At 45.4% G+C, this 72,089-nt stretch overlaps 2 protein-coding genes and 2 long non-coding RNA genes across 10 annotated transcripts; 1 reads left to right on the top strand and 3 right to left on the bottom strand.

Annotated features, from left to right (window-relative positions):
• Nucleotides 1–42,525: 42,525 nt before the first annotated feature.
• On the bottom strand, nucleotides 42,526–46,168 carry LOC127320933 (uncharacterized). Of its 5 annotated transcripts, none has more exons than XR_007863684.1 (3): nucleotides 44,285–46,168; nucleotides 43,510–43,630; nucleotides 42,526–42,846 (listed from the first exon to the last, which is right to left on the bottom strand). It is a non-coding gene; the product is annotated as an uncharacterized lncRNA (long non-coding RNA). The 5 variants fall into 5 exon arrangements; XR_007863682.1 differs by having other exon boundaries at nucleotides 43,510–45,290; nucleotides 45,563–46,168; XR_007863686.1 differs by having other exon boundaries at nucleotides 43,510–45,285; nucleotides 45,563–46,168.
• Nucleotides 46,169–48,030: 1,862 nt separating this feature from the next.
• On the bottom strand, nucleotides 48,031–50,949 carry LOC127320942 (uncharacterized). The gene is made up of 2 exons (XM_051350000.1): nucleotides 50,551–50,949; nucleotides 48,031–48,099 (listed from the first exon to the last, which is right to left on the bottom strand). The coding sequence occupies exons 1-2, from the start codon at nucleotides 50,947–50,949 to the stop codon at nucleotides 48,031–48,033; spliced, it is 468 nt and encodes a 155-aa protein (XP_051205960.1).
• A 9,406-nt stretch (nucleotides 50,950–60,355) lies between these two features.
• On the top strand, nucleotides 60,356–63,199 carry LOC127320936 (uncharacterized). 3 transcript variants are annotated; one of them, XR_007863690.2, is made up of 5 exons: nucleotides 60,356–61,141; nucleotides 61,228–61,828; nucleotides 61,971–62,047; nucleotides 62,138–62,548; nucleotides 62,732–63,199. XR_007863690.2 is itself a non-coding variant. In XM_071821903.1 (5 exons), exons 1-2 carry the CDS (start codon nucleotides 60,457–60,459, stop codon nucleotides 61,532–61,534), a joined length of 510 nt encoding a protein of 169 aa, XP_071678004.1. In that variant the 5' UTR covers nucleotides 60,356–60,456; the 3' UTR covers nucleotides 61,535–61,828; nucleotides 61,971–62,047; nucleotides 62,141–62,548; nucleotides 62,732–63,199. The 3 variants fall into 3 exon arrangements, 2 of the variants coding, with proteins under 2 accessions (XP_071678004.1, XP_071678003.1); XM_071821903.1 differs by having other exon boundaries at nucleotides 60,356–60,659; nucleotides 62,141–62,548; XM_071821902.1 differs by having other exon boundaries at nucleotides 60,356–60,659.
• A 1,160-nt stretch (nucleotides 63,200–64,359) lies between these two features.
• On the bottom strand, nucleotides 64,360–66,624 carry LOC127320934 (uncharacterized). Its single transcript, XR_007863688.2, has 3 exons — nucleotides 66,317–66,624; nucleotides 65,369–65,596; nucleotides 64,360–64,598 (listed from the first exon to the last, which is right to left on the bottom strand). It is a non-coding gene; the product is annotated as an uncharacterized lncRNA (long non-coding RNA).
• Nucleotides 66,625–72,089: the final 5,465 nt, after the last annotated feature.

Genomic DNA, 72,089 nt, shown 5'->3' with positions numbered 1-72,089 from the left:
TACACGAACCCTCAATGCCGGAGTTAACAAGCTCCACAATATTCAATGTTCATATTTAAATAACCTTAGAGTGTAAGATAGATCAACACGACTAAACCAAGTACTAACATAGCATGCACACTGTCACCTTCACACTATGTAGGAGGAATAGATCACATCAATACCATCATAGCAATAGTTAACTTCATAATCTACAAGAGATCATAATCATAGCCTACGCCAAGTACTAACACGGATGCACACACTGTCACCATTACACCGTGCAGGAGGAATAAAACTACTTTAATAACATCACTAGAGTAGCACATAGATAAATTGTGATACAAAACACATTGCAATCATAAAGAGATATAAATAAGCACTTCACTATGCCATTCATAACAGTGAATAAGTATTCTGTGAAATATAGCCTAAGAGACCCACACGGTGCACACACTGTCACCTTTACACACGTGGGACAAGGAGTCTCCGGAGATCACATAAGTAAAATTCACTTGACTAGCATAACGACATCTAGATTACAAGCATCATCATATGAATCTCAATCATGTAAGGCATCTCATGAGATTATTATATTGAAGTACATAGGAGAGAGATGAACCACATAGCTACCGGTACAGCCTCGAGCCTCGATGGAGAACTACTCCCTCCTCATGGGAGACAGCAGCGGTGATGGAGATGGCAGTGGTGTCGATGGAGGAGCCTTCCGGGGGCACTTCCCCATCCCGGCGGCGTGCCGGAACAGAGACTCCTGTCCCCCAGATCTTGGCTTCGCGATGGCGGCGGCTCTGGAAGGTTTCTCGTACCGTGGCTTTTCCCTCTCGAGGTTTTAGGTCCAGGGGCTTTATATAGGCGAAGAGGCAGCGTCAGAAGGTCGAAGGGGCGCCGACACTGTAGGGGGGCGCGGGCCCCCCCTGGCCGCGCCGGCCTAGGGTTTGGTGGGCCTGTGCCCCCTCTCTGGCGGTTCTCGTGTGTTCTGGATGCTTCCGGGCAAAATAGGAACCTGGGCGTTGATTTCGTCCAATTCCGAGAATATTTCGTTACTAGGATTTCTGAAACCAAAAACAGCAGAAAACAGCAACTGGCACTTCGGCATCTTGTTAATAGGTTAGTTCCAGAAAATGCACGAATATGACATAAAATGTGCATATAACATGTAGATAACATCAATAATGTGGCATGGAACATAAGAAATTATCGATACGTCGGAGACGTATCACCGCCCTATCGTGTCACCGCCTCTTCGACCCTCTGACGCCGCCTCTTCGCCTATAAGAAGCCCCTCAACCTAAAACCTCGATACGGAAAAGCCACAGTACGAGAAACCATCCAGAGCCGCCGCCATCTCGAAGCCAAGATCTGGGGGACAGGAGTCTCTGTTCCGGCACGCCGCCGAGACGGGGAAGTGCCCCCGGAAGGCTCCTCCATCGACACCTCCGCCATCTTCATCACCGCTGCTGTCTCCCATGAGGAGGGAGTAGTTCTCCATCGAGGCTCGGGGCTGTACCGGTAGCTATGTGGTTCATCTCTCTCCTATGTACTTCAATACAATAATCTCATGAGCTGCCTTACATGATTGAGATTCATATGATGATGCTTGTAATCTAGATGTCATTATGCTAGTCAAGTGGATTTTACTTATGTGATCTCCGGAGACTCCTTGTCCCACGTGTGTAAAGGTGACAGTGTGTGCACCGTGTGGGTCTCTTAGGCTATATTTCACATAATACTTATTCACTGTTATGAATGGCATAGTGAAGTGCTTATTTATATCTCTTTATGATTGCAATGTGTTTTGTATCACAATTTATCTGTGTGCTACTCTAGTGATGTTATTAAAGTAGTTTATTCCTCCTGCACGGTGTAATGGTGACAGTGTGTGCATCGTGTTAGTACTTGGCGTAGGCTATGATTGTGATCTCTTGTAGATTATGAAATTAACTATTACTATGATGGTATTGATGTGATCTATGCCTCCTTTCGTAGCGTGAAGGTGACAGTGTGCATGCTATGTTAGTACTCGGTTTGGTTATGTTGATCTGTCATGCACTCTAAGGTTATTTAAATATGAACATCGAATATTGTGGAGCTTGTTAACTCTGGCATTGAGGGTTCGTGTAATCCTACACAGTTAGTGGTGTTCATCATCCAACAAGAGGGTGTAGAGTCTAGCATCTATTTATTTATTCTGTTATGTGATCAATGTTGAGAGTGTCCACTAGTGAAAGTATAATCCCTAGGCCTTGTTCCTAAATACTGCTATCGCTGTTTGTTTACTGTTCTACTGCATCTGTACTGTCCGCAATATTACCACCATCAACCACACGCCAGCAAGCACTTTTCTGGCACTGTTACTACTGCTCATACTTATTCATACCACCTGTATTTCACTATCTCTTCGCCGAACTAGTGCACCTATTAGGTGTGTTGGGGACACAAGAGACTTCTTGCTTTGTGGTTGCAGGGTTGCATGAGAGGGATATCTTTGACCTCTTCCTCCCTGAGTTCGATAGACCTTGGGTGATCCACTTAAGGGAAACTTGCTGCTGTTCTACAAACCTCTGCTCTTGGAGGCCCAACACTGTCTACAAGAATAGAAGCTCCCGTAGACATCAAGCAAATTTCTGGCGCCGTTGCCGGGGAGGAAAGGTAAAAGGCACTCATACTCCGGTTCCAGGTAACAGTACTTTTCTGGCGCCATTGTGTTTGTGCTCGAAGCTATTTTCTTTAGATCCTGCAATTGCATCTTTTTGTTTCTTGTTTACACTAGTTAGGCATAATGGAAAACAACAAAAATATGAGAGATCTTTATGAACTTTATCTTGAATTAGGACATGATGTGTTTGAAGAGAGAATTAAAAAACCCATGGAACTTTATATGCATGCTAATGGGAATGTTATTAATATGAATGCTTTGAACACTATTGTTGCTAATGCTATGGAAAATTCTAAGCTTGGGGAAGCTGGTTTTGATGAGCATGATCTTTTTAGTCCCCCAAGCATTTAGGAGGAAATTTACTTTGATGATACTTTGCCTCCTATTTATGATGATTATAATGATAGTAGCCTTTTGGTGCCACCTGTTATGGAGGATAAATTTGATTATGAATACAATATGCCTCCTATATTTGATGATGAGAATAATAATGATAGCTACTTTGTTGAATTTGCTCCCACTACAACTACTAAAATTGATTATGCTTATGTGGAGAGTAATAATTTTATGCATGAGACTCATGATAAGAATGCTTTGTGTGATAGTTATATTGTTGAGTTTGCTCATGATGCTACTGGACATTATTATGATAGAGGAAAATATGGTTGTAGAAATTTTCATGTTACTAAAATACCTCTCTATATGCTTAAAATCTTGAAGCTGCACTTGTTTTATCTTTCTATGCTTGTTGCATTATGCTTCTTGAATTTATTTATTTACAAGATTCCTTTACATAGGAAGTGGGTTAGACTTAAATGTGTTTTGAATTTGCCTCTTGATGCTCTCTTTTTGCTTCAAATACTATTTCTTGCGAGTGCATCATTAAAACTGCTAAGCCCATCTTAATGGCTATAAAGAAAGAACTTCTTGGGAGATAACCCATGTGTTTATTTTGCTACAGTAATTTTGTTTTATATTTGTGTCTTGGAAGGTGTTACTACTGTAGCAACCTCTCCTTATCTTATTTTATTGCATTGTTGTGCCAAGTAAAGTCGTTGATAGTAAGGTTCATACTAGATTTGGATTACTGCGCAGAAACAGATTTCTTTACTGTCACGAATCTGGGCAAAATTCTCTGTAGGTAACTCAGAAAATTATGCCAATTTACGTGAGTGATCCTCAGATATGTACGCAACTTTCATTCAATTTGAGCATTTTCATTTGAGCAAGTCTGGTGCCTCAATAAAATTCGTCTTTACGGACTGTTCTGTTTTGACAGATTCTGCCTTTTATTTCGCATTGCCTCTTTTGCTGTGTTGGATGGATTTCTTTGTTCCATTGACTTCCAGTAGCTTTGGTCAATGTCCAGAAGTATTAAGAATGAATGTGTCACCTCTGAACATGTGAATTTTGATTAAGCACTAACCCTCTAATGAGTTTGTTTCGAGTTTGGTGTGAAGGAAGTTTTCAAGGGTCAAGAGAGGAGGATGATATACTACGATCAAGAAGAGTGAAAAGTCTAAGCTTGGGGATGCCCCGGTGGTTCATCCCTGCATATTTCAAGAAGACTCAAGCATCTAAGCTTGGGGATGCCCAAGGCATCCCCTTCTTCATCGACAAATTATCAGGTTTCTTCTCTTGAAACTACATTTTTATTCGGTCACATCTTATGTACTTTACTTGTAGCGTCTATATGTTTTTGTTTTTATTTTTGTTTGAATAAATGATTGTGTGGGAGAGATACACGCTCCGCTGGTTCATATGAACACATGTGTTCTTAGCTTTTAATGTTCATGGCGAAGGTTGAAACTGCTTCGTTAATTGTCATATGGTTGGAAACGGGAAATGCTACATGTAAGTAATTGGTATGATGTCTTGAATAATTTGATACTTGGCAATTGTTGTGCTCATGTTTAAGCTCTTGCATCATATACTTTGCACCTATTAATGAAGAAATACATAGAGCTTGCTAAAATTTGGTTTGCATAATTGGTCTCTCTAAGGTCTAGATAATTTCTAGTAAAGTATTTGAACAACAAGGAAGACGGTGTAGAGTCTTATAATGTTTACAATATGTCTTTTATGTGAGTTTTGCTGCACCGGTTCATCCTTGTGTTTGTTTCAAATAAACCTTGCTAGCCTAAGCCTTGTATTGAGAGGGAATACTTCTCATGCATCCAAAATCCTTGAGCCAAACACTATGCCATTTGTGTCCACCATACCTACCTACTACATGGTATTTCTCCGCCATTCCAAAGTAAATTGCTTGAGTGCTACCTTTAAACAATTCAAAATTTATCACCTCTGATTTGTGTCAATGTTTTATAGCTCATGAGGAAGTATGTGGTGTTTATCTTTCAATCTTGTTGGGCAACTTTCACCAATGGACTAGTGGCTTCATCCGCTTATCCAATAATTTTGCAAAAAGAGCTGGCAATGGGATTCCCAGTCCCAAATTAATCAAACTAAATAGACACTCCTCCATGGTATGTGATTGTTGGACGGCACCCGAAGGATTCGGTTAGCCATGGCTTGAGAAAGCAAAGGTGGGGAGGAGTGTCATCAAAATAAAACTAAAATAAAAAGGCACTCCTTCATGGTATGAGATTGTTGGCAGGCACCCGAGGATTCGGTTAGCCATGGTTTGTGAAAGAAAGGTTGGAAGGAGTGCCACACAAAAATAAAATAAAATGGGAGCCGCTCTTTGAAGGTTTGTCTGGCAAGGGGGTTAGAGTGCCCACTACCATTCGTTGACAACAACAAACACCTCTCAAAACTTTACTTTTATGCTCTCTTTATGTTTTCAAAATAAAAGCTCTAGCATAAATATAGCAATCGATGCTTCCCTATGCGAAGGGCCATTCTTTTACTTTTATGTTGAGTCAGTTCACCTATTTCTCTCCATCTCAAGAAGCAAACACTTGTGTGAACTGTGCATTGATTCCTACATACTTGCATATTGCACTTGTTATATTACTCTATGTTGACAATTATCCATGAGATATACATGTTACAAGTTGAAAGCAACCGCTGAAACTTAATCTTCCTTTGTGTTGCTTCGATACCTTTACTATGAATTATTGCTTTATGAGTTAACTCTTATGCAAGACTTACTGATGCTTGTCTTCAAGTACTATTCATGAAAAGTCTTTGCTATGTGATTCATTGGTTTACTCATGTCATTTACCATTGTTTTGATCGCTGCATTCATTACATATGCTTACAATAGTATGATCAAGGTTATGATGGCATGTCACTCCAGAAATTATCTTTGTTATCGTTTACCTGCTCGGGACGAGCAGAAACTAAGCTTGGGGATGCTGATACGTCTCCGACGTATCGATAATTTCTTATGTTCCATGCCACATTATTGATGATATCTACATGTTTTATGCATACTTTATGTCATATTTATGCGTTTTCCGGAACTAACCTATTGACGAGATGCCGAAGGGCCGATTCTTTGTTTTCTGCTGTTTTTGGTTTCAGAAATCCTAGTAAGAAAATATTCTCGGAATCGGACGAAATCAACGCCCAGCATCTTAGAATCCCCGGAAGCATCCAGAACACCCGAGAGCCGCCAGAGAGGGGACACAGGCCCCCCAGGAGGTAGGCCGGCGCGGCCCAGGCCCTGGCCGCGCCGCCCTATCGTGTCACCGCCTCTTCGACCCTCTGACGCCGCCTCTTCGCCTATAAGAAGCCCCTCGACCTAAAACCTCGATACGGAAAAGCCACGGTACGAGAAACCATCCAGAGCCGCCGCCATCGCGAAGCCAAGATCTGGGGGATAGGAGTCTCTGTTCCGGCACGCCGCCGGGACGGGGAAGTGCCCCCGGAAGGCTCCTCCATCGACACCTCCGCCATCTTCATCACCGCTGCTGTCTCCCATGAGGAGGGAGTAGTTCTCCATCGAGGCTCGGGGCTGTACCGGTAGCTATGTGGTTCATCTCTCTCCTATGTACTTCAATACAATAATCTCATGAGCTGCCTTACATGATTGAGATTCATATGATGATGCTTGTAATCTAGATGTCATTATGCTAGTCAAGTGGATTTTCCTTATGTGATCTCCGGAGACTCCTTGTCCCACGTGTGTAAAGGTGACAGTGTGTGCACTGTGTGGGTCTCTTAGGCTATATTTCACAGAATACTTATTCACTGTTATGAATGGCATAGTGAAGTGCTTATTTATATCTCTTTATGATTGCAATGTGTTTTGTATCACAATTTATCTGTGTGCTACTCTAGTGATGTTATTAAAGTAGTTTATTCCTCCTGCACGGTGTAATGGTGACAGTGTGTGCATCGTGTTAGTACTTGGCGTAGGCTATGATTGTGATCTCTTGTAGATTATGAAATTAACTATTAATATGATATTATTGATGTGATCTATGCCTCCTTTCGTAGCGTGAAGGTGACAGTGTGCATGCTATGTTAGTACTTGGTTTGGTTATGTTGATCTGTCATGCACTCTAATGTTATTTAAATATGAACATCGAATATTGTGGAGCTTGTTAACTCCGGAATTGAGGGTTCGTGTAATCCTACAGAGTTAGTGGTGTTCATTATCCAACAAGAGGGTGTAGAGTCTAGCATCTATTTATTTATTCTGTTATGTGATCAATGTTGAGAGTGTCCACTAGTGAAAGTATAATCCCTAGGCCTTGTTCCTAAATACTGCTATCGCTGTTTGTTTACTGTTCTACTGCATCTGTACTGTCCGCAATATTACCACCATCAACCACACGCCAGCAAGCACTTTTCTGGCACTGTTACTACTGCTCATACTTATTCATACCACCTGTATTTCACTATCTCTTCGCCGAACTAGTGCACCTATTAGGTGTGTTGGGGACACAAGAGACTTCTTGCTTTGTGGTTACAGGGTTGCATGAGAGGGATATCTTTGACCTCTTCCTCCCTGAGTTCGATAAACCTTGGGTGATCCACTTAAGGGAAACTTGCTGCTGTTCTACAAACCTCTGCTCTTGGAGGCCCAACACTGTCTACAAGAATAGAAGCTCCCGTAGACATCAGTGCGACGCGTCCGCCGCCGCAGCTCGGGAAGTGCCAAGGTGGCGCTAAGGGAGGCCACAGGTAGGGAGGTCGCGCTCCAGGCCTCCGTCCAAGGGCCCTAAGGGCGGCGCAGCTAGGTCACCGTAGCAGGACATCGGTGACGGCCTGCCTTGCCGGAGTTCGTCGTGGGCAGGGTGCCCGCCAGCAGGATCAGATTTCTTTTTATTTCATATTTGGATTTTTTATGTAGCCTGACAGGTGGGACCTAGGTCCACGTCAGCAAGTTCGCTAACTACGACGCCACCTCAGCCCTGACTAGTGGCTCTACGTGTCAGATTTCCTATCAATTCGCGTTCAATTCGTGTTTAGTGTTTTTTGCTAAAAGCTGAGCAAAATGTGGTGGTTTTTTGTTCCGTGGACATAAAGTGGTAGTATACGGTAAATTTCACCATCAAACTGGTGGTTTTATGCTATTCACTCGTGGAATCCGCAAGGTTTGTTCTTGATATGGTTTCCTTCTTACCGGTCTCTTGGTTCTAGTTGGGAGACCAATTTCTAGGATAGATAGTTGTACTATCAAGAGGGGCTCTCGAGTGAGTAACGTAATCGTACGTTCGGAAAGAGCTCAAACCTTTGCATCCTTGGTATCATATTTCATGATTCATATCAATGTGAGAATTTATATCTTGTGTTAATCTCCATGACAAGCTTTATTTCTTCGAAAACGGAGTTCGCATGAAAAATTTGTTGCGATATTGGAGGTTTTACCGGGTTGTCTTTTGTAGATAGTAAAAACATTCATCAATTGTTTATATCCTACATTATTGGACTATGATGGGTCTCTGCACGATCTTGTAGAGATCGTTACTATCTTAGAAATGAACCCAAGATCATTAAAATCGAAGTCTGAATGCTCTAGTTTTGGTCATTTCGGATTCAACTAATTCTAGCTTTTCCAGGGCCGGAGACTCCAGTCCCGGGAGGGCCATAGACTAGTCTGAATCATGTTTTCCCTCCAGGCCGGAGACTCCAGTGCTACTTGTAACAATCATATTTCACGCGGGTGGGGGGGGGGGCTATAAAAAGGCCCATTCTTCCCCAAGGGCTGGTAGGTTCTCATATTTCATGTCTCCTCCATTTTTGACATTGAAGAGCTTCACCTCTGTTCCTCCTACAATTCTTGAATCTTCTTGAGGGAAAAGCGAGAGGAGATCTAGTTCTATATTTCCACTAATAAATTTCCTCTCTAAGTGAGGGGAACATTGTAGATCTCGATCTTGGACTTCTTCATGTATTTCCTTTGTTCTTACACTCTTATTCCCTCAATAGCTTTTTGTCGGGGGGAAGACCCCGGGTGTGGCAAAGGACTGGGAACAGTTGGCTCAGGGCCAGCTGGCCCGTAGCCAAAGCCGGTTGAGGAGCAGCCGGCTGGAGGTGTGGTCGGCCGCCTTGGGGCCGACTGGAACCAAGTCTGTGCCGGCTTGGCCATGGCCGGCTGCGCCATGGTCTGGGCCGGCTTCGACATGCCATATCCGGCTTAAAGTAGGGTCGGCTGGCTTCGGCATAGCCAGTCCGGCTGCCCCTTCATCGGTCGGGTTCGTCTTTCCCCTGGCAGGCTCCAGAAGTTGGCGATCCTTGCAGGAGAAGACTCCTGGAAGGTCGTCCGAGTGCCAAAGTCCATGAGGACGTCCCATCCCGCCGACCACGCAATACTACAGAGAAACAGGGATCAACGTGAGAACATGCCATCATGGCCCAGCTCTCCGTGGCGGCGTAGGCTACGGGCGGCGCTACCTAGGGGCCGCAGATTACGCCAAGAGCTAGATGCTACCTAGAGGTTGTCCGTCGGCCTATCCTGTCCCTGTCGGTAGGGACATAACGACGTGAAGGAGACAGCGGCCGGGGCCCCCAGCGCCTTGGGACTGCACGGAGAAGCCGGAGCCGGCGGGAGCGGCACCGTAGCTTGTAGGGTTCTCCATGTAATTATAGCGGGCACTATATAAGCACCAATAGTACCCCCGTTGGGGGGATCGATCCATTCTCTACTTACACACTTAGCAGAACCGCTTGGGAGGAGAGGTCTTCGTCTACCTCGAGCCCTCTCTCAAGCCAGCCACAGCTCAAGGAGCACCATTTTACTGTCTCCACATCATATTCATCATCAGGCAGGAGTAGGGGTGTTACCTCCATACGAGGGCCCCGAACCTGGGTACATCGTTGTGTCGCTTGTGCTCATACCCTCCTCCGGAGTCCACGTAGCCCATAAGGCCTCAACCATCTGACTTAAGTCACCCCATGGCATATGCCGTGATAGATTCACGACACTTTTGTAGCTTGGTGCAATTTGAGATAGAGTATTTGAGAACCTTGTGTGTTCTTACCAATGCATTTGGTGCATCGATTTGATTTCTCCACGGTGATTTGTGGAAGTGAAATGTGAGAAACTCTTCGGTTGGAACCGTAGATGGATTTGTGGCTTAGTTCTATTCTTGGGGCCTCCAATTGAGTTGTGTAGATTCGTCAAGCGTGAGGCCTTTGTGACAATTTCTAGAGAGCCTCCAATTAAGTTGTGGAGATTACCCCCAAGATTGTACATGTTTGTGATCGCCTTCAAGGGTCCCTTGGTGGGTCAAGGAATTCCCTTTCAGTGGGAAGGCTCGAGGAGAATATGGTGTGAGGTTTTCGTGGCGTTTGGAGTGCTTTGGCCTCCACACCGCTCCAACGGAGAGTAGCACTCGCAAGAGTGTGAACTTCAGGATACATCATCGTCTCTGCATGCCTTGGATATCTCTATACCCAAGTTCTTTACTTATGCACTTTACTTTGTATAGCCTTCGTGTTTGAAGTTATGTATCTTCCTATCACATAGTTGATCGTCTTGCTTAGCATACGTTGTTGTTGCAAACTAAACGCTAGTTTTATCCCGCATGTATTCACGCCATTATCGTAAAAGTTTTAAAACGCATACTCACAAAGCCCCCGCCCCCTCTCTAGGCAGCATCCGCGTCCTTTTAGCACGCACCTCCAACACTTGCAGCAGCTCCCACAAGCCTTAATCCTCATGAACTTCTCCTTGTTACCGTCACTCACTTTCAGCAGATCAAGGATCATATACTCCAGCCTTTTCATGTCTTCCTTCAGAGCCTCTCATTCCATCTTATTAGCCTTCAGTATGCATGCCTTGGTTCTTTGCACAAATCTTCGAGTTCATCATCAAGATCTAGACATGATCCTCTCGTAGATCTACTGCCTCACACTTTTCTCTGTTTCATCTTCAAATGTCTTGACATCAATTAATAGGCTCCCATATTTCTTCTCTATCTTCGTCTTCTCTACAAAAAAAACCTCAATAAACTTGGCATGCTCTATTTTGTTTTCAATCCTAGCTAAGCTGCTAGAATAATACATTTCACGTAATTTTTTCAAACCATTTTGTAGCTTCTCCGGCCACACTCCCATCTACCCATGAATGATACCCACGGTTGTTTACATGTTGCAGTAAAATCAAAACATTAGTCATCTAATTGATAACACAATTTAACAACTGCAAATAGAACATGATGGAGCTAAAATAGAAGTAACATTTTTAGTCCATCTATATTACTAGGAAAAATAGAAAAGCATTTGTAGTGGAGCAAATTACTTGGATTATGACTAAACACTGCAAATATAAATTGATATAAAAGAACTTGATGTGCAACACAAAACACTCCTACTGCAACAAATCCAAACTAAGATCTGCCAAACTCCATCTTATCACTCTATCATATCAAACTATAAGCCTTTAAAACTATAAGATCTAAATTTAACCGTGCTTCATTCCTATATAAAGAAATGATTGCTCAAATGCAAATAACAAACATTCACATTCTCCACATAGCAAAGGTAGAATCGGCGCCCCATATTCGGTTAACCATAAAATTAATTGATGATTTTGCCTACAATTAGTAATTATTATGATGATAAACTGGTAATAAGATCTTGCATGTTCCAACAGCAAGCTCAAAATACAGGGTCCTAATAAATATTCATTGGGGGCAAAATATATTCACTCTGAGTGCAAAACAACCTCAGACCACAAGCCTATTCTCTTGGATAACGCGCTGTGCAGGGCCAAATGTCAAATCTTTCGCTAAGAAGACTACTGGTTTCAATGCGGTGATCTGATCCAGTTAACAAAAGGAGTGGTAGCGAAGGGAACCAGAATAATGACTGCAGTATGAAGAGTAAATCACAGGCTTCGATCAGTTAGGGCAGCTACAAGGGAAGGGCATTTCGTGCACACGAGCTTCAATGAACCCGCCAGCTGGAGCTATGTGATTGACTGGTTTTGGCGTTGGGTGCTGTGCCGGAAGGATTGTAGAGCAATTACAAACCGCTGGAAACACCAAATACGAGCTACACGTATCGCAGTACAGTACTAGTACATGTGCACGGGTCCCCTTAAAAATCAGCTATGTGTCAGGGGAAACGGTGTGTGTCAGGGAACGGACACAGTTCTTGTTTCACATACATTAATATGTTAGCTGGGTGGACAATGCTTCTTGCAGAGCATGTGTGCACCATTAAATTTAAACGAAAAAAAAATGTTGGTTAAATAATAATCAGGGATAAAAACTGACTGTATGTACAGTATATGTTTGTGGATTTAAAAACTAGCTATAAACTGCAACTCTAAAAGAGCTCATAAATATTTCCAGAATTGAAATTTTTCGACGGATTTATGGGTTCGGGTCGAAAACCGCGTAGATCAAAGCCTGAACTCGCGGCCCGACCGATAAAATTTCTCAGGGCCCGAGAAATTTGACGCTCGCCCCCTATATATACAGGCCGTGGAGGGGAGTTCGGTTCCAAAACCCTACACCCCTCCGCCGCTTTTGCTGCTCCGTCGTCTTCCGCTGCTCAACTCCGACAACGAATTAGTTCACAATCGCCGTCGATTTCGCGCATCCACGATCTCCACCTCCACCGCATGGCTTGCTGCGGCAGCTCCGGGAGGGGAGGCGGTCGGATTGGCGGCGGAAACTCGCCGCCGTACCCCTCGGTCTTCCGCTTGAAGGCAGAGCGGAAGCAGTGGATCCGCTCCGAGGGCGCGTGGAAGCACAGCGCCTGGCGGTGGACCAACTGGGGGCTCCTCCGGGGGAGCTCGCCCGCTACGCCGGTGAAGGAGATATGCCCTAGAGGCAATAATAAAGTTGTTATTATTTATATCTTTATGTTTATGATAAATGTTTATATATCATGCTATAATTGTATTAACCGAAACATTAGTACATGTGTGATATGTAGACAACAAGAAGTCCCTAGTATGCCTCTTAAACTAGCTTGTTGATTAATGGATGATTAGTTTCATAATCATGAACATTGGATGTTATTAATAACAAGGTTATATCATTATATGAATGATGTAATGGACACACCCAATTAAGCGTAGCATAAGATCTCGTCATTAAGTTATTTGCTATAAGCTTTCGATACATAGTTACCTAGTCCTTATGACCATGAGATCATGTAAATCACTTATACCGGAAAGGTACTTTGATTACACCAAACACCACTGCGTAAATGGGTGGTTATAAAGGTGGGATTAAGTATCCGGAAAGTATGAGTTGAGGCATATGGATCAACAGTGGGATTTGTCCATCCCGATGACGGATAGATATACTCTGGGCCCTCTCGGTGGAATGTCGTCTAATGTCTTGCAAGCATATGAATGAGTTCATAAGAGACCACATACCACGGTACGAGTAAAGAGTACTTGTCAGGAGACGAGGTTGAACAAGGTATAGAGTGATACCGAAGATCAAACCTCGGACAAGTAAAATATCGCGTGACAAAGGGAATTGATATCGTATGTGAATGGTTCATTCGATCACTAAAGTCATCGTTGAATATGTGGGAGCCATTATGGATCTCCAGATCCCGCTATTGGTTATTGGTCGGAGTGAGTACTCAACCATGTCCGCATAGTTCACGAACCGTAGGGTGACACACTTAAAGTTGGATGTTGAAATGGTAGTACTTGAATATGGAATGGAGTTCGAATATTTGTTCGGAGTCCCGGATGAGATCCCGGACATCACGAGGAGTTCCGGAATGGTCCGGAGAATAAGATTCATATATAGGATGTCATTTTATGTGAATTAAAATGTCGCGGAAGGTTCTATGGAAGGTTCTAGAAGGTTCTAGAAAAGTCCGGAAGAAACCACCAAGGAAGGTGGAGTCCTCACATGGGACTCCACCTCCATGGCCGGCCAACCCTAGTGGGGGTGGAGTCCCAAGTGGACTCCCCCTTAGGGGGCCGGCCACCCCCCCATATGGGAGGTGGAACTCCCACCTCTAGTGGGAGTCCTAGCTTGGCTAGGTTTCCCCTCCATATGGAAGGTTTTTGGTTCGGGTCTTATTCGAAGACTTGGACACCAACACTTGGGGTTCCACCTATATAATGAGGGGCATAGGGGAGGGGGCCGGCCACCACAAAGCCACAAGTTGGCCGCACCCCCTTGAGGCCGGCCACCCCCTCCCAAACCCTAGCCGCCCCCCTCTCCTCCATATCTCCCGCATAGCTTTAGCGAAGCTCCGCCGGAGTTCTCCACCGCCACCGACACCACGCCGTCGTGCTGTCGGATTCAAGAGGAGCTACTACTTCCGCTGCCCGCTGGAACGGGAGGTGGACGTTGTCTTCATCAACAACCGAACGTGTGACCGAGTACGGAGGTGCTGCCCGTTCGTGGCGCCGGAACCGATCGTGATCAAGATCTTCTACGCGCTTTTGCAAGCGGCAAGTGAACGTCTACCGCAGCAACAAGAGCCTCCTCTTGTAGGCTTTGGAATCTCTTCAAGGGTGAGACTCGATAAACCCCTCGTTGCTACCGTCTTCTAGATTGCATCTTGGCTTGGATTGCGTGTTCGCGGTAGGAAATTTTTTGTTTTCTATGCAACGTTATCCTACAGTGGTATCAGAGCCGTGTCTATGCATAGATGGTTACACGAGTAGAACACAATGGTTTTGTGGGCGTTGATGCTCTTGTTATCTTTAGTTTGAGTACTTTGCATCTTTGTGGCATAGTGGGATGAAGCGGCTCGGACTAACTTTACATTACCGCGTTCATGAGACTTGTTCCTCGTTCGACATGCAACTTGTATTGCATAAGAGGCTTTGCGGGTGTCTGTCTCTCCTACTATAGTGAAGATTCAACTTACTCTTCTATTGACAACACTAGTATCACCGTTGTGGTTCATGTTCGTAGGTAGATTAGATCTTACTCGAAAACCCTAAACCACGTAAAATATGCAAACCAAATTAGAGACGTCTAACTTGTTTTTGCAGGGTTTGGTGATGTGATATGGTCATAATGTGATGATGAATATGTATGAGATGATCATTATTGTATTGTGGCAACCGGCAGGAGCCTTATGGTTGTCTTTAAATTTCATGTTGAGTAGTATTTCAAAGTAGTTGTAATAGTTGCTACATGAGGTGAACAACCATGAAGCCGGCGCCATGAACCTTGACGCTACGCCGACGATGATGGAGATCATGCCCGTTGATGAAGGAGATCATGTCCGTGCTTTGGAGATGAAGATCGAAGGCGCAAAGACAAAAGGGCCATATCATATCACATATGAATTGCATGTGATGTTAATCCTTTATGCATCTTATTTTGCTTAGATTGCGACGGTAGCATTATAAGATGATCCCTCACATTAATATCAAGATAATAAAGTGTTCTCCCCTCGTATGCACCGTTGTAACAGTTCGTCGTTTCAAAGCATCTCGTGATGATCGGATGTGATAGATTCAACGATTCACATACAACGGGTGTAAGCCATGTTGCACACGCGGAATACTTGGGTTTGCTTGACGAGCCTAGCATGTCTGAGACATGGCCTCGGGACAACGGAAACCGAAAGGTTGAAGACGAGTCATATGGATGATATGATCAACATGTTGATGTTCACCATTGAAGCTACATCATCTCACGTGATGATCGGTTTTTGGTGTAGTGAATTTGGATCGTGTACTACTTAACAACTATGAGGGATGTTGTATTAAGTGGGAGTTCATTAGTAATTAGATTAAAACATGAACTAATTATCATAAACATAGTCTGAGTAGTATTTTGAATTAATTTTGTAGTATTGGCATCCGTTTACTACTATGCGCTAGTCTTATAATTGAGATAGAAATACTGTTAAAATCTGACAAGAAACTTTACGGATTGGTACCGTATTGTTAAAGAATCAAGAATTGATTAAGTCCTATTGCAAACTTTTAGTAAACCTCACATTGTTGATTCAAAGAGCTATGGTTTCAATTAGTACCTAAAGTTATCTTGTCTCCGTGAAACTTGAAGTTCAAATCTGTTTGAAAAGTAAGGAGCTGAAAATTTAGTTTTCAGAAATAATCAAGGTATGAGATATATGTGATATCTAAGACCTTATTGCAAGATGATAGAATATAATTTGGTGAGACTACATGAACTCATAAGTTTTATGGGAATGTACGAAGGTTGAAGACGCAAGGCGTCACAATCCTCCAACTATTGGGGCACTAACGATATTCGCATATCCATGAAGTGACCATCCTTAATATGCACTGTTACTAAAACTCGTCGTTTCGAAGCATCACGTGATGATCGGGTGTGATAGATTCTACGTGTGCATACAACGGGTGCAAGCTAGATTTGCACATGCAAATACCAAGGTTAAAACTTTACGAGCCTAGCATGTACAGACATGGTCTCGGAAAGTCGTCATGATATGATGGATAAAATTATGAGTGAAATTGTTCATCATATTACAAAATTACTAATAGTGAAATCTGGAACACTTGTCATATGATGATCAACTTCAAAGTAAGAACCTCAAGGTTATTGGTATTTGACCAACAAACCTAGAAGTTATTAATGTTGAAGTGTTTTTCTGAATAATGAGGAAAGCTAAAAGAGAAACTGCAAAAGATATTTTGGCAAAAAGAAAAGAAAAGACTAGAAAGTCTAGCTCAGGTGTATATAAATGATATACATGTTATGGTTGTATTCCTAGTTAAGTCACACAATGAAATTCTTGGGTATTAGTACCATATTGGTTGGTATGAAGTGTCATACAAAACAACGCAATACAAGAATACAATGGCCTAAGTGACTGACAAGGAATATGATAGGAATGCACGTCTGGAACAAAATAAAGTGTTAGTATGTTCGTCGTTGGCATTCTATCTAGCCCTTAGAATTTATAATAAAGAACTTAATAATTGTTATTTTGCTCTGGTCAAATGAAAACAATGAGTTGTTCAAATTATGACATTACTCCATGTACGATGGATAAGTTATTATAAATCTTAATGGTGAAACACACATACATAAAACTGACGCTAAAATGCCATAAGGCAAATGATTTGAATTCCACTTATTTATGGAACCGCCATTTAGGTCATGTTAGAAAGGAACGCATGAAGGAACTCCATGCAAATGGATTTTTGGAGTCATTTGATTTTTGAATCATTTGGCGCTTGCAAATCTTTTCTAAAGAGAATGATTAAAATACCGTTCATAGGCCAAGAGTTGAACGGGCAACAAACTTTGTGAAAAATACATAATGATGTATGTGGTTCACTGAGCATAGTTGTGTGCGGGAGATTCTTCTACTTCATGAAAACTTTCAACAATGAATTGAGTATATATGTGGATATATTCAATAAGGAAGAAGTTTGAAACATTTGAATGGATTCAAATAAATTTCAGCATGAAGTGGAAATCATCGTAATAGAAAAGTCAAATATCTATGATTGGATCATGATGAAAATATTTGAATTACGATTTTTAGCGAACATCTAAAAGAGTCATGAAATTGTTCTACAAACTCACATTTCTTGGAGTATCATAATGAAGATATAGTATCCGAGAGATGTATCCAAACCTTGTTGGATTAATGATGAGATAAAATATTGATGCCATTATATTTTTGTGGATTATGCTTTAGTGACTACCGCTTTTACACTGAATAGAGCATCATCATGATCCGTTGAAATGACACCATACGAGTTATGGCATGGGTATGAAACCTGATAGTCTTTTCTTAAATTTTGGTATGCATAGCATAAGTAAATAAGTTTACAACCAAAATCGGATGAATGTCTTTGTTGGTTATCCCAGAGATTTGATTGGGAATTCTTCCCACGAGACAAAGACAAAAGTGTTTGTCAATGTTTCTTATTTCCAAGAAATTGTTTCTAGCGAAGTATTTGAGTGGGAGGACAATAGAACTTGATAAGGTTTATGAACCTGAGCATAATGATCAGAGTAGCGCAGCATCGGAAATTGGTTCCGGAAGTGACCGCGACGATCATGGCTCTCATGACTACAAAGTGTTTTTAGCCATGAAGATCGAAGTACATATTGAACCTTGTAGGTATGGTTTACTTTGTGGTCAAATAAATGATTTGTGGACAAAGGATTGATTTTGAACAATGATAAACCAACTACAAACAAAGAAGTTATGATGGGCCCTGACTCCGTTAAAATGGCTATACGCCATGAAATCCAAGATAGATGAATACTTTTTGAAAGTAAATGGATCTATGATATTGATGAACTTGGATGAAATATCCTTGAAGAAGCTCGACTTGTCGAAAAAAAATTGTTTACGACAAAGTTCAAAGAGTTGACTACGATAAGATTAGATCTTCCGTAACAATGCTTATAGTCTATGTGGATTATTCTAGTAATCACTACATATTTCTTTTATGAGATATGCTAGTAGGATGGCAAAATACATTACTTATCAGAAGTATGTATTAAAGGTGTATACTAGATACAACCAAGAGTTTTGCTGATCCATGGAATACTAGATAGGTATACAAACTTCAATTGGATAAAGTGAGTATCGCGGAGTTGGAATCTTCACCAGATGAAATAGTCAAAGAGTTTTTGATTTCATCAGAGACGATGAAGAGGCTTGCGTTTGCAAGAAATTAAGTGGGAGCGCTAAGACATATTTATAATACTTATGTAGATGACATATAGTTGGTTATAAATGATGTAATTATATACTTGATTAAAAGGTTTCATTGAGAAATTAACTTCAATGAAAAGATAATGACTGAAACAAATTTAGTGTCAAGATCTATGAAGATAGATTGAAACACAAAATAAGTTTAAGTCAAAGTACATAGAATGGATATTGAAATAGTTCAATATAGAAATATTAAGAAGATGTTCTTGTCATGTAAAGTTTTAACAAGACTTGAGTGTATCTGACACTCAAAGAGTAAAAACACATGAGTGATTATAGATCACGAATAATATGTACACAATCAGATATCATGTGCTATAAAGTGTTATGAGCATTTACCAGAATGATTCATATGATGATCATTGGACGACAGTAAGAATATCCTTGAGTACTTTAGAAGAACTAAGGATATATATATATATTTTTGTATGAAGAAATGACAAACAAATCGCTGTAAGGTGTTACACCAATATTGTTTTTGTCACATATAAAATATAATTTCAATCTCAAATTAGACTAAGTGTTGTTTAAAAGGTAGCACAATGAGCTAGAAGTTGTCTATGCTAGATTTAGAAGAGTTCTAAATATTGTGATGGATTCTACAAAAGAAGGCAGAGTATGTCATTGTTTTGACAATGACAAAGGATGTTAAGTCAAGAGGTTCTTTGAGAACTTGGTGTAGTTCCGACAGAGTCAGAACTTTGTGAAAGGATCGTATGCCGCACCTAGAGGGGGGGGGGGTGAATAGGTGCTAACCAATTTTTAGTTCTTTTTCAATTTAGGCTTGACACAAAAGGTAAATTCTCTAGATATGCAACTAAGTGAATTTACCTATATGACAAGGCTAACAACTAAGCAAGATATATCTAAGCAATATAGAGATAGAGTGGGATAGAGGTAACCGAGAGTGGAGCACGCGATGACACGGAGATGATTCCCGTAGTTCCCTTCCTTTGCAAGAAGGTACGTCTACGTTTGGAGGAGTGTGGTTGCTACGAAAGCCAAACCAACAGCCACGAAGGCTTCACTCAGATCTCCGGTGAGCAACACCACGAAGGCCTAGCCCACTTCCACTAAGGGATTTCCTCGAGGCGGAAACCGGGCCTTTACAAGGTTCTTGGGGCACACATCCACAACCAAATTGGAGGCTCCCAAATCTGTTACAACACAACAAATCAACAAGCATACATCAAACAACAACCACTAGGGATCCAAAGAGGAACACTAGCAAGGGGGCCCTCAAGCATAAGAGGGGGAAATGAAAAACGCTTCGGTGAGGATGTAGATCGGGGTCTTCTCCGTCGATTCTCCAAAGCACAAGGGATTTGGGTGGTTGAGGAAGGAGATCCGATGGATTTGATGTTCTTGGTGGCTCAACAATGGTGTATGTCTTTTTAGGAGGGGGAATGAGCAACCCTAGCTCAATGGAGAAGAAGCCCTTAAAAGGGACAGCCGATTCGGCCGTTGGAGACGTTGGAGCGGGGTGGCCGGTAGTACCGGCCAGTTTGGGCCGGTACTACCGCTCCTGGCGACGCGCGCCCGCCCAGCAGGAGGAGGCCACGTGGCCAATGTGCTCGGTCCGGGAGGGGGGGGGCCGGAGCCTCCGGCCCGGGGTACCGGCCGAGGTACCGCCGGGTGCTCCAACCCCCCCGGATGATTACTGAGCCGCTCGCCGCGCCCCCGGTACCATGGGCGGTACCATGGCCGGAGCCTCCGGCCGTGGCCAGGCCGGCGGTACCGCCCAGGGCCCCCGCTCCTTCTTCTCTTCCTTTGCTTTTCTCTTTTTCTTCATATTTCTTTCTTTCTTCTTTTCTTTCTTTTCTCTTCTGATATCTTGTATACTCTTCACTCTTTAAGCATCTAGAGAATGTAATAACCTACAAATCTTATAAACCGAAATGTTCATATATTATCATTGTCATCAACACCAAAACACATATAAAATGAGATATGATCTTTCAATCTCCCCCTTTTTGGTTTCTTGATGACAATATAAGATTTGCAAAAGATGAGAGTATTTGAGCAGAGAAAATATAAGATATGCATAAAAGGCTCCCCCTAGACATGTGCATCTAATAGAATTGATCATTTGAATGAGAGGCACATAATCTAGGATCAAACTACTCAAGTAAATACGAATCACCAACAAGTGCAAAGATGCTTAGTAAGCAAATAAATTCATCACTTGTATAGAGAAGAGACAACCATATGTGAGTAAAGACAAGTGTTGAGTTTAGAGATCATACCACATGAAGTTCACTTAGTCTTTACCATAGATAGATAGATAGATAATGTCTCATACATAAATAGATAGCCCCTATGTCTCACACACATAGATAAGGTGCATAAAACATGATAAGTAGTTCTCAACAATAGATAACCATAAGTCACAAGCATAAAGAGTCAAAGAAAACGCAAGCTTGTGACTTCCCATGCAAATCCCGAACCTAGTAGAACTCTTCTCCCCCTTTGACATCAAGATGCCAAAAAGGTTGAAGAGCGATGCTACCGTCCCTAGCCATCAAGGAAGTCCTCGGCAACATCGGAGTCGACATCATAGGAGGGACCATCCTCGCCATCAGACCACTGGCTATGAGCAGAAATCCACTGAGGCTTCGGAAGGATATTCTCTTCAGATCCTGGAGGAGACACTTCCACACCAAGCTTTGCCATGATGCTCTTCTGACGGCGTCGAGCTTTCTTCTCTGCCACATAGGCGTCATACATGCGCTCCTGAATATCCACCGGAGGCGAAGGTCTTCTTTACCTTGATCTTGAGTTTGGTGTACCAAGAGGGCTCGAGCATGGGATCATATGCGGAGTGAGCCGGAGGCCCCCCAAGGGCCATATGAGGAGTAAAACCATCAAGGAGTCTAATGCCAGCAAACCGGCGATCAGTGGGAGGATCTGCAGGACCTGCTGAAGGAGGTGCTGAGGCAGAAGGTGCTGCTGAGGCAGAAGGAGCTGCTGGGGCTGAGGTAGAAGCGAGGAGCTCATGATCTTTGATAAGAAGGTTCTTGCGTTTATGAACAGTGAGTGTAGAAAATGGTTCCAGAATGGCACCCTCAAACTTCTGACGCCACACCTCAGAAATAAGCTTCATGATGAAGGGACCAAAGGCAGGAGACCTCTTCTCAACCATACGCAGGAAAATCTGATTCCACAGGCAATCCATGACATCCATCTTCACACCCTTGCCCTTTCGGAGATGAGTTTGAAGCATCAAGTCAATGACAAAAGAATGGATCTCATCAACATTACCCACTTTGACTACAACGATCTCACGGTAGATGCGAAGCATAATATCATAGACGGGTTGGAGACCGGAAGTGAATCCAAGCTTGCATCGACCGGGCATATAGAGCGGCTCAAGAACATCTTTGGTGCTTGCATTAGTCTGCCCATGAAACCTCCAACCACTATCAGTGTCATGTTCACAATCTTCCGGAAGAGGATAGCCAAGAATCTGTCCAAAGGTGCTCCAAGTGGTAGTGAGTACCTCATCACGAGTCATCCAAGTGATGGAGCGAGCGTCATCCTCATGAAAATAGACTGTGGCAAAGAACTGAGTCACAAGGTAAGGATCATAGTTGCATTGGAAAGTCATAATGGGAAGCAAACCAAACTCCTCGCAAATACCAAGGGCTTCATGAAAGTAGGCATCCTTCTTCAAATGGTCAATGTTGATATACCGTTGATCAACGACCTTCACCTTGTTGGGAGGATAGACTTCATTGAATATGCGTTCTTGAACCTCGGTGTAGAAGTGGCGGTTGTGGGTGCGAGAAGACCGAGGCCCCAAATAGGGGTTAGCGGTGCGAATAGCCATGTATGCATGAAGGCGGACGCTGCCATAGGACTCAATAGCCTTTTTCCCTTTCTTTTTATTTGCCAAAGAAGCACCACGCGCAGTAGTGGCACGGGGTAACACTTCATCTTGTTCAACAAAATCATCCTCAAGGGGCGGATCCCCTCTCCTCTTCCGACTAGCACCTGTGAAGTAGACGAAAAGAGCCGAGGGAAATATGGGATAAGGGCACAAGCTCATCTCAACTTAACAAAATTTTGACCCAAAATACACATGCATGATGAGAGAAAAAAAATAAGGCCACACATAATGGGTAGAAAAAAAATGCTACATAGTAGAGGTTAACGGTGCTACATACTAGAGGACATAGATCAGCAATAGATACAACCTCTAAGAGTAAGATCTAGCCAAAAATCTAAGCATGTAGAACCAATAACCAACACACATGTGAGCCAAAAATACGAGCAAAATACACGGGGGGAGAGGCTAATACCGGGAGCCATGGAGGAGGAGGGGTGGGGGAAGGCTCCCACGGAGCAGATCCGGCCGGAGATGGCCGGAGAGTGGCCGGGGGAGCACGGGGGGGCCGGCAGGGGCGGCCGGGCGGCAGGGAGTTTGGAGCCTGGGGAAGGAAGGGCGAGTGGGGAGGGATTGGGGAGCAGAGCTCGACCCGCCCGCACTTGGGAGCACCGGCCCGAGGCCGGCGGTAGTACCGGCCAGGCCCCAGGCGGTACTACCGGCCTGGTCAGGCCCGGGTCGGCCAGCCCCCCGCCCCTTGGTTTTTTTTTTTTTTTGTAGGCTGTTTTAAACAAAATCCTCCCCTTTTTTTTTGGCTGTTTTAAACAAAATCCTCCCCCTTTTTTTTTGTAGGCTGTTTTAAACAAAATCCTCCCTTTTTTTGTAGGCTGTTTTAAACAAAATCCCCCTTTTTTTATATAAAGACACCCTCTTTAAGACAAACAATTTTGATATGCATTTTTTGAGACGAGCTTGTGCAAGATATAGAATCTTTTAGAGGTGAGAGAATGGCTTAGGATGGACACAAAGAGAGGTATGGTAATATGAACTCAAGTTTGCAAGGAGCAAATCAATAGAAGCCAAACATTGAGCCAATTCCCATAAAAACAAAAAAACAAAAAGGCAAATGAAGTCCAATAAAGATCCAAATTATTCCAACTCTTCATAAAGAAGAGTGTGGTGGCCTAGGCCACCATATATGAGTGTTATGGCATGGCACCGCGAAGATATATCTTGGGCCCAAAAACCACTACTCATCATTGAAGCTCACATATCATCATATGATATAAAGAGAATGATTTCTTAATGTTGGCATTATGGGGGAGGGATAGCTCAATAGTTTAAACCGCACTCCCCCTATTTCCATGCCCACATCTAAACCAAATAAAGTTTTGAGACGAAGGTGTGTTTGCAAGATGGTCAAGCTATACTCCTTGAATCGATGATATTTAGCTCATTCCTCAAATAAGTGAACCTTGCTTCATCAAGAGGCTTCGTGAATATATCGGCAAGTTGATCCTTGGTAGGAACATAGATAAGCTCAATATCACCCCGGGCAACATGATCCCTAATGAAATGATTCCGGATCTCAATATGCTTCGTTCTTGAATGTTGCACCGGATTATAGGCAATCTTGATGGCACTTTCATTGTCACATAATAGAGGCACTTTGTCACAAATGACACCGTATTCCTTTAAAGTTTGCCTCATCCATAACAATTGAGTGCATCCACTTGCGGCGGCAACATATTCGGCTTCGGCGGTGGAGAGAGATATGCAATTTTGCTTCTTAGAAGACCAACACACCAAGGACCTACCAAGGAATTGGCAAGCCCCGGAAGTTGATTTCCTATCATCCTTGTCACCCGCCCAATCCGCATCGGTGTACCCATTGAGAATAAAACTTGAGCCTTTGGGGTACCAAATACCATATCTTGGGGTATCAACCAAATATCGAAAGATTCTCTTGAGAGCAATCATGTGGCTCTCCTTAGGAGAAGCTTGATACCTTGCACACACACCAACACTCAACACTATGTCCGGTCTAGATGCACAAAGGTAAAGCAAGGATCCAATCATGGAGCGATATACCTTTTGATCCACCTCTTTACCATTGGGATCAAGTGCAAGATGACATTTGGTAACCATAGGAGTGGCAACACCTTTCATCTCGGTCATCTTGAACCTCTTGAGCATGTCTTGGAGATATTTTGCTTGATTGATGAAGGTTCCTTCTCTCAATTGCTTGATCTCAAAACCAAGGAAAAACTTCATCTCTCCCATCATAGACATCTCAAACCTATCGGTCATAAGCTTTGAGAATTCATCATTGAAAGCTATGTTAGTAGAGCCAAATATAATATCATCAACATATAATTGGCAAACGAAAAGCTCCCCATTGACCCTCTTAGTAAAAAGAGTGGGGTCGATTAGCCCAACATCAAACCCACGGTCTACCAACAATTCCTTAAGGTGCTCGTACCAAGCTCTAGGAGCTTGTTTGAGACCATAAAGTGCTTTATCAAGCTTGTAGACATGGTTAGGAAAGTTGAGATCCTCGAACCCCGGGGGTTGCTTAACATAAACCTCTTCATGTAAAGGACCATTAAGAAATGCACTTTTCACATCCATTTGTTGTAACTTAAAGTTATGATGCGATGCATAAGCAAGAAGGATACGGATGGACTCAAGACGAGCCACGGGAGCATAGGTCTCTCCAAAGTCAATCCCTTCAACTTGAGAGAAACCTTGAGCCACCAATCTTGCCTTGTTCCTCACAATATTTCCAAACTCATCTTGCTTGTTCTTGAATATCCATTTAGTGCCTATAACATTGCGGCACTCCTTTGGCTTCTCTACTAAGGTCCACACTTTGTTGCGCTTGAAGTTGTTGAGTTCCTCATGCATAGCTTCCACCCAATCCGAATCTTCAAGGGCTTCAAACACTTTCTTGGGTTCCACTACGGAGATATAAGCATGATGATTGCTAAAGTTAGCCAATTGCCTTCTTGTGGAGACTTTTGCTCGAACATCACCAAGGACCTTGTCATGAGTGTGTCCACGAATTTCAAGGGTCCTTTCTCTTCTTGCTAAACGACGGGCCTCGATCTCCTCCTTGGTTCTTCTTGGCCTTGGAGGTGTCACTTGATCAACTTGATCATTTGGGTCCCCGTCTTGACCTTCAACTTGAGCAACTACAATCTCTTGTGGGTGCTCAACATCATGTGCTTGATCTTGGACATCATTTGGTGCGGAGCAAATATCAAATGGATACTCGTCGGAACCATCATGAATTCTTGGTTGATCATGACCTTGATCTTGTCCTTGATCTTGTCCTTGATCTTGTCCTTGATCTTGCACACTAGAGGAAGGGTTTTGTTCTTGTTCTTGGGTTGGTGCATCATTTGCTTCACTTGATGGGGTTTGTTGATGTTGAGAAGATGAGGGCTCCACCGTGGTAGAGCATAGTCCTTCCCGAGACGCCACACCGTGTCCCTCAATGGGGCGGAAAAATCCCACACCCATTCTTACTATGGCATCTTGAGGTATTTCATCACCTGCACAAACATCAACTTGCCCCACTTGGGAGCCATCATTTTCTTCGAACTTCACACTACAAGATTCAATGATAATCCCGGAGGATACATCAAAGATTCTATAAGTGTGAGATTCGGCACCGTAACCAACAAATATACCCTCCAAAGCTTTAGGAGCAAATTTAGACAAACGAACCCCTTTGATTTTGTAGAAACACTTACACCCGAACACCTTGAAGTATGAGATATTAGGCTTGTTCCCGGTGAGTATTTCATATGGAGTCTTGTTCAAGCCCTTGCGGAGATAGAGCCGGTTGGAGGAGTGACAAGCGGTGGAGATGGCTTCGGCCCAAAAGTTATAGCGGGATTTATACTCCGCCATCATAGACCTTGCCATATCCATAAGAGTCCGGTTCTTCCTCTCCGCAACACCATTTTGTTGAGGGGTGTAAGCAGCGGAATATTGATGACGAATCCCCTCATCACTAAGAAAATCATTGAGTGTGTAGTTCTTGAATTCGGAGCCGTTGTCACTTCTTATTGCCATAATGAGGAGGTTGTGTTGGCGTTGCACCTCGGTAGCAAAGTCAATGAATATTTGTTGAGTCTCATCTTTCGTCTTGAGAAAGTAGACCCAAGTGTATCTTGAGTAGTCATCGACAATCACCAAGCAATGTTTCTTCGCACCAAGACTTGCATGAGTAACGGGGCCAAAGAGATCCACATGAAGGAGCTCCAAGATCCTCCTGGAAGAGATGATGGTCTTGCTTGGATGCGGAGAGTCATGCATTTTGCCTTCAACACAAGCCCTACAAACACGATCTTTGGCAAAAGACACATTTTCCATTAGTCCCACAATATGGTTCCCCTTGTGAAGACTTTGCAAAGTTCTCATGTTGACATGGGCTAGGCGGCGATGCCACAACCAACCCACGTCCGCCTTTCCGAATAGGCACATCGCACTTGACGTGGTGGTCCCCGAAAAGTCCACCACATACAAGTTGTGTTCGCGATACCCAACGAATGCGACTTTTAGAGTCTTGCTCCACAAGAGGACCACAATATCATTATCAATAAAGACGGCGAAACCCATCTTGCCAAGGGCGGAAACGGAAAGCAAATTGTAACCAAGGGTTTTGACAAGCATGACATCCACAAGATTAATGTTGTGTGCAACCACAACCTTGCCAAAACCCAATACCTCGGATGTAGAATTATCGCCAAAGGAGACGGTGATATCATTTATATTAGGCCTCAACTCCTTGACGAGGTTCTTGCCGCCGGTCATATGACTTGTACATCCACTATCAAGTACCCATTTTGAACCTCCGGCGGCATAGTCCTACATGAGATCAATTCTTGGATTTAGGTACCCATTTTTCAATGGGTCCTCTTTTGTTAGCAACAAGGGTCTTTGGAACCCAAATAGACCAAGCAACATAACCATCATATGGACCAACATACTTAGCATAAACATCACCATAATAATCTTTAAAGAGAACATAGTGAGGATTATCTATTCCCGCACCATCATCATTAATGGTGTTGCCCTTTCGGGGTTCACCATTAGCTTTCTCATGTGCGGGCTTGGTCTTTTTCTTGTTTGCCTTTTTAGCCTTGGAATTAAAATCAAGTCCCTCCTTCCCATTGTTTGACCTTTGCTTACTCAAAAGATCATCCAAGGAAAGTTTACTTTGGGGAGAGGAGGTCCTAGCAAGTTCATCTTTCAACCTAGCATTTTCCTCAATAACATTTGCATGATCACATGAAGGAGTAGAGGAACTAGGCACATCATATGAGGCAAGCCTAATTTGAAGTTGCTCATAAGACTTGGATAAGAGAGTGTATTCACTCTTCAAAGCTTTGTGAGCTTTGTCTAGTTCATCTAGATCTTTCACAAGTTTCTCATGATCAACCTCAAATTGGGCCTTTTCCTTTTTAAGCACTTTAGACTTAGCCCTAGCAAGATCTCTAGCTTTTGTGAGCTTGTTAATTGTATCTTGAGGCTCTTCAAGAGTTTCTAGCCTCTCCTCAAGAGAAGCTATAGTTTCTTGACTTTCCTCAAGAGCATTTTTAAGAGCATGGATTTCAAGAGAGTCTTCTCTCTCTATTTGACCCTTTTTTCTCAAGCATATCACTTTGTTGAGCTATACGAACCATGAGGCTAGAGACATGCTTCTTAGTGTTACCTTGTAGGTTAAGAATGAAATCATCAAACTCTAGCATTTCTTGTTTCACTTTTAGACTAGCATCATCAACCCCTAGATCACTAGATAAGTTAGGCATAGAGGGGTTAGGGGATGATACCTCGGAGGATTTAGCCATAAGGCAACTTTCTTCCTCCACATGAATGACCTCATTGGGGGATTCACTTGGTGATGAAGAGTTAGTGGAGAGGGAGGCAAGAGCGACCAATCCATTAGAGGTTGCATCTTCTTCATCATCAATATCATCATCTCCGGAGGTATACTCTTCTTGAGTTGATAGCACAATAGGTGTGTCCAAGGAGGACCTTGCCATGAAGCAATGTGCATTCTTGATATGAGGGTTCTCATTGGGAGATTCAAAGAGAGATGAAGAGGGTGTGTTGGTGGTGACGATGGCGGCCAATTCCTTTGAGCTTTCTTCATCTTCATCACCACTAGAACTTTCAACTTCATCGGTAGAATATTCTTCCCTTGTTACTAGCACAACTCTTGAGGGCCTCTTGCCCTTCTTGGTCTTGTTGTTGTAGAACTTCTTGTTGAGGGGCTTTGAATATTTGCCCTTTGAGTCTTTGCTCTTGTCCTTGGGAATGAGCCTTCCATTATGAAGCTCTCTATTCTCATAGGGGCATTCGGCAATGAAGTGGCGCTTGTCATCACAATTGTAGCATGATCTTGTCTTTGGACCAAAGCTAGTGAACCCACTTTTGTTGTTCCTCTTGATGTTGTCTTCCTTGGCCTTGGAGGGATCAATCCAAAAGACTTTGCATGGAAGGCCACGTGGTCATGGTAGTGGCATTGCAAATCTTCCGGATAGGTCATGCTCCAAGATGCCCTATAAGATTCTTGAGGAATCACTTCATCGACGGAGTTGACCACCAAGGCAAGGTTGGAACCTTTTGCCATCCCAAGAGCACGATTGCGAGAATCATGAGAGGCTTCCTCAAGCACCTTGAGAGCTTGCATCTCGTGCACGACTTGTTGAGAGGTGAGAGAGGAATAGCATTCCCTCCCCACAAGAGTCTTGACATCAATGGGTACAAATGGCATCATGCATTCAATGTACTTCTCCTTGATCCAAGTGTCATTTATGTGGGTGGCACCAATAAGCCGGAAGGCATCGGCAACGGTGAGAAGTCTTCCATACATATCTTCATGATCTTCATCCGGTAGCCTCAAGAACCCTTCGGCTTTATTCTTGAGAGCATTATACTTGTTCCTCCTTGTGCTCTCACTTTCAATGCAACTAGCGGTCAAACCATCCCAAGCTTCCTTGGCGGTGGTGTAGTTCCGGACACGATGCAATTCCTTTGTCCCCACACTTGATTGAATCATGTGCAAGGCGGTGTTGTTGAGTTGACTATCAACGGCTTCTCTTCTAGTCAAATTGTCGGGGTTGTATGGCTTGAAGCCCACCATGATGATTCTCCATAATTCATTTGAGGCACTACAAACATGAGAGCGGAACTCAAATTGCCAAGTATCGAAATTTTCAATAGAGAACTTAGGTGGGTCGCCCCGAATGTTCAAATGTGGATGGGGAACCGGTATATCGGGTGATTGGAAAGGTGGAGGTACTCGATTGTAGATCTCACTCCCATCGGTTCCCCTAGGAGATGCAATGGGAGATTTGATAGTGTTTAAGTTATCACCTTCCACGGGTTTGGTAGATGAGGGTAGGTCCGAAGCCTCTCCCTTCTCTAATGCACCCGTGTCTTTTACCTCTACACTAGGAGCCTTGGGAAGGGCCGGAGCCAAAAGCTCGGCAATCATCTTTTTCATGCTTTCCATTTGGGCTTCCACGGAGGACTTCAATGAATTGAAGTCTTCCACGGAGACCATCTTGGCGGCCCCTTCCGAGGACTCCTCGTCCGGCATACTCTTAGGCGGTTAAGCCCGAAATAAGAGCCGAGGCTCTGATACCAATTGAAAGGATCGTATGCCGCACCTAGAGGGGGGGGGGGTGAATAGGTGCTAACCAATTTTTAGTTCTTTTTCAATTTAGGCTTGACACAAAAGGTAAATTCTCTAGATATGCAACTAAGTGAATTTACCTATATGACAAGGCTAACAACTAAGCAAGATATATCTAAGCAATATAGAGATAGAGTGGGATAGAGGTAACCGAGAGTGGAGCACGCGATGACACGGAGATGATTCCCGTAGTTCCCTTCCTTTGCAAGAAGGTACGTCTACGTTTGGAGGAGTGTGGTTGCTACGAAAGCCAAACCAACAGCCACGAAGGCTTCACTCAGATCTCCGGTGAGCAACGCCACGAAGGCCTAGCCCACTTCCACTAAGGGATTTCCTCGAGGCGGAAACCGGGCCTTTACAAGGTTCTTGGGGCACACATCCACAACCAAATTGGAGGCTCCCAAATCTGTTACAACACAACAAATCAACAAGCATACATCAAACAACAACCACTAGGGATCCAAAGAGGAACACTAGCAAGGGGGCCCTCAAGCATAAGAGGGGGAAATGAAAAACGCTTCGGTGAGGATGTAGATCGGGGTCTTCTCTGTCGATTCTCCAAAGCACAAGGGATTTGGGTGGTTGAGGAAGGAGATCCGATGGATTTGATGTTCTTGGTGGCTCAACAATGGTGTATGTCTTTTTAGGAGGGGGAATGAGCAACCCTAGCTCAATGGAGAAGAAGCCCTTAAAAGGGACAGCCGATTCGGCCGTTGGAGACGTTGGAGCGGGGTGGCCGGTAGTACCGGCCAGTTTGGGCCGGTACTACCGCTCCTGGCGACGCGCGCCCGCCCAGCAGGAGGAGGCCACGTGGCCAATGTGCTCGGTCCGGGAGGGGGGGGGCCGGAGCCTCCGGCCCGGGGTACCGGCCGAGGTACCGCCGGGTGCTCCAACCCCCCCCGGATGATTACTGAGCCGCTCGCCGCGCCCCCGGTACCATGGGCAGTACCATGGCCGGAGCCTCCGGCCGTGGCCAGGCCGGCGGTACCGCCCAGGGCCCCCGCTCCTTCTTCTCTTCCTTTGCTTTTCTCTTTTTCTTCATATTTCTTTCTTTCTTCTTTTCTTTCTTTTCTCTTCTGATATCTTGTATACTCTTCACTCTTTAAGCATCTAGAGAATGTAATAACCTACAAATCTTATAAACCGAAATGTTCATATATTATCATTGTCATCAACACCAAAACACATATAAAATGAGATATGATCTTTCACTTTGAAGCTATATTGTGTGTGACAATATTAGTGACATATTTCAGACCGCGGAATTAAGGTTCCACCAGAAGACCAAACATATTTAAATGCCGACTCATTTGGAAATGAATGATGCGTTGAGACGCAAATGAATTACAAAATACATACGTTTCTGAGCGTGTCAGATCCGTTGACTAAAAACCTCTCCTGTGAGCAATACATGATAAAGCACCATAAGGCCAAGGTGTTATATCTTTACAAATGTAAACTAGATTATTGACTCTATTGCAAGTGGGAGACTGAAGGAGATATGCCCTAGAGGCAATAATAAAGTTGTTATTATTTATATCTTTATGTTTATGATAAATGTTTATATATCATGCTATAATTGTATTAACCGAAACATTAGTACATGTGTGATATGTAGACAACAAGAAGTCCCTAGTATGCCTCTTAAACTAGCTTGTTGATTAGTGGATGATTAGTTTCATAATCATGAACATTGGATGTTATTAATAACAAGGTTATATCATTATATGAATGATGTAATGGACACACCCAATTAAGCGTAGCATAAGATCTCGTCATTAAGTTATTTGCTATAAGCTTTCGATACATAGTTACCTAGTCCTTATGACCATGAGATCATGTAAATCACTTATACCGGAAAGGTACTTTGATTACACCAAACACCACTGCGTAAATGGGTGGTTATAAAGGTGGGATTAAGTATCCGGAAAGTATGAGTTGAGGCATATGGATCAACAGTGGGATTTGTCCATCCCGATGACGGATAGATATACTCTGGGCCCTCTCGGTGGAATGTCGTCTAATGTCTTGCAAGCATATGAATGAGTTCATAAGAGACCACATACCACGGTACGAGTAAAGAGTACTTGTCAGGAGACGAGGTTGAACAAGGTATAGAGTGATACCGAAGATCAAACCTCGGACAAGTAAAATATCGCGTGACAAAGGGAATTGATATCGTATGTGAATGGTTCATTCGATCACTAAAGTCATCGTTGAATATGTGGGAGCCATTATGGATCTCCAGATCCCGCTATTGGTTATTGGTCGGAGTGAGTACTCAACCATGTCCGCATAGTTCACGAACCGTAGGGTGACACACTTAAAGTTGGATGTTGAAATGGTAGTACTTGAATATGGAATGGAGTTCGAATATTTGTTCGGAGTCCCGGATGAGATCCCGGACATCACGAGGAGTTCCGGAATGGTCCGGAGAATAAGATTCATATATAGGATGTCATTTTATGTGAATTAAAATGTCGCGGAAGGTTCTATGGAAGGTTCTAGAAGGTTCTAGAAAAGTCCGGAAGAAACCACCAAGGAAGGTGGAGTCCTCACATGGGACTCCACCTCCATGGCCGGCCAACCCTAGTGGGGGTGGAGTCCCAAGTGGACTCCCCCTTAGGGGGCCGGCCACCCCCCCATATGGTAGGTGGAACTCCCACCTCTAGTGGGAGTCCTAGCTTGGCTAGGTTTCCCCTCCATATGGAAGGTTTTTGGTTCGGGTCTTATTCGAAGACTTGGACACCAACACTTGGGGTTCCACCTATATAATGAGGGGCATAGGGGAGGGGGCCGGCCACCACAAAGCCACAAGTTGGCCGCACCCCCTTGAGGCCGGCCACCCCCTCCCAAACCCTAGCCGCCCCCCTCTCCTCCATATCTCCCGCGTAGCTTTAGCGAAGCTCCGCCGGAGTTCTCCACCGCCACCGACACCACGCCGTCGTGCTGTCGGATTCAAGAGGAGCTACTACTTCCGCTGCCCGCTGGAACGGGAGGTAGACGTCGTCTTCATCAACAACCGAACGTGTGACCGAGTACGGAGGTGCTGCCCGTTCGTGGCGCCGGAACCGATCGTGATCAAGATCTTCTACGCGCTTTTGCAAGCGGCAAGTGAACGTCTACCGCAGCAACAAGAGCCTCCTCTTGTAGGCTTTGGAATCTCTTCAAGGGTGAGACTCGATAAACCCCTCGTTGCTACCGTCTTCTAGATTGCATCTTGGCTTGGATTGCGTGTTCGCGGTAGGAAAATTTTTGTTTTCTATGCAACGTTATCCTACAGCCGGCTCTTCCTCCGGAGGTTCGTGTCGTCCCCCGTTGCCGCCCGTCGACGAGAGCAGCGATGGCGACAAGGAGGACGTGGCGCCGCTCGGATTATCCAACGGCGACTACGTCCTCAACGACGAGGAGGAGGTGACGGTGATCCAGCAGGTCACCGTCAAATCTGAGGCGGAGGCGCGTGCGGTTCCGCCGCGAGCAGGAGGAGGCCGGTGCGCCTGTATGAGGCCCCGTAGTGGGAGGCCCGCGTCCGCCGCGTGAAGAAGGAGATCGTCTAGCTCGACGCCTAGTAGGCCACTTCCTCCTCCACCGTCTTCCTCCTCGCCATCGTCCGCTGCCCCGTTCTCGGCCGCGCCGGATTTTGTTTATCTTTAGGTCGCGCGGCGGAGGACTAGTAGATTAAGATCTTTATTTTTCCGTTCGTATGTACATTATTTATGTATGACTATAAATTTCATTGCCGAATTTGTATTGTGATGAAAAAATCTTCCGCGAAATTTCAATTTCAAGTTTTTGGTTCCGATTTGCTTGAAACTAGTTTTTTGGGAGACAGAACTACAGTTTTTCAGTTCACGTTTTTTCGGGCTCTGTTAGTGAGGCTCTTAAATGTTTGTAGTGGATGTTTACCTTTAAAAACAATGGCATTGAATTACTTCATATATTTGAAAATTAATAAACCCAAACTGTCTTGTGCTGTTCACCAATTATTTTCATGAATTATCTAAATGCTGTCATCTGCTGCATTCGCATTTGACAAACATGTGTGCGCGTAATTGTAGGAGAACAGTAATTACAAATTTGTAAATTTTGGATTGGTTGGCAAACATTCACTATTTAAGCATATTGAGTACATCTGTTGGACATGCTACACAACAAGTGGGAAGGGACTGGAGCGAGCAAGTCGCGTGTTGGAATGAAATATCATCGCTCGCTCCGTTCACTGTGCAACGGCACACCTTGTCTAGCAGAGCTAAAGGATACACGGACACGCTTCACGTTGAAAATTGGAGACACAATACCACTGTGCTGTCAGCGCAGTTGCAGGCCAGGTGCTACCTCATTAAATGCAGAGAGCAGGGAATACATCACCGTTGCCTCTATATACGTGCTTGTATACACTAGTGAAGCTGTATCCGTATTGGAAGGATATGAACAAATGAATGGTGAGATTGACTCATCGAACGGCTGATAGTAGCACAGCTGGCAGGTTCACTGAAGCTCATGTGCCATTAGCACTTTTCGAGCTACAAGGGCTTGGCTGAAGGAACGGAATTCACTGAAGAAAGTCAGCACAAATGTTAGCCACACAATTCAGTACATGGACGTTGTTGAAGAGTGGAGACCACTTTCAAACTCTGAATTTGGTTTCAGAATTTTGTGCCACGATAAGTTAAAACAGATCTGCGCAGCTGAAACACTAAGTGTGAAAAGGACAGCTAAAGTCAAGTGGTTCAAATTATTAGGGGACAAAAACACAAAGTACTTTCACACGATGACAACTTACAGATTCAGAAAGAACGAAATTAAATTCTTCAGACTTGGGGATGAGGAATTCTTTAAGGATGAGGATAAACTAAAAACTGGTACAAATTTTTAAACTGTAACTTTTTGCTGAAAGAAGAGTTTGGACGACAAATATTGACCTGTCACAGTTATATAATAGCCAGGCAACCCAGCTTCACTCGTTGGCTGATGAGTTCAGTTGGGATGAAATTGCAAGAGCAATTTAGAAGGCACCATCAAGCCGGAGGCCGGGACCTGACGGCTGTTGGGGCTGCATCTCGCAGCCCCATCTTCTTCTTCTTCATCTACCTCTCTCAGTCTCATAATCTATTATTCTGTTGTCTCTTGTTTCTCTCACAAGAGCACTACACACGCACGTCAAGGAAGAAGAAACAAAGCTTTGCCGTGACTCTCTTGACTCCCACAATGGCTACATCTTTCTCATTTCTCATGTTACAAACATGCTGATTACATTACAGACCTTAAATAGGCTAACACACCACACGACCATGACCCACTCACCCACTAACTTAATGCAGCACTAACCCAGGCCACTACCGGCCACTAACTTGACCTGGCCAAGCACACACACGCATGCAGCTAACTGACTAAATACACCACCGATTCACTCGGCTTAATCGCATGTAGAACTGACTTGCCGGACCAACCGGCTCCACTTGAGCATGCAGGCCATCAGACTCCTTCACATATCAGTTCCGCGTCTGCACAGAACTGCAGCATCACGCCTTGCTACAATCTCAGCTTGGCATCTCGCCATATGCGCGTCCACTGAAGTTTCACCTGACTACTACATCTCCCAAGCTAGCTAAACTACTTGCAAATGAAATGAACAATGCATATTACATGAATCAAGATTAAAGCTAACAACGGCTTCATCAACGAATTTTACAATTTTTATCTAGAAGATCTCAAGACTGGTCTCGTTCAGCTGTTCAATGCTTTCCATAACAGGACTTTAGATTTATCTGGGGTTAACTTGGCATACATTGCCTTGTTGCCCAAGCGTGAGACGCCAGAAGAAGTTAAAGATTACAGACCAGTCTCCCTGCAACATTCTATCCCTAAACTCATCGCGAAAGTTCTAGCCAAAAGGCTGCATCCAAAAATCAAAGATCTTGTGAATCAGATGCAATCAGGATTTATTAAGAATAGATCCATTGTGGAGAACTTCACCACAGAAATTGAAATGGTGCAATTTGCAAACACTACAAGAAAACCAGTGATCGTGCTATAGTTAGATATCTAGAATGCGTTTGACTCAGTTCATTGGTAGGTCATTTTGAAAACATTAGCAGCCACAGGGTTTCCGAGTGAATGGATTGCTCGGGTTGAGGAGATTCTGAAGTCATTTCAAGCTCAGGTTCTTATTAATGGATGGTATGGAAAGAAGTTTAAGATTCAGAGAGGTGTTCGCCAAGGGGATCCACTATCTCCATATCTCTTTATTCTTGTGGCTGACATACTGCAGCCGTTGTTTAGAGAGGCCTACGATGCAGGTTTCCTCAAACACCCAATCAACACAATACACCTCTGCCAGCCTTGCAATACGTGGACAACACCCTTCTGATTCTACATGATTCCGTTCAGCAAGCGGTCTTCGCCGAGCATCGCTTCCGGTGTTGCGATCGGCCGAGCAAGCTTTGAACCACAATAGCGCCAACGGAGCATGATCAGATCACTACTTGGGCTGCTAAGCTGCTAAACTAGCATAGCTTGTCATAGCTATCTTTTGTCACTACCATTTTAGACTCTCCAGGTTTTTTTTTTTCGAAATGGAAGCGTAGCCCCAGCCTCAACTTTTTTTTATTAGATTATTCACAAAGCCTTGCAAGGAAGATACAAAGATCTACTCGAAGCCACCTTTCCAGCGACAACTCGCTATACCTACAAAAATGATGAAGGGGGCGACTATGAACAAGGCCATTACCCTGACAATACACCGACACACATCATCTAAAACCGAGTGTTTTCCCAAGTCGCCCATTAGCGGGTGAGAAGCACAACTAGTCAAGCAGATCCTCGGCGCATGCCATTGCACACACCGTAGAAATCGCTACCACCGTCTTCCTCAAACCCATCTCCAAGAGGGATCATCGCATTGACCTTGCCAGGCCTGCCATCGATGTCGTCATGGCGCCAGACGACACCACCATCCTGCGCGCGTCCATCACACTGCGTCCGTCTCCGAGACACCACTGCACCATGCTGCCGAGACTCGATGACGCCGACACAAAAAACAACATACCGCTCCACCTCAGCACCACCATGCCTTGTCTGCTCCAAAAATGATGCCCCCCACAGGTAGAACGACGCTACACATCGTCATCGTCCGATCCGGGAGACCCGGGTCTGGGGTTTCTCCCGAAGCAGCCCAGGGGAGAAGAAAACGTAATCAGGGCCTTCAACAAGGTAGCGACGAACAGGCACCGTTATCGTCCGCCATGACCGAAATCAGGGCCTGCTTTCACTCCTGCTTTCACCGGCAGCCACGCCTCGCCGTCGGTGACTATTTGCTGGATTGCGAGAACCGCCAAAATAGCCACAAACTGGCCGATCCCCTCTGGCGAAAGAGACCACCACCACCACGGATTCCTCATGCTGCAGGACCACCCTAGGAGCACCGTCGGCTGCCAACGTCGAGGTCGTCGAGGTGAGGATGGCCCGGCCAAACCCATCTGGGCTCAGATCGGGCCTTCTTGCCCCACGCCGCATCCGTCACCTGAAGACCCCTCGGGATCCCAGGCTGCCTCCGTCGCCTGCAGATGGTCGCAGATGGCCGGAGCGGGCGCTGCCACTGCGCCTCCATGGGGACCGAGGATTTCCGTCGCAGCCACCACCACGCCACACGGGCTTTGCCTGATGACGCCTCCGGCAGCGGCGGCGGGAGGAGAGGCACCGAAGAGGAGATGAGGAGGAGAGGCGGCGGGGGCACCCCGGTGCGGCGCGGGGCGCCGCCGCACGGGGGTAAGGGATGGGTTTCTCACGGGTGCTAGCGATGGAATTACTAGTACTGGCTCTCACAGGGTGGGTTTTTTTTTTATTTGTAAATTTTTTTTAGAATGAGAGCAAGATAACTCTGGGGTTCCTTTGCTAACCTCCAAGCCGCTAGAAAGAATCAGACCCTGATTAATAGCCTGCAAATTTCTAATACCTAAACCACCAATCTTTTTTTTTCTACGCAGATGTCTGCCCATGCTCTTAAGCAGAGTGCCTTCGTAGATGGTTCTTCTTTCAGATCTGTCCACCAAAAGTTTCAAATAATAGATGTGAGTTTTGTAAGGAATTTCTTTAAAAAGAGGATATTTGCACTACCAGCAAACCAGAGACGGAAAATTGTTCCTTCACAGACAGTTAATCTTCTCAATAAGGTTTGGAGGGAGAAACTCATTGCGCCAAGTGTCCAAAATTTGCCTGGAGACTTCTTCGTCAAGCTCTTCCAACCGGTAAGCATGCAAGTAGGTTTCCAACCATATAGTGGAAATTGTGCTAGATGTGGCAGCCTAGAGCATGAAATGCACATGCTATTTGTATGACCTTTCTCAAAAGCTGCTTGGTTTTCCTCTCCTTGGTATATAAGAACAGAGGTATTTGCTGAAGATAACCATTCAATTCCACAAATGCTTAACGTTTTTTTGGATTCTGCTCACCCACATATCACTATAACTTGTTTATACACTTTTTTGTGGTGCCTTTGGAAGGCAAAAAATGATGCTCTGTTTGGTAAAAAGAAATTGTAAACAATCGCAGGTGTATCCAGCAGCTAATGCAATCATGCAAGGCTCAAAGCTAGAGGAGGTGATGGCATCACAGGATAAATACTTACTAACTGCTGCTACTCCCAGCTAGAACCTTCTTTGGTTGCAGGTCAACGTCCTAGCTACGAAAATAGAAGATGCTCTTCACATCCAGGAACCACAATACTACACAGATTGCTCTGTTCTGGCATTGGCAGCAACTGCGACTTCGATCTTCAAAAATGCAGGACACTGGAACATTAGGCCAATCCTTGCTATTATACATGCATCCCCATTTTTTCTTGGCAGCAGGGTAGCACACATCAACAGGTGCTTCAATGTAAAGGCGCACCATCAAGCAAAGTTAGCGATCAAAGTACAAAATAGGCTTGTAGTATTCAGATGTCTATCGAGAGCCCCAGCACCGGCCGCACCATGTCCAGCACCTCTCGCACGCCGCGTCCGGCAGAACAACACGTCAGCAACGGAGGAACGCGCGTGGGGAGAGGCCGCGCGGTTGCGCGCACCGGAGAGCCTGGCATGCTACCAACCAGCAGAGGGCTTCCTCCAAAGGAACACCATCGCGGCACACGCCCAATAGGATGCCCTCACCAGATCGGGGGCTTCCTGGAACGAAGGTGCTCGTGCTCCTGCTCCTGCTCGGCGGCGAGTCCTTGCTACGAGAAGGGGGGAGGAGGAGGAGGAGCTTGGGTTTTTTGAAAGGTAGAAACTTGTATTCATAATTTCATATAGTAGCAAAGATATATTTTTTCGATAAAGAAAATATATTAATATCAGAAGATACCAATTACATCCAGGTTTTTCTGCAATAATGTACCACCCTAATGGCAGTACGGATGCACACAGCAAAAAAAGAGAAAAGAAAACTAAGAAATAAAAGTCCCGCCACAGCATCCTAGACCTAGCAACAGCAGTACATCCACCACCAAGACAACACATGAAATATAGACTCTTAAAAGCGACGCCTCCAAGAAAGGAACAGTGCACCAGCGCCATCGTCACCCGATCAAAGATCTTAGGTTTCCACCCTAAAGATAGTTCCCGCTCTCAAAACAATGTCTCCAACAAGGTTATTGCCAGACACAACCAGTTAAGAGCGAACATTGTGTTTTCACCCTGAAAGGAAGGACTCTGAACTTCACTTCTGCTATCGCCCCCACTTTCATATCACAATCACATACAAGATCAAGAACAAGCAGAGTGGATACAGGTGAAGAACTACTGGAAGGCATTCAAAATCTTCTCGCGGTCGAAGCTAGTCATCACCAACCGCAATGACGACCCTTGGAGCTGGGAACACCCCTAGCAATATGGCGAAGATGGATCGCATGGTTTTTTTTGAGATGGAAACAAGCATTCCATTAAACGGTAAGACCAGCAACATCGCTGGCTACCAAAACATTCACAAAATCAGGAACACAACCCGGACAGAAGGCTGGGGGTCTGAGTCCTGATCTTGCGCCAAGTGACGTCATTGCGTCTGCCACTTGATTACAGGCCCGAGGGTAATACGAGATACTAAAACAAGGAAAGTTCAAAGAAATCTGGAATTTAATCTCCCTAAAGATAGCTCCATTTTTTGATAGATCTTGCTCACCACCATTGATCGCTTGTACCAGCAACTGTGAATCAGTCTCAACCTGGACGTGAGATATGCCCCAACTTTGTGCCTGCAGGAGTGATTGCAGACAGGCCTCAGCCTCAGCATGGAGTGCATCTCGAACATCATTCAGCTAACCAGCTCCCGCTCCAGCAACCTCACCCAGTCTATCTCTGATGACGAAACCCCATCCAGCAGAATCAGTGGCCGGGTTCATGCTGCCATCAATGTTGATCTTTAGAACATCAGACTCCGGAGGACGCCATTTGGCTTGTGGAGCAGATTGACACTCCCTCTTCAGATTTTTATAGAACCCGTCAAACTCAGAGGCAAGGTAAAGGACCTGATGGTTCACAGACACCGATGAGGCTGTGGACTCGCCGGCATTACACTTGTTCCTCACTCGCTACCAAACCGACAGCAGGGCAACACACTTTAGCTTCTCCTGGTCGGGCGTGTTGAGAATCTGAGCAACGACATTCTTAGCATCAAAGCAGGACTTCAGCTTAGTTCTAATGTGATCAAGATTCAGCTCTCTCCACAGAGCATGAACAAGTTTGCAGTTGAGGAACAGGTGGCCACCATCCTCGCTGAATCTAGAGCACATGGGGCAGATGTGGTGTAATATCTCAGGATTTGGGGTTACAAAAATTGAGGAAACAGAAGTGTGCATTGCATTTATGCGTAGAAAATCTGGGGAATTTTCGCGCTTTAAAGTAAAACAGTCACAGTAACTGAAGTTTCACTTGACCTTGGTGGAATTTAAGTAGCTCATCAAGTCAAGCACTATAAACCTCAATGTGACTTTGTAAAAACCTTGTTTTGGGTAGAGGTGATTTGATCTAAGGGGTTAGATCAAATGAAATTAAAACCAACACAAGAACACATTAATCAAGGATCAACTACTTGATCTTATTAAAGGTCATAACATGTTATTCCTTACCATAACATATGAACATCTATTCAAATTGGAAATCAATTAACAATAAAATGGAGAAACCATTCTTAACATATCTTTTCCATGTCTTTAACAAATAAATATTCCTACCATGAACCTCATGGTATTTCTTGAACTAAACTTTTGAATTTAACACCAACACAAGCTTATTATTAAACCCTAGAGATGGGAGAGATCTATACCCATCAAAGAGATAAGAAACAAACTCTATATTATTAACACTTAAAAGTTGAGCAACTACATTAGGGTACAATTGAATTTACTTTAAAACTTATTACCAAATGTGGTAAAACACAAGGACCTAAGTGCATAAAATCCACACATTCAGATTTTAAGCATAACTTATTAAATATGTGAAATATCACAAAACTAAATTCATTTACATTACGAATTGTAGTTCAAACTATTTGAATAAAATAATCTACGAGTATTTTGAAACTCATATGATCATGCCATGTTGAAATCAAACATCACCATTCAAAATTGGGGTATAACCCTTGTCTTTGACATTTTTATCCCAATTACAATCTTATATTTACTAATTGGAGACTCCCCACGAGCCTTCATGTTAATCCTAGAAGCTAGATAATAATGTCCGTACGATCAATTAGGTAATACTAGTTGACTGTCCGTGCGTTGCCACGGTCTTTTTCTATGTAAATATAATAGAAACGAAAGATCATGTGTATAAAATATGTTTACCTAAATATACGTACATTGCTATGAAATAATAATGCAACTTGCATCTTTTTAATTGTGTCATTCTAATATTCTATTACAACGAATTTTCATAGCTTGGCTTGTCCTGCTTATTTCCACACCTCTTCCCTTTCTTCTGACATGATGTATGTCTTTTCTCAATATTTAACGGATCTCTACTATTCTTGACATCACCTTCGGCAATTGTACGCGGCAAAAAATCTCAGGTTTCATCACTTTCCTACCACCATCGCGATGCATATATAGGTTTAAACGATTTCAAGTGTCAGATGCAGGTGGTGTTGTTGGTCCTAAATTCTCTCTAAAACTTGGTAGTACAGTTTTGACTTGAAAGATCAAGGTTGTAGTTTAATACGGCGTAACCATTTTTTTACACGAGTTGACACAGATCTCTTTGGCAATGCATTATTATGTAGCTGAACTTGAGATAAGAGATTTGGATATGTGCATCAGTGACTCAATTGAGAAAAGTGACACATTGACAAAACTTAATTTAACTTGCCTATTACCACTTCAGTACAACACACACAACTTACATGATCTGATAAGTCCACTGCATGTCAATCACAAGAGCTAATAGTACTAATATAACTTTTTCAACCCAGAAGTAGCTTTTTCCACATCTACACCAGCTCATACGGCATCTGTCCAGTGGTGGGGATGTGCATGTCCAGCTGCTAGATCATATCTTTTACCGGATGGCGGACGCGAGCCTCCATCATGAGTAGGGAGTGGTTGGAGACCTCCTCATTCCACATGGAAGTGCAAGAACTGGCTTCTTACTGTTGAGATAAGATTTTAGATTTTCCTTGAAAAAGCGAGGATAAATCAACATTCGGAAGCCGACAAAAAAACTACATCGTCTTCAACAAGTTTTAGGTAGAAGGTAAATAAGCATCGTATTTGTAGGCTTAGACTATTTCATGTATTATATATAAATAGATGAACAAACTAAGCTTCAATGCATCCAAAAAATAACTTAGTACAAGCAAAAATTGTCAAGAAACTTTAAACCACTGGAAGTGCCTATTCATTATAGAAAATAATCAGCATGTATACTACTAATAATTATTCACGCATTGCAGTATTAATAATTATAAGAATTCGACAACAAACTTAAACGTAAGTACGTACATGACCATTGTAATGACTAAAGACCATTGATCAGTTCTATTTTATGAAGGTCCATCTATCCCTTAACTTTGTCTCACAATTTTCCATCGTGTACTCATGGTTGAGATGATGCTCAGCAAAACAAAGTCCTAGTACCAAGAGTAACCCTTAAAGACACACATAAGAGAGAGCTCTTGTAGATACCTATGAACATCAAATGCACATTACAAATGGCTGAACAATGAATCAAGTTCTTTTAATCGGCAGAATCAAGATCGCACAATTTGCAGAGACACGTCAAATTCAATTAGTGTAAACTGGTGGATATTTACCTCTTCCCCTGCCCATCCCCGGCGGCCACATCCTCTTCCATGGCCACTTGGTAAGTCATCTGCATCCTGGTGAATGTAATTAGGTAGCTTGACATGATGAACATGTATCAGTGGCTAATAACTGCAAAATTCAAAGCTATGTTAAATATACGTCTTGAAGAGAAGAATATGCACATGAGAATTATCACTGTGCTAAACGACCCTATTAACAAAGAATCCACAAAGATCACCACTATGAAAAATGAGTAGTACTTTTTTTGTAAAAGGCTAGTGTTGTTGGAGCATTTCTTTTTAGTTTTACTTGTGAAATCCCAACAGTAGCATGATCATTGTGCTTCTTTAGAGGCGAGGTTAAGAAACTTTTGTTTCTCTACATACTCAGGTCCACGTTGCAGTGTTAAGTCGTAGCAAGATAGTCTAATCCACCAATAATCATTTGAGCTCAGAAAACAAACAGAATCAAGAGAAAAGACTGGAAAATAGATTTAAATGAAATCTAAATGGTAGGGTTATGGTTCCTTCCCATGGCCTTGATCATTGTTGCCACTGCTGATTCTCATACTTATTTTGTACCGAAGGCACAGATAGTTGTCAAAGCAATCAAATGAGTAATCTTCTAAACTTAAGGAAGGCAATATTACAACTCTCCTTTTACATTAACAATTTCGTATACGTACAAATAGTTTTTCATTAAGTAGTATGTTCTCACTTCCTGCAAGTTGGAATAGAAAATATATATGCTAGTCACCCATATAGAAACAGTGAGGAAACTTACAAAATAATCGATTTCATTAACTGGTACTCCGGTGCAGCGATATCTCAAATCCATTGCAGACGGTCCTGTGCAGCTAGGTGCTATATGTCGAACTACTTAATCAAAAGAAAACTATACTGGTTTAATTATCAAACACATGGTGGTTAGGAATTAGGAGTTCACTAAAGCTTGCAGGTTATCACGATAACTTCTACAGTTCTACTTTCTAGCTCCTTTCTCCTTGTTTTGTCTGCTCCCTTGAGCTCCTCCTTCCCATGAAATTTCAGCAACAAGGTAAAGTTTAGTAAGTACAGGAAAACTGAGTTTCTTCAAAACAGATTATGTAGAAAATCAAATTTCAGTACAAGGGAATATTTAGTAGCTTCATAAAATTTACAGAACATGAATGAAAAAAATATCAGTAGCTTCAGATAAGATAATAAAATTCGTCATCAATTTGAACACTTAATGAGAATATGTATCGTGTTAATATAGCTCTGTCATGATTCTGCGGTAATAAAGGAAGTTGAACATCCCCTGCTTCCTCACTGTGGTAAACTATGTAATCACGTCTTCTGAAGAGGGTCGACAATGCAGATATTTTTATGTGCTCTGTAGTGCAATCTATGCAGTCCAGAAATATACCTTTACAATCATATTTCCTCTGCAAAACCAATTATACTTCTGCATGCTAATAAATTTCTGTAACAGCGGCATCATCAAACTTGACAAATGATGGGAGTTCTAATATTGCCTCAATAACGTAAACCTGAAATCAAAATTCCAAGATCTTCGGTGTTGTCCTTGCTATACTGACTGACATGGCAAATATCACACGAAATCCTACGAGCATGCCACGGTTCTAAACTGAAAGGAACAGAGTGTCGATTCTCACCAGGGAGACATCCTGTCCTGTCATTGCGCTGAGACAGGGTCCGATCTTGGAGGAGCAGACACAACTCACAAGCCAAGCAGCTCGACAATCTCCTTCTGGCTCTTATCATCTGAGTATACGACCTATTCTGTTCTGTCCAGAGCACATAAATTATGTTAAAACTAATTCAACTAAATATGATGCTTATGGTATTCTTTGCAGTTTATTTCTACACAGATTGGTTCTGAACTTCAAGCTCACTTCTGTATTATCTATATTATTATTTCTACACAACTAATCTACGAGATAGAGTAGAACTTTAAAGAAATTACAGTAGCATGAATGGATGTTTGGAGGAACATAGATGAATTAGGGAAGAATAGAAGTTGGTTCAAGTCCTTTGCTACTACAACGACCAGGCTTACCTTACTACGGCAGCCTTTCAGGCTGTAAGTATAACATCCAGTGGCAACATACATCAAGCTGCAACCACATATGAAAAAAAAGTGCAAATTTATACGGTGCCAACAGAAACCTGTAGAGAACGAAGAACCTGTACGGCATCTAGGCGATGATCTAGTGCATTTTAATCAGCGTGGGCGGCGACGGGCACAATCGAGAAACACGTCGAGCGAGACGGCAGCCGCGACACGGGTATGTTGGTCAGGCGAGGTGGCATCTCGAAGGGGATCAAGGGCAGTGGTGGAGACTTCATGATCGATGGCGTCGGCGGCACCGTCCGCCCCGGCGCCAGAGATTCCATAGTCTTAGGGGTATTCCTGGGCGCGATTAGGCCCGCGGCCCTTGATTTCTGCTACCCCGCCGCCCAGGTCCGGGCTGCCTCCGAGCCAGGCCTTCGATTTTGCTGCAGCTGCCTCCAGGTCCGGGCCACCGCTGCATGAGCCCCGTCGATTTTGCCTGTCGCCGCTCAGGTCGGAAGGGGATCGAGATGCCAGGTAGCGGCGCTGTTCTTCGAAGGCGGAGGTGGGGAGATGAGGGCATCTCCAACCGCGCCACCCAAACCGCGCCCGCGTCCGTTTGGGTCGAGCCGGACAGAAACGCGGCCCAGCGCGGGGATGCACCGCAAAAGCGGATGGCCGCGGCGTCCGGAACGACGCAAACCCGGCCCAAATCTGGGCTAGGTTTGCGTGGCCGCGGATGGCACGCGCCGTCCGCTCGCGTCCGCGCTGTCGCCTCGTCTCCCTTGGGCCCACCCTGTCGGTGACCGGGAGACTATTAAATGGGGATCGGAGGATCCGGCCCTCCACTCCGGTCCCCACTCCACTCCCCGAGCAGAACCGCCGCCATGGCCCCGAAGCGACGGTTCGCTCCGGAGCGAACGACGACGAGGCGAGCAGCGGCCGCCGTCGTCCGCCGGCGCTGCGGCCGTCGGGAGGAAACCAACGCGGCCTCCACATCGGAGAGGCCGCCGCGGCGGTGCGGCATTGCCGCAACCGCCGCCTCTCCTCCTCGAGCCGAAGCCGGAGTCCTCGGAGGAGGACCCGGACCTCCGCGCCGCCCGATGATCTCGGCGGCGGAGAAGGAGGCGAAATGGCCGCACCTCCATGCGGCCATTCGCACCTCCGAAATGGAGGAGGCGGCGCGGCGGGAGGTGGAGGAGGCGGAGGGCGGGAGCTCTACGCCCAGGCCTCCAGCGCGACGGGAGGAGGAGGAGGAGGCGACGCGGCGGGAGGAGGCCGAGCGCCGCGCCGACGAGCGGCGCCGCGAGAGGACGGGCGCCGCGCGCCGACCCGGCGGCGGCGCCGGGGAGAGGCTGTGCGCCGCGCACAGCGGGAGAGGCGACGGCGCCTCGGGGAGGAGGCGGCGCTCCGTGCGCCGCCGCGCCCGCGGTGGCTCCGGACCCCCACTTGCCGTGGGAGGAGGCCCTGTGGTCTCCGTGGCCGGAGTCCCCGGCGCGGTCGAGCCACAACAGCGCGTCGCCGCCCGGGGACGTCGACGACGTCGCCGACGACGCCCACAGGGGCTAGGCGGCGCACCGGCGGCCACCGCGCCGCCGACCAAACCCTAATAGAGGGTTTTTAAATATTAGTTTAAATTTAAAAGCCCATATAGGGGCTTCTTTTGTTAGTTTTATTTGCCCAAAATAGGGCTATGTACAAATTTGCCCAAAATAGGGCATATGTTCAATATAATTTCGTTTAAATTCGTATTTTCTTTTGTTTTCCTGTTTCTACGTTTTTTGCGATGCGTCCGCGCGTTGGGCGCAGCGCGCGACCCAAATGGACGCGGGCCGCTGTCCGCGTGTCCGCTCGGCCATCCAAACGGCCCAAACCGGACGGCCCAGCGCGTCCGTTTGGGTCGCGCGGTTGGAGATGCCCTGAGGATGAAAGAAAGGCAACGAACACGAAATTGACGGAGTCGTGCGTGCGTGGGTGGCGCTTCTTTTTTCTCCGCCCGGGATTGGAGTCACGGACGTACCAACCATCTCACCACCTTTAGGCATTTAATATAGTAGAGATATGTACAGCCGTAGGATGACGTAGGTTTACCTGCCCGCACCCGTGTGACTTTTCACGTCGGATCACCCGGAAAAAAACATACGTTTGTCATCAGCGGAAAGGATCTAGCAGCGAGGATGAATTCGACTCGCGGCCATACTCGCGAACATACAAATATTAAATCGCCTTATGCCGATGGTAGGATGCAAGGCCACCTCTCTCCGTGCGTCCCCTGCGGTATTTGCTATTTTTTTATGCAAGGCGTCATCTCCTGGAGTATTGGCCTGTAGTGCCTTGGCCTCAGCTATGATCGATCTGGCAGTATGGGTTAACCAATGTCATTGCTTATCTCCTTTTTCCCATCACATCTGACCGTCAGGAAACATCTCCACCACTCCTAATTGATTTTCTCAGCCATGGTATTAAAATTCCTTTCATGGTGCTGATATAGGGATCTTGGTTGTCCGCCTGAATATCCACTCCTTACGCTTGGTCTTATTCAACTGTGGTGGCAGTAAAAAAAAAGTTCAGCAATAATTTCTGTAAGTATTCTAACCAGTGGCCTGTACGATTTTAGTTTTTTATAGGAAATCTATGATTTAAGTTCTGTGATTCAAGTGCAAAATCATAGGTTTCATTGGGTGCCCTAAATTCAAAGTGGAAACCTTAGTATGCTTACTAAGATTTACAGAGATAGATTAACCGGATGGTCGGAACCAAAACGTTTCGTGGCTCCTGCTCTCGTCCCCGCGGGCGACGGCAGGGGCGCAAACCCTAGCCCGTCCAACAGCCGCCACCCTCCCCCCCTCCCCTGCCGCCGCCGGCGGAGCCGCCGAGCAAAGCTCGGGCGGTGCCGGCCGCGGCGGGAGCTCCTCTCGCGTGCTAGGGCGGCCTCGCGGGGCGGTTGCATCTGGTGGCGACGATCTCCTCCGCTCTTCTGCCCGGCGGCGCAGCGAGGCTCGACGGAGCCTCCTTGGCGAGCTTGGTGGCCTCCGGGCGGCGCATCGGTGGGGGGATGCGTCGACGGAGGCGTTCTGCCGGCGGCGCGCCGGCTTGGGCCCGATCTGGGCCTGCTGCGGGCCTGCAGGCCTGGGGCGGGTTTGGTGGGCAATGTATTGGTTCTTGCGGTGGTGTCGTGTCCTGCATCGGTTGCAGGGCGTGCCCCTCCAAGGCCTCGACATTCGGCGGCTCGGCGGCAGTGGGCATGAGCCGGTTTCTTCTCGCTGGCCGGCGTGGCGTCGGGCGGCAGGGTGCCTGCTTGCTGTGTGCCGGCCTGTGGTGGTCGGTGTGTGGCTGCGAGAGTCGTCTCCTCTTTACTCAGACATCAGCCTGCAGGGGTTGCCGCTGGGGCTGGCGAGTGCCATGGTTTCGCAGTGGCGACCATGCTGGCGACGCGCTTCCACCCGGGGGCCGTCGTGGCTGGGTGTTGAGCCCTTCGTCTTGCCATCGCTGCGCAGGACGCCGTCTCCTTCATGTCTTGGTGTGCCCTATGGTTCTGCAGATGGCGGCCATGGGTGCGGTCTCCTCTCCGATGCGAGGTGAGCCGTGGCAGCGGTGGTGGTGACTTCTTCTTGCCGGTTGCTGAGCTCCGGTGTCGGGTCCTTGTCGGAGCTCTGTGGCGCGTTGAGGGTGCTCTTTGCGAGAGTACTCAATGGGTGTGTCTCTGCTTGGTGATGCCCTTCGACTCTAGCTGGCGGCACACAGGCGTCGTGGCGTCGTCTCGGCCGCGTGCGACCCTTCGGCACCCCCCTCGACGCAGATGGTGTCGGTGCGTAGGGTGGTCTCGGTTGCGTGCTTCCCTTCGATTACGTCGACGGTGCAGTGTCGTTGCTAGGTCTCGGCGATCCAATGCCGTTCGATTACTCCTGCGAGGACTAGCGTTGTGGTGCCCCTCTTGCGTTTTCCCTGAGCTCTTACTTGTGATCGCTGTACTTGGGTTGCGATGAGTTCTCATCGGCCAACCGCCCCATAGGTTTGTGGGGTGGCCACTTTTTCCTCCTCGGTCTTGTGTGTTGTGGGTGTGTGTTTTTCTTTTTCTTCTCCACCCTTGTAACCCCTGTGTACTCTGGTTCATTTGGATCCATCTTGTAGAGGCTGAAAAGCTTCATAGGCAACTTGACTGAATATATGTTCAGGCTGGCTTATGCCCGCCGTAGTCACAGTCAAAAAAAAAGAGATAGATTAACCCGGTACGCTTCATACATCTACGTCCATGGAGACTGTACGGCAATCTAATTTGCACATCTTGAAAGAAGCTTCTTGGTGTCAAACAATAGTATTGATAGCTTAGTGAGTACGATGAGATGCATATTAGGCGACATCCTATCATTTTCCCTAACCTAAGATGCCAACGTCGACATAACATGAACCAGAGCGATGTCACCGACCGTGGCGATGTTTCCTGAGGCAAAGCGACGTCGCTGATGCCGGGGCAGTCCCGCTATCTCGGCGTTAGAGCATCTCCAACAGGCGCGCTATATCGCGGCGCGCTATACCGCCGTTTCGGCGCGCTGCAAACCGCTGGTGCGCGTGCTACCGATTTTTCCCACGGGGGCTGCATTTTGCAGCGCGCGTTGGTGCGGGAAAAAGGCACCTCCGCCGGAGGCTGTATTTTGCAGCGCGTTTCGACCGTTAAATTCAAAATTAATCAAACGAACGATTAAAATTTGATCGAAAATACGAATATTTAAAAAGTTCAACGATACAGCGCGACATAGTAGTCGAAAACGAAAATCTAACTACTCGGAGTACCAATCGAAGTCCGACGAGTGGGTGCTCGGAGTCGTCTCCGACACCGGCGTCGACGTCCACTCGAAGGAGGAGGAGGAGGACAGAACGATTGTCGACGGCCCTGCGCCGTTCTTCTTCTCCTCCGCCTTCCTCGCCGCCTTCCTCGCGGCGGACTCGGCGCGGCGCTTCTCGCGGCTCGCCTTCTTCTTCGCCTTGAGCGCCGCCTTCTCCTCCTCCTTCTGCGCGTAGAAGGCCTCCGTCGCGGCGAGGTCTTCGGGGAAGCGCCGCGCCCACTCGACGCGCATCGCCTCGTCGCGCTCCGCGATGAGGAGGCACTGCTCCAGCTCGCGTCGCCGGCGCGCCTGCTCCTGCGTGATGACGGGCGGCGGCGGCGCGAGCATCTCCGCCTGCTCGCGGGTGTAGACGTCGTGGAAGTTTAACGACCGCCGGGAGCGGCCGAGCCGCCACGCGACGGCGTCGTAGGCGCGCGCCGCCTCGTGCGCCGTGTCGAATGTGCCGAGACGGATCCGCTCCTCGCCGGAGCGGATCTCCGCGTCGAATCGGCCGCTCGGCCACGCGCGGACGCCGTGGTAGCCGGAGGATGGGCGGCGGCGCGGTGGCATCTTCGCGTCGTCGGGGAACGGCCGGAGGTGAAGCAGCGCGGGAGGGAGAGCGGCGGGGAGAGAGAGAGGCGCGGGAGGAAGACGCGTGGGAGGAGTGTTCAGTCGACGCTTCGCGCGTGTCGTCTATATAGCGCGCGCGGCAGCCGACGCGGCAGATTTCCCGCGCGGGATGGCGCAAACGCGGACGCGCGGCAAACTTTTTAGCGCGCGCTTTTTTCCCGCACCTGCTGGAGCTGCGCGCGAGCGCCCGCGCGCGCCAAATCGGCGGTTTTTTTGCCGCACGGGCCTTTTAACGCGCCTGTTGGAGATGCTCTTATTACATGAGGCGCCAGAGTGATGCCCGCTGTTCCGACGGCAATCCCTGGCCACAGGAGTGTCTATACTGAAAATAATGATTTGCACGTTGGAGAAATCGATCAGCTGCATGTATCTGTACTGTTCCTGTTCGACGCCTCCACGATATACATCAAGCTATATACTGCAGGAAACTAAATTACCCTATGGTACACGGCGCCGAAAAATCGAGTTCAAACATGGTGATCAAATTGCCGAGCCACAGCCCAGACTAGATGCACAAGAACATCGAAGCCACATCATGCCATTAAGCAGAGAGGGGGGGACAGCAATCGTGTCTGCTGCTACGGCCGAGTCTGATCAACATCATATTTACCAGGTATGTCTTCCTACGGTTCTGACCAATACCATTAAATAGCACAGGCGACTGAACTAACGTGGAAGAGGTAAAAAATCGGGAAAGCTAGAAAACTAACAATATATGAAAACACATTTGCATGTTATACCATCATTTGAATCTGGATCGATAGAGTTATTATTGACAACAACAAAATGGTTCTCAGATATCCTTACTTGGTATGGGGTTAGGATATTTTCACTCACAAATAGACAATTGTTGCAACACATGATGTGTGCAAAAATTCGTTATGAAAATACCGCACAGATGCTAAAGTGTACGTACCATATAAAGTTTATCATGACCGGACAATCATTTCTAAATAATAAGAGGTTTTAGTTTTAAATAGAAGTAGTACATAGATTTGAGTATATGCTATGAAACAAAATAGGGCACTTTCGTTTGACGATTTATAAATCGTAAAGATAGAATATACTCAGTTAGCCTTTCGAGTTAGCCATTAAAATGTTCAATCAGCAGTTGACCAGATCCCGTAAAAGCTATACATGTAAAATTAGATATGCTTATTTGGAATATTTGTAATTTCACGGTTTCATAAGTAGGCATATTATCCTTTTCTCGCATGTTTTCACATTCTAATTTACAATTAGATTAACATATTTTGGTTTCAAATGTTCCAACAAAGTCCAAAGATGGTAATGACCTTGAATGGAAATAAACTAAACATCGGGAAATAATAATCAGCCCGTGTGTTGCACGGGTTAGCGACTAGTACAAATACAATCACATATGATATAGTGACTCACCCACAAGCATAAAATCATTCCCAAGATATTTAGTAACAAAAGCCACTTGGCTCTCCAAAAACAAACCAAATGAGAGGATAATACCCATGCCACATAGGATGAAGATATCTACATAACTTGAATCCTAAGCTATGCCACCTCATGCTTAAAGAATTGCTATGGATGAGAGCATGACAACCAAGCACCTTACTCACCAAATCAAAACAAGAGTCACCCACCTATGTGTCATGATACTAGAGCATGCCCAAGCCTATAAAAGGAACCCTCTACTTCATCCATTTCATCCTCTTGCACCATGATGAAAGAAAACCAACACATTGAGCCACTCCATAAAATATTTAGGATCAAGATGAAGCGGCTAGGAGGTGGAGGCATACCACAAGATGCAGGTTTATCAGATTTCCTGAAGAACAAGCTACAGAAGATAGCAAGGTAGAATTCTTAGGCAAACCACATATTTAGTTAATCACATCATCATTCCTTGAGTAGAACCATAGATTATAATCCAAGACCTTGTGAAGTGAGAGGGGTAATTGGAATAACCATATCCAAATACTTTTAGGGATACTTGGGGAAGCCCATACCATGCATGATCACCACAATTGGGTAATGATCATATACTCTCATAATTGGGAGTAGAAGCCATTGAGAACAAATTTCCCATGATAATGCCATAACCATGCTAGGGAGAAATAGAAGAAAAAGCCATAAGTTAAACCTACATGATAAGTAGATATCATTCACCACATGAAATGATAGGAAGATCATGAGTAAGCAACCCTAAGTTATATCTCAATCCTAACTTGTGAATCACTTAGTGATCATAAGTAGAATCCTACCACATCTATATTTCATTCATTCATCAATTAAAGAATCTAAGAAAATCTTAGAGTCAAACTCTATACTTTATATGGTGAGAAACCATTCATCATGCATTATAACCAAAGTTAACTATAAAAAGAACCATAGCCACTTTAGTTACTTTAATGATAGATTAAGGATAATAGCATAAGTCTATTGGTATAAGATAAAACCAATTCTCAAGTCCTTAGGAACTAAAGGAGAACCACAACTATTAAGCAAGTAAACCATCTTGTCATGGATAGTGGAGACTAAACCCTAAGTAATTATATCATCTTAAATAGGGCAGATTAAAACCTAGACCACATATAAGTTCCAAACCTTGTGCCATTAGGTGAATATGATTAGAACCCTAGAATTTCTCACTAGTTAAAGCTTATGCTTAAATATGGAACTTAAGAATAACCTAGTACTAAACCATTTAATTAAAACCATATGTGGGATCAACCACTTATCCTTATAATTAATTAAGACCTCATAATAATACTTAAAATACTTTGAGTAGAAATTATCCACATTAGATGATTCAAAAGAGAGTTGTGTTCCAAAGAGAAAAAGGAATTTCAAAGAACACATAGATTCATGGCTAAATTAAAATTTAAAGAGAAACCACAAGGATACAAATAAAATCATGAATTACACATTTGTCTTGGGCAATAAAATAATGCAATGACCATTGTTATCAAATCCTAATACAAATTGTCAAATACCTGCAAAATTAGAAAAGAGTTAAAATATGAATTCAAATCTGAATTCAAAATAGGAAATATAAAACAGAAAATAAATAAAAGAGAAAAAGGAGAGAAGCCTCACCTGGACCTCACATAGTCGCAATAGCCCACCAGCAGGCCAACAAACCTCAGCCCAGCACTGCCCAGACCAGCCCACCATACCCCTTCATCAAAATATCAGAGAGAGGAGGTCGTCCTCATCCTCTTCTCGCGCATGGAGGACACCACGACGCCGTGGCCAGCTTCTCCTCTCGCTGGCGATCCCTCCTTCCTCAACGACGTGACGAGGCTCGTCTCGACGCCTATAAAAACCCCTGCGTGAACACTAGCCCGGATTTCTTCCTCCTCTGCTCGATTTTTCCCTTCTTACCGAAACCCTAGCCGCTCAGACATCGTCCATCGCCATTGATGGGAGCACCCCCAAGCGTTTCCGAGCTCACCTTCGTCATCAGCGTCCTCGACATGGTCACTGTGCGCGAGGAATCGAGCCGAAGCTTCCGCCAGCGACCACGTCTGGCCGTCTTCTCCGACGCCGGTGGTGGCCCAATCCGGCGAACCAGGCCATCTCCGACCACGCCGTCAAGCCTTGCGTGCTCCTGGTGAGCCATTGATTCCCCTAGCATGCTTAGATCGCCCGATTACAGCCCTAGCATGACACGCACCGTCGGTCCGTGAGCTCTGCCGCTTGGTCTCGCCGCCGGCCAAGCTTCGGTGACCATTCGGTGGACGCCACCATCACGAGGTTCACCTCGGCGCCCTCTTTCCAACGATCCCGCGCACAGCCCCGCGGGAGAACGCAAACGCCGACGACCATCGAAGTATGCCTGCCGGCCACCGTGTCCATCGCCACGTCAGTAAATTTGACCCAGTCCACGCCTATGTGGCAGATGAGGTGGACACGACCCCACTGGTCAGTGCCTCTGTGGGTAGAAAGCTCAGGTAGATTTAGTTTCTCTTTTGTTTTATTTCAATTCTATAAATTACTAAAACTTTAAATGAATATAGAAAATTCATTATAATTCAGAAAAATACAAGTGAGATATCAAAATACTCCTAAAAATAAACTCTATCCAATAAAAATATAATATGAAATTTTTTATTTTAAATAAAAATTTAATTGTTTAACCATTATTAATTAAGCCTTTTCTTTTAATTCTAAATGCAATTAAAATTCAATAATTAGTAAAACTTTCCAAATTAAATAAAAACCAGTAAATAAATAAAGAAAACATTAAAACTAATTTTCTTTATTTGTTATTTTGTTAATCCTATTAGAAGGATTTAAACCTTGAATAATAAATACTTAAATTATTTCCAATTTTATTCTATTTTAAATTGATTAATAACTTCAACCTTATAATGAAGTTATTACCTTAAGAACTATACGGTAGATTAGGAAAACCTAATTCCATTATACATAAAATAGTAGTTCATAATTTTATGAGGGAGTCTAAAACCCTAATGCCATTAAGAACACTAGCTTCATTAATCAATATGAACCCTAAATTGTTTCTAAAACCTAAACCCTAGATATAACATGAGATCATTTACTTCCTTTTGATTCATAGAACCATAATTAGCAATTAAATACTTGCCTTGCCACATAAAATGTAGGAGCCCTATTATCAATAATTTAGTATTCCATGTATGCATACCTATCCAACCTAGTTGATCAAGTAGGATCAACCAAGTGTAAACCCTAGCTCCTATTGCCAAAACCATCATCCATATCTATCCATGCTTAGCATCACACCATTGTGATGAACTCCAATAACAATTATGCCAAATATTGTGCATTACCTAACCATATTCCACTAAACCCTACAAGTACTAGAGAATTATGTATCATCATATTTAGGAACCAACCATTTCTTACCCAGTGAATCCAATAGCAAAACCTAGACAACCTCAAGTCTAATTGAGATACTTCTTCTTACTTAAGAAGTATGTTCTTCAAAAGTTATTCTTTTGAAGTAAATAAGGAGTAGCCTCTAGCTATCTATCACCAATAAGATATAAAACACCTTGATAGCACCCATGTATAATTAATGGATTAAGATACTTATACTTCACTAAAACCATATAAGCCCTAGATGCTGATGAATCCAACGTTGTTGAGATCCATCTAAATCTGACTCCAGAAACTATTTAGAAGCCATAGTAAACCATAGAACTCCATAACCCTAATTCTCATACTTATTCTTTATTAAAGAACATGTTCTTCAAAAGTTATTCTTTTGAATATATGATAATTAACCATTAACCATGTCATAGAGTGCTAAAACCAACAATTGTTCATTACATGTTAGGATTATACCAATTCTTATTATTGTGTGCTAGTAACCTTATTGTTGTAATATATTTCATTACTTATTTATAATACCAAGTAATCAAACCATAATAAGAACCTTGATTGTGAATCAGTCTAAAAGTGCAACACACCCTGAACTAATCATACCAAGCCACTAATCCTAAAACATCAGGGTTAGGTCACGTTTAGAACGATTGCATCCCATACTTATGCATTATTGCATCTTTGCCAGTCTTTTAAACATCGTCCTTACCGGACGATGATGCTATTTCAGAATTTTGAGTTATTGCATACCGAAGACCTTGACTGCATAATCTTGCAGTCAAGAAAGGCAAGTTCATCGCTTGCTCATGTCATTTGAGTATTTTTACCAAATTACTTGCAAAGTACTATACTTATCACTCTTGCATGAAAAGAAAAAGTACTATTTTCATAACTATGAATATGACTATGTGGTGGGCAATGGAACCATGGTATGTGTTGATATGGTGGAGGTTCCATTGCAAGGGTTTATATCCATCTAGGATTAAACAAAAAATGTCGTCCAGTGATTCTTGTGCCGTAATAACCGTGTTAACCATAAGATCTGGAGTGGGACGGAGTAGTCAAAAGTGTTTCCACCTCTCTTTCATCAACGGATGTGCTTACCGCAGACACTTGATCTCGAGAGACAAGCGGTAGGGTGGGGCTCCCGTTGAAGTCCCCACGGTAATGCGGTCTATGATGGGTTGCATCTACCGGCGAAGGAATTTATGGTAGAGCCCTGAATTGATGTCATGGTCGGGGGCCGTCCTTAATTGGTATAAGAGCACCGGCGAGGACCCAGGGTCGGGGATTGCAACAAATGGTTGATGTTCGAGGTAGCGGAGGAACATGATTTGCTAGACCTTATACCGGGCCTCACACCAAAGGAAGTGTGGACGGGAAAGATCACCCGGTTGGCACCAAGGTTAAGATCTCTTATGGGTAAAGCAACATACCTCTGCAGAGTGTAATGAATCGTGACCTGTCACTCCCTGTTCCGGGATATGGAACTGCGAACGCTGCCGGAAAGGAACTCCATGAAGTTCTAGTAAACCGGTGAAGGCTAACGGACATAGTTCTTCTGAATAAAAGAAAACTTTTGAAGAAATGGTTATGAAAACATGCATTGGTATTGGACTTTCTGGTCTAATATTGTAGCTAGTGCATTAAACACCACTTTCCTATAATGAACTTGTTGAGTACGCTCGTACTCATCCCACTCTTAAATCCCCTGCTTAGATATGGAGGCATCGAAGGAGGATCTACAGTGCAACTCGAAGACCGAGGAGTCAACAACTACTTCAAGGAACAGGAACCTGTCAGAAGAGTCAAACACCACATCCAACAATGATAAAACCTAGCTTAGCAATAGAAATGAACTAGTTTCCTAAACCTAGCTCCTATTTAGCTAGAATCTATTCATAGCCTCTATATCTAGTTAAATACTCTACAAATAGAGTACGTGATAAGACTAGACTACGAGTCGCTCTTATGGAGTTTATTTGCAGTTTTACCTCATTGTAAAGTAGGAGGCTGTGATGATCTTATGTAACAGAGTCAATGTTGTAATTCTATAGACATGCCTTGGACCCGCATATGTTTCTGTTGTACCACTCTGAGCGATATAATACTAGTGAAACGGTGTTTCATTGGTGTTATATCAGACTTGCATACTACACCATGCAGTGGTATGCCGGATCACCACATGGGGTCAAGCTCCATTCCTCTCCTGAGGATATTCCACCTGAGAGGGAGGCTATCGTGTGCAAGGCGCCACCGAAATTGTTTAGCTTGGGGGGTAACATTAGCATTCCAGATCATGTTTCAATTGAAGGCACCAGAAGGTGCAGAATTTTCGCCGGAGGGAGGAGAGGATCAGTGAAACAAGGAGAGGGGTCCCGGCGGGGGCGGAGGAAGTCTCATTATTACTGCGGGTTAATAGTGATATATTTCAGGGATTAAATCGGAAAATTAGCGCGAGTACGTATAGCTGCCTGGCTGGAACCCACCTATGTTTAGAGCATCTTCAGTTTTGTGCCTTATGTGCCGCAGGATGATTTCGGATGCATTTAGAGTCACCTCCGGACAAAAAAAACCCAAAAATCTGTATAAAAAAAGATTCTTTCCAACCGTATCCCTTAAATAACATTTAGATACATGCATTTTAATAGAGGGGACTGCCCAACCTGGAAAAAGTAGCCGAGAGAAAATATGAAAAAATAACATGTGGGAAGTAGAGGGCTGCATACATGCATCCAAAGTTTCTTTTGTGTCAGACGTCCCAGGACGCCAGACAAAAAATACAATGATGTTTAGTTTTGGAGAACGCGACTTTAGAGAACGCGACTAGGGATCTTTTTTTTGTCCGCGGATGAGGATGGTCTTAGGGCATCTCCAACGGGACGACACAAACAGACGCCCCGTCTGCGCGGACCGGAAATGCGCCTGCACCCTGCTACAGCGGGGCAGCGTATAGTGTCCGGGACGTCTGCGGAGACGTAAATGCGGCACATTTGCGTCTCCGCAGACGCTGAGTGGTCGCGCTGAGCGTTCGCTCGCTTCTCCCATGGGCCCACCTGACAGCGACCCTGGCTCAAGCCGGTGCGGGAGGGCAACCGCGCCGATCGACGCGCGAACCGCCAGAATGGAGCGCCGAACCGCCGCAGAAGAGCAACACAACCCTTTTCGTTATACGCGCCACCATTAATCCCCGCTCAATAAGACCCCTGCGCCTACGCTAATTCATCTTCAACTGGCATGCCACTCATCTTCATCTCCAACACCGGCGTGCCACCTGCGTGAAGCCATGAGCAACCCGCCGTAGCCATCGGACGTCGACAGCGAAGGGAAGCCGCTGGCGGCATTGGTGGGATAGAGTTGCCAGGCTGAGCAACTCTAGCTCCCCGCCGAGGGAGGGCGAGGAGGAGGGGGACGCCATTGGCCACGACGACCAGGACGAGAAGGAGGAAAAGGAAGAGGATTCAGATGCAAGGTGGACACGGCTGGAGGAGGAGGAGGCGGCGGCAAGGAATGAGGCAAGGGGCCGAGCGAGGGCGCAGGCGAAGGCTCGTCATTCATTCACCGACGACGAGGAAAATCCCAATGATCACTTGTCGGAGGGGAACTCAAGCTTGTCGGACGCGTCGACTGCCAGTACCTCTTCGGAGGAGGTGACGAGCAGGAAGCACGTTCGTGAGGATGACGAGGCGGGGCCTTCAACAAGAAGTAGCAAGTTTAAAATTTTGTATGTTCTCGCAGTTTGTATGTTTAATTTTTTTGAACTTGTTGCACTAATTTCAAAATATCAATTCTACTATGGTATGATCAAACACTCATTCGAGATACTTCGCATAGGGAGCCATGAAAGCAATTTGGGAAGGGGTTCATGCAATATTAACCAAAGAAATATCTCCAAAATATCAATCCTACTTTAGAAATGCGTCGGGGTACCTTGACGCAAACGGACAATTTGCGTCTTGCTACCATTTGGACATCCGTGGATCAATGCAAACAGACGCGCGCTTATAGTTTGGACGTCCGAAATGCGTCGTCCTGCTGGAGATGCCCTTAGTTCCACCTCGGGAAACTTAGAAGAAGGCGACCTGCATAAATAAATATGCGGAAGCTACATAGATTATCGGCTCCGGTCAAACAATTTAATTTATTTTTTCAAAGCCTTGCTAACGCAATCTTACAAGTGATCTGGGATGCAGGTTCTTCCCATGGAGAACAATAGGTGGAGAGAAGACGCAGGGGACGGGAGTTACCAAAAACAATACCCATACAAAATAGGGTATAGGTAAGGCTGGACGTTCGGGCCGAGCTTTTCCTGACTCGGCTCGTTTTGGGCTCGGCCCGTGTTAGATGCAGCCCGAGTCGAGCCTACTTTCCTGGCCCGTAGTGGGCTAAAAGCTCGCCCGGCTCGGCCCGAGCCAGCCCGTTAGCTCGCGATGTTTTTTCCCTGAGTAAAGAAAGTGAGATGGGCTGTTAATTTTGGCATATTATCTGATCCATAGGAAAAGGTAGGACACGACCAGGGTCGGTCCTCTCGCTCTCCGCTCTCTCCCACGCGATGCCGGCTGCCGCCGCTGCCCATGCGATGTCGCCGCCCCTGCCCACGCGATGTCGCCGCCCCTGCCCACGCGACGCCGGCCTCCGCCGTTCCTGCCCACGCGACGCCGGCCGCCGCCGCTGCCCACGCGACGCCGGCCTCCGCCGCTCCTGCCCACGCGACGCCGGCCTCCGCCGCTCCTGCCCACGCGACGCCGGCCTCCGCCGCGCGTCCCGATCTCTCCGTTCGTGATGCAATGGAGGGGAAGAAGAAGGTCAGCACACGGATTTCTTCCCCCAATTTGCTTGGTCATCAGCGCATCAAGGATTCCATCATCTTCATCCGCCTGCTGCAACCAAGGGCCCACCTGGCAGTGTCCACTGTCCAATGATGCTTGGCTCGCGAGCCAGCCCGAGCCAGCCCGAGTTTTGCAGCGAGCTAAAGACTGGTCCGCACCGAGCCCAGCTCGAGCTGGCTCGTGTCCAGCCTTAGGTATAGGGTATATAGGTATAGGTATGAAAACTTATAATTTTGAAAATTGTTCCTATACAAAATGAGTTACCATGAATTGAAGATGGTTCCTAAAGTTGGTCTTTTGAATATAATTTTAACCTGATTCTATACATGGTCACCACAGCCGGTTTCACGTAGAACTCCGAAAAAAAAGATATATATGAAAATATAATTTGGACAAGTGTCAATCTCCAGCGGCCAATCGGCGATGTGCTCAAGGCGACTGAGCACGCTCAACCGGGGGTGAATGCCATCCCCACCGTCATTGGTCGATTTGATTCCGACTGAACTTGAGCGACCCAATTGAGTCGGCGAGTTGCTTCTAACAGGGCCAAGCCGAAGGTGTTGAAGAAGATCGCACCCACGCGGGGGGCAGTGGCAACAAAGGTGGCCGAGGCCAAAAAGGCTGCTGACGCTGAGCTGGCCGAAGCAGCCAAGGCGAAGGAGGACGCTGAATTGGCGAGGGAGGCCAAAGCTAAGGCGAAAGAGGCCGCCGACGCAGAGTCGGCGAGGGCAGCGGCAGCCAAGGCCAGGGCCAGGGCGAAGGAAGCCACGGAGGCCGAGGCGACAAAGGAGGCCGTGGAGGCCGATGCGGAGAAGGCTGTCGAGGCAAGGAGAAGAAGGCCGCGGAGCTAGAAGTGTCGAGGACGGCTGCGGCAGAGCAGGAGCGTCTGGCCGCCAAGGGCGCGAAGTCCGGTGCTGCAGCTCTGGAGCAGAGCCGCACATGGAGAGGCGATTGAAATTTGCTGCCGACCCCGCGCTTGCCAAGGAGCCGACTTCGTCGGTGCTAGGCGCAGCCGAAGGAGCGCAGAAGAACGCGCCGACCGACGCGGTTGTCCGCACCACTTGTTCGGAGGAGCTGTTTCGTAGGGCGACGACACACCCGCTACCGTCGCTCACCTGCACAAGGCTCTCGGCGATCTCCACGTGGTAAGGAGCTTTACTGGTAGCGTATGGCTTCTCCCCAGTCCCCGAGGGTCGACTCATTCCGCAGGAGCGAATCGAGTCTCTTCTTAAAGCCAGACGATTGAATGTTCCCTTGCTTACGTCCTTTTTGACTTGTTTTGTGTAGCAAGAGATGAGCGAGCTCGGCGCTGAGCTCCGGCGAGTGACCTCCGTGGCCGCGAAGCCAGCGAATAAGCATCAACAGTAAGTGTTCTGATCGAGGATTTTATTTACTGCATTTCTTGTTATTTGTCTCTTTCCCCCGAATTTCTGTTGATGGTATCCCTCTTTTAGTAGCGGAGAGCAAGAAGATGCTGGCGCAGACCCGAGTTGGCTATGTGTTGAAGGCGGAGGTCGCCGCCCGCCTGAAGGATCCTAACGAGCGAGAAGTTGCTGCTGAAAAGGCAGCGAAGCACGTTTAGTCGGATGTGGACGAGCTCACGGAGGTCTTGAACAACAAGGCTAAGGAGCTGGTGGATATGATGGACGCCCACAAGGAAGCGCTTGGGGAAGCGTCAATGGCGAAGGCTGACACACTCGCAGCCGCCGCTACTACGCATGAGAAGTAGCTGGAGGCTCTGAGGAAGGCTCACGCGACTGCGCTCGAGCTAGAGCGAGAATCTTCAAGCAGTACCATCCTGGCGTTGCAGCAAGAGAAGACCACTTTCGAGACCTTCGTCTGCAAGATGTCTCGGCAGCTTATTGGTAAGTATCGTTCACTTTTCTGGTTGCCGCTTGTAAATTGTTGGTCGACTCGCAAGTCCCCGAGCATTACGAGCTCGTGCGGGCGAGTCCCCAGGCGTGGCGAGCCCGCGTGGGCGAGTCTCCCAGCGTGAAGTTCTAACTGTTTGCCTTTCCATGTCTTCATGTTCCTGCGACTTCGTGAAGATGGCGACTTCCAGGGAGTTCTTGTAGACTGCGACGATCCGCGTCACCGAATGCGCGGCGGATATTTTGGCGGTGTTGCAGTACCTGAGCCCGCGGGAGCGCATTCCGCACGACGACTAGTCGGTCTTCTGGGTTGTCTCCAACGTTCCCGTTGTGGTGGATTGGCTCCGGCGGTCAGCCTGCCGGGTCGACATCACCATAGAGTTTAGCATGGTACTCGTCCACTACCCTCCACCGGTGGAAAAAGGGGCTTTGGTCGCGGTTCGCAACTGCCATTAGTCGCGGTTGCGCAACCGCGATCAAAGTAGCGCGACTAAAGGCCCCCCCTTTAGTCGCGGTTCCTTACGAACCGCGACTAAAGGCCCGTCCACGTGGGCCGCAGGCGAGCGCCAGGGCGGAGGACCTTTAGTCGCGGTTCTTCTGGCCAACCGCGACTAAAGGCCTCCGCAGGGTTTAGGGTTTAGCCCCCTCCCCTAAATACGTTTCTTTTTAATTTGTATTGTTTTATTTCTTTTGGGTTTTAATTTTGAAGGAGTTTCACATATTCTACGGTACTACATACATGCATATGAATGTACAATTTCAAACAAATTTGAAATTAGAACCAAAAAGAATTCAAGAGGAATATACAATATATATTCAATATCGGATGACCATATACAATATATATTCAATATCGGATGACCATATACAATTTTGAACAAGTTTCCATCCATAATTTAGTGCATATAAAGTTCTACGTCATCGTAATGGTGTTCTCCTCTAGGATCGATGACTTCCCTCGCCAACCATCCGGCTAGTTCCTCTTGAAGTGGTCGGAGCGAGCTTCGGACTAAGCGTCTTCCGAGGTTATTCCTCGTGATGTTGTTCTCACACTTCGGTCCCGCTCATTGCATATCTCCGGATCCTCTCACAAACATAGTATCCACATAGATTGGTCCCCGGGGGCTGCATCTCCCCAGTCGTCCGCACTTGCCATTTTAAAATGTAGCTCTTTTTTGAATTCACCGACCTTGGTATCTACGAACCGTCTCCAAACCCTACGAGGCAAAGAAAATTAAATGAACAAGAGTGTTATTAATTAGTTACTTGATATTAGGAAATGATGAACGAAATAGGCCGATCGATATAGAGCGCAAATGAATGAAAATAATTACTTTTGCATCATTTTTCTCATGTCGGCCCAAAGCGCCGGATCCATATTCAGAGAGTCGTGGACGAGAACTGAGGAGGTCTGAACTTGAATTACCATAAGAATCCGGTGGAACTGCGGACACGATACATGCACAATCATGCATAACTCATCGATTAGCCACATACCATGCATGGAGTAAACAAAAGAGAATGTGCTCAAGACAGAAACACTCACCCAAAATGGTAAGGAAATAGAATATCACTTTTGAGTTTCTGTTTTCTAATAAACCGCCACAGGTCATCCTCCACGTCGGCGGGGTGGTGTTCTAACACATATGAATTAACGATTTGTGGGTCAATGAACCCAACATCATGGATGTTCCTTATTCGCATTTCCCGCTTCTTCATTCTGCATATATATATATATATATATATATATATATATATATATATATATATATATATATATATATATATATATATATATATATATATATATATATATATATATATATATATATATATATATCGACGCGGATTTGCTACCATGGTGGCTAGCTACGCATGTTGTTGTGGCCATCGGATCCTTTACAAATACTTTACAATTTGCTCTAATTGCAGAAGAAAACACATGATCTGCACAAGTCAGATGAGACGAGCTAGTCGTGACCTGCATCCTGAGGTTGGGTACAGATGGAGATGCTTCCTCTATCACTACTAGTTGCCCAGTGACCTGCATCACGAGGTTTGATCCTGAGAGAGAGAACATGTAAAGAAAAAGTCTAATTGATGTAGTGCTGCACCTCTCTGAATCCATGTTCCACGGAAAAATTCGATATGTTTCTTCCTTTGTATATTGCAAGAATGAGTGCAAGAATGCATTCAAAAAATTATGTAAGAATTTGTGCAAAAATGCATGCAATAATTCGTGTAAGAATGCATGTAGTCTTTGGATATTGTAAGAATGAGCGCAAGAATGGATGAAAAACTCATGTAAGAATTTGTGCAAGAATTCCTGCAAGAAATCATGTAAGAATAGAGGAGGAAGAAATTGGTTTGGTCTCCAAACTGAAAAACTATCTGAAACATGTAACCACCAATTTGCATAAATATCGTTTCAAAGGAAAAGCATCTTATTCAAAACAGAGAAAAGGGCTGGAAGCACTGAGGATAATAAGTATCTAGCTAGCTCAAATGTCAAAACAGAGAAAAGGGCTGGAATGTGGCGTGACCCACGTCCCACGACCATGGTATGCATGCCATACTGTAAGGCTCACATGATCAATATACACTACAGGCTCGTCAGATGATTCACACACATTACAGTACATACTAGCCGCGATTCTTTTACCAATTTCTGTCGGACCTATGCATTGGACATGGACTAATTCTACAATCAGTAAAGTGAGCGCATTTATTTTTGGCAACTTTTGCTAGTCATGGAGGCCACTAATCTATTCCTAGAGTAAAAATCTGAAGTTGATGTTCGGGTGTTGATCTTACCGAATCAACCACCGAATCGAGTGCTGAATCGACCATCAAATCGAGCACCCAATAGACCATGGAATCTGCAGCTAAATTGGTGGCCACGATTTTGGGATAGAGAAAAAATACAAAAAAATCGCAATGGACGGCAGGCTGCCTGAGACCACCCCACAATGGACGGCACTTGCAGGCTTCGTTGGATCATCCCCTTATGGCACTTTGAACCCCATCCAGCATAGTAGCTTCCTAGCATTTTTTGTACACAAAATTCCATCAGTACACGCGCAGAACGCACACCACGAGACATGGCTAGGAGCATTACACTAGAAATTCCAATGCAAAAAAGAAGAGCAGTACACTAGAAATTCCAATGGAAAGACAGCGCCAAAAATTCCAACAAACTAGCAAACTAAATTATATCAGGGATATAAAGGAATTCAGCATGGCCCCTATTCCCTCAAATGATCAAGCAAATCAACCGTCAAATCGAGCGCCGAATGGTTGATTCAGGGAAAAACAAATGATTGATTCAGCGACTAACATAGTGGACGGAGACATTTTCTCTTAGAGACCACGATTTTGGGATAGAGAAATCCATCAAGGACAAGAGAAATCTGCAGCTAAATCTCCACCTACTCCTCTTCCCATCCGGCACGACAGCAGTCCACGGAAAAAATCCATCAAGGGACCATCCCTCAGCAAGCAAAATTTACTAGTTATTTTGAATGAACATTGGATCTGTATCAGGAACACAACATGTAATACAAAGAAATCAACATCGGCCAGATTTCCTCATATAGTCAAGCAAAATCGAGATCGGAAAAACAGGTAAAGCAAAAAAGTCAAACAAAATCCAGATGGAAAAAGAGGTCCAGGCCACGGGCAGGGGCGAGGATTGGTGTGCAAGCGGCGGGGAAAAATATGTAGTCGTGGTGAGCGGCAGGAGCTCCAGGTCCGGCAGGCTACCTGAGACCACCCCGCAATGGATGGAACTTCCAGGCTTCATGGGCGCGTAACGTTGCGTGTCCGCGGCTTCATCTCTGCTCCCGCACACGGGTCTGGAACTCGGCATCCTGCAGCATCACGTCCACCACCAGGCTCGCGGGGACGAAGTGGAAGGAGGGGGCGCGCCGGAGAAGATGGTGGATGTGCGGGAGATGGAAAGGGCCGCGTCCACGGAGAAGGTGGGTGGGGAATGGTAGATTTTTTCTGAGATGGGAGGTAGGTTGGGGACGAGCGGATGGTGGATGGGTCCGGGGTCAGGTGGGGGAGAAAAACAAGGTGTACTCGCTACTAACGCCGTTAGTTACGATGTGGGGTGGAAAATGGCTTAAGGGCAGATCCAATGGTTGGATGGGGGTGCATAGCTAGCCACCATGGTAGCCCACTATTTTGGATATATATATATATATATATATATATATATATATATATATATATATATATATATATATAGTGCAGGCAATGAACGAGATGGGGTAGAAATTAATAAATCACTTACGTAACGTAGCAACCGATGATAGATTTGTCGAGGTCGCGCAGATTGAATGCAATTGAACAATTCACTCGTATGAATTTGTACATAGTAATGTTTGAAGTGATGCTCATATCTAACTTCCGCATAGATATAGTCTTTGGCGTTTTTATGTTTTATGTAACCCTTGTACCAATTTAGCAGACCTTTCATTTGTCGAGGTAGATCCTCTTCTCGCGTTGTGCTCGACGAGAGGGCCATTCTTCACATATGTAAATACTACGTCCTTCATTGGCGCCTCATCAAGGCCTAACGATTGCACGAAGAGTGATACCTAAGTCGGCCGCTTGTTCTCTCGGCACTCGTTACGGTCAATCCATGTCTTTGCAGCTGCTATGATATCGGGGCATCCGGACCGGCGGCTTGCACTATGAGCGGGCGATCGATTGTTTACTTTGTTCCCCGAGCCGGGCAACTTCTTTCCCCCTTTCTAAGTTTTTCTCGGCCTCCTCCAAGGCTTTCTTCTCCGCCAACTCTTGGTTCCTCTTGAACGCGAGTGCTTGCCTACGAAGTTCACGTAAATAGTCGTCGTGCATTCTTCGCGGCTTGGGACGGTGTGTTCAAAAATGACTTAGCCCAGCCTCTTTTCCTTGTCGGAAAATACTTGCTTGGGCTCGGGCTCTCTTTTCTTCTTGCAGTCCGCCTTCCATTTCTCATATTCAGCAGCCGCGTGTGCGTCGACTTCCTCGGCACTACGTTCCCAAGGCCTTGTGGGGAGAGGCTTCAGTGATGGCTCGGTATCTTTGTGGTTCTAGGTACATAAGGGTCCGGGTTAATAACCCAGGATCGTCGCTTCTTCGCCGGAGGTGGATTGGGGGCGGTGTCCGATCACCCGCCGGACGAGGACCGGGCGGCGTCGCTACCCGCCGGAGGTGAATTGTGGGCGGCGTCGGCCGACGTGGAAGGAGGTGTAGGTGAAGCACCACCACCACCACCGCCACCGCCACCGTCACCGCCACCGCCACCGCCACCACCACCACCGTAGGGGTGGACTTGTTGGCGCCTCGCTGGAAACTTGATAAATTTCTTCTGCCATAGAATGAACCGGCGCTTGACATCTCCAAGTCTTTTCACCCCTTCGGGTGTAGCAATGTCAATGTCCAGGTCCTCAAACCCTTGGACTATCTCCTCCACCGTGACACGAGCATAGCCATCTTGAATGGGGTTGTTGTGGTGGAGTGCTCCAGTGTGGTAAAGCATCGCCGATGGCTACCTTCATGGACATGTTCCCGATAGGATAATACAGATGACATGCTTTCATCTCCTTTATATCGTCCACGGGGTAGCGAGGAGGCTCGGTGCGATAATTTCGACCACCGGAGGCTCCGGTGCGATAATTTCGATCGTCGGTGCACCGGCCGGTGAGGCCTCCGTGGAAGCCACGCTGCTTCTTCTCCGCTTACCGGCTTCCGAGATCCATTGGATGATCTTCATGCTGCGCCCGAGCTGCATCTCTTTCGGCTACTAGTACACTCACGGTTTTCTTCATCACATCCATTTCCGTTACCAACTTCGCCACAACATCTCGCATCCCGATCCATCTTTCTCTTACGGCTTCGTAACCGTACGGGTCATCGTTCTGGGAACCCTACTTTCCACGGAATGGGCCCCATGCCTCGTACACGTCCTCCGTGTTCAGGATTCCCGAGGGCTTTTGTCGGGCGTCGTTCTCTCGTTGAACTTGATCCTCCCCTCTTGAGCATCCCTCATTGCCTCAATAAGCTTTTGGGTGGGTGTAATTATTTTGCCCCGATAAACACACTCCCCTGTCTCCGGGTTCGCCGATCCCCCATGCCCGTACCACCAGCTTTTGGCCCTTGGGTCCCATCCCTCCGTACCGGACGGATTCCTCGCGCCCTCGCCCGTTCTCCATCTTCTCCCACCTAGGCTGCCAAAGCGATACCCTCCTGGCCCCATAATATGATTGTACTCCTTCTTGGCTGCATTCTTCTTATTTTTTTCGACATTTCAAGGAACTGCTCCGATTTCTTTTGCTTCACAAATTCTGCCAATCATGTTGCGCTTCTCATATTGTCCTTTGAAATCCGGAGTCTTGCCCTGCTTGACAAAGTCATGGGCTAGATTTTGCTTGTATTTCCGGAATGCGTTGGCCATCTTAGAAAGAGCGAACCGTTTGACTAGCTTGCAACTCTCCTTGTTTTCCTGAATCTTGTTACCCGCCTCATCGTATTTGCGGTATTCCGGAGGTAGAACGAAATGTTCCATAAGCTTGTTGAAGCAATCTTTTTTTGTTCTCTTATCGACAAAAGTGAAACCAAGACGTGCCTTCTTTGGCTCATTCCACTCCTGGACGGTGATCGAGACGTTGTCTCTAACAACGGCTCCGCATTGGCTGATAAACTTGGTGGCGTTCTTCTTGGGCTCCGGCGGCTTTGCCGGTTTCTTCATCGACAACCTCGATGGTGCATGTTTCGTTTGGTTTCATCGTCTTGGTTGCGCCACGCTTTGACGACGTACTCGATTTTTCGACGATCCGCCGAGGGCTAAAATAAGAAAGAGAGTCGCGCGCGTTAGTACACACATATTTATTCAAATCAGTTAGTTTGTATCACCAGAGGCTCAATGTATATATATACCTCGGCGCCGGAGGTGGTTGCTACTTCCAATTGAAGATCGTCGTTTATCGACGTTTCTTCGGCATCATCTTGCTGACGGCGCACTTCATCTTCACCCTCAAGGTTCAGATAAGAAGAGATATCATCTTCTTCTTGTCCGGTCGGCACATATAGAATATCGCCTTTTATGATGCCGAACATATGGTCTTCAGCGTCCGGATCATAGTTGTCCAGAATCGGGTCAGCTCTATCGTCCGCCATATGTCAGTCCTGAAAACATGTAGTCAAAACAAATTAATTAAGTGAAGAACGGGGGCGGTGTAGGTGGCGAAAGGGGGGCGGTGGAGAAAGGGTGGCGGTGGCGAAAGGGGTGGCGGTGGCGAAAGTATTAAAAGAATCTAGGCATTTTGACAAGCTCAAATAAATTTTGTAGTCAAATAAACTTAGAGATACCGCGGGAACAAATTTTAAGTTACAAATTTTAAGTTACAAATTTTAAGTTATACAAATTTTAAGTTACAAATTTTAGTGAGGCGGCGCGGCAGAGATCGACGAGACAGCGCGGCAGAGATCGACGGCGCGTGTGCGCATGCGGTGAGAGAGAGCGAGGCCGGCGCGTGCGCGTGCGCGGTGAGAGAGAGAGGGCCGGCGAGGAGCACGGACGGTGAGAGAGAGACCGGCGCGGTTTTTTTAGTTTTTTTGTTTGTAACTAAGTTTTTTGTTACACTTTAATTATACACTTTAATAATTAAGTTACAATTTAATTAAGTTACCATTTTAATTAAAAAACTTAGTTACAAAAACAACTTAATTAGTTACAAATTTAAACTTTAATTAGTTAAAAAAACAACTTAATTAGTTATACAAATATTAAGTTATACAAGTTTTAAGTTATTTTACCGTTTTTGTTAAACTAATTAACTATTTAAAATTACAAAGAACAAAAAAACACAAAAAAAAGAAAAAAACCGGCCGGCCCTCTCCCTCTCTCTCCTCCCTCCCTCTCTCTCTCTCTCTCTCTCTCTCTCCGGCGGCCGGCGCGCACGTCTTCTGGTGGCCGCCGGCCGGCCTCGAGGCGGGCCGCAACACCGGGCGGCGCGGGGGCCAGGCGGCGAGGGCGCGGCCTCTCCCCTCGTTCGCGTGGCGCGCGCGCGCGGCGCCGGCGCCGCGCGGGAAGGACGACGACGACGCGCGGTACGGCGGGGCGGGGGAGCGTACGGTGGTTCGGGCGCGCGTGGCGGCGGCGCGAGCGGCGCGGCGCGCGGCGCACGCCGTCGTCAGCGAGGGCGGCGAGGGCGGCGGTCGGCGATGGAGCAACGTGACGACGTCTCCTCTGCAGTTCCTTCGCGCGCGGAGAAGAAGAGAAATGGGCGTCGCGGTTCGGCGCTCGAATTTATACTCGGCGACCTTTAGTCGCGGTTGGGGAGGCCAACCGCGACTAAAGGGGTACCTTTAGTCGCGGTTGGCCTCCCCAACCGCGACTAAAGGGTATTTTTCGCCGGGTTTAAGTTTCCCGCGGAAAATACCCGAGGCCAACCGCGACTAAAGATATTTTTCGCATTTCTTTTCTTTTTTAAAATGTGAAAAGTACATATAATATATCAACAAATTCAGAAAACTAAAACTAATTCATTTCAAAATCTTAAAATACAAATAATATATCAAAAAATTCAGAAAAATAAAACTAATTCAATTCAAAAATCTTAAAAATACAAATAGTATATCAAAAAATTAAGAAAAGTAAAACTAATTCAATTCAAAATGTTAAAAATACAAATAATATATCAAAAAAATCAGAAAAATAAAACTAATTCAATTCAAAATGTTAAAAATACAAATAATATATCAAAAAAATCAGAAAAATGAAACTAATTCAATTCAAAATGTTAAAAATGCAAATAATATATCAAAAAAATTCAGAAAAGTAAAACTTATTCAATTCAAATTCTTAAAAATACAAATAATATATCAAAAAATTCAGAAAAATAAAACTAATTCAATTCAAAATCTTAAAAATATAAATATTATATCAAAAAATTCAGAAAATTAAAACTAATTCATTTCTAAATGTTAAAAATACAAATAATATATGAAAAAATTCAGGAAAATAAAACTAATTCATTTCTAAATCTTAAAAATACAAATAATATATCAAAAAAATCAAAAAAATAAAACTAATTCAATTCAAATTCTTAAAAATACAAATAATATATCAAAAAAATCAGAAAAATAATATATCAAAAACTTCTTTCTTCCCGCCACTTTCTTCGCGCCACTTTCTTCCCGCCACTTTCTTCCCGCCACTTTCTTCCCGCCTCTTTCTTCCCGCCACTTTCTTCCCGCCTCTTTCTTCCCGCCTCCTGTCTTCCCGCTCCCATTTTTCCCGCCATTTGTCACTACATATAGGTAGCCCGGCTTGGCCAGCATTATCACATCTCTACAATCGCTCCTCACTCTCACATGGCTTCCACCGCACCCACTCTCACCTCCCAGCACGTGGAGGAGCTGTGCGCCTCGAACTACCCTTGCCCACCGGCTACCGCGTCCCTGTGGCCGGAGCCTAAGCGCCGGCGGCGTGCCGGTCCCTCCCGTCCCTCGAGTGCTGCGCGCCGGCGGCCATCACGAACCA

Source organism: Lolium perenne, chromosome 6, assembly GCF_019359855.2.
Source record: "Lolium perenne isolate Kyuss_39 chromosome 6, Kyuss_2.0, whole genome shotgun sequence".
In the NCBI taxonomy this organism is placed as follows: domain Eukaryota; kingdom Viridiplantae; phylum Streptophyta; class Magnoliopsida; order Poales; family Poaceae; genus Lolium; species Lolium perenne.
This window is presented reverse-complemented; position numbering and strand designations above follow the sequence as displayed.

Excerpts from the sequence above, each read along its gene's own strand:
- LOC127320942 (XM_051350000.1), bottom strand. The coding sequence starts at position 50,949 with ATGCCACCGCGCCGCCGCCCATCCTCCGGCTACCACGGCGTCCGCGCG. Across the intron at positions 48,100-50,550 it reads CGCAGAAGGAGGAGGAGAAG|TTGAATAAGACCAAGCGTAA; the intron begins GCGGCGCTCAAG and ends CTGCCACCACAG.
- LOC127320936 (XM_071821903.1), top strand. The coding sequence starts at position 60,457 with ATGTCGCCGCCCCTGCCCACGCGACGCCGGCCTCCGCCGTTCCTGCCC. Across the intron at positions 60,660-61,227 it reads CAATGGAGGGGAAGAAGAAG|GGCCAAGCCGAAGGTGTTGA; the intron begins GTCAGCACACGG and ends TGCTTCTAACAG.